The 72089-nt window shown below is 42.0% G+C and overlaps 1 protein-coding gene, 1 long non-coding RNA gene and 2 other non-coding genes across 5 annotated transcripts; 2 read left to right on the top strand and 2 right to left on the bottom strand.

Annotated features, from left to right (window-relative positions):
* Positions 1-1900: 1900 nt before the first annotated feature.
* On the bottom strand, positions 1901-2531 carry LOC121276891. Its single transcript, XR_005942747.1, has 2 exons — positions 2321-2531; positions 1901-2055 (listed from the first exon to the last, which is right to left on the bottom strand). It is a non-coding gene; the product is annotated as an uncharacterized LOC121276891 (long non-coding RNA).
* Positions 2532-2604: 73 nt separating this feature from the next.
* Positions 2605-2711, top strand: LOC121277574. The gene has a single exon (XR_005942933.1). It is a non-coding gene; the product is annotated as a U6 spliceosomal RNA (small nuclear RNA).
* Positions 2712-14296: 11585 nt separating this feature from the next.
* On the bottom strand, positions 14297-14403 carry LOC121277572. Its single transcript, XR_005942931.1, has one exon. It is a non-coding gene; the product is annotated as a U6 spliceosomal RNA (small nuclear RNA).
* A 167-nt stretch (positions 14404-14570) lies between these two features.
* On the top strand, positions 14571-66103 carry sptlc1 (serine palmitoyltransferase, long chain base subunit 1). 2 transcript variants are annotated; one of them, XM_041186262.1, is made up of 16 exons: positions 14571-14687; positions 14953-15161; positions 35219-35326; positions 35416-35510; positions 37471-37564; positions 37927-37999; positions 44172-44304; positions 52127-52256; positions 52375-52464; positions 53366-53473; positions 57029-57124; positions 57688-57784; positions 58397-58451; positions 59118-59235; positions 59860-59933; positions 64208-66103. In XM_041186262.1, exons 2-16 carry the CDS (start codon positions 15108-15110, stop codon positions 64299-64301), a joined length of 1419 nt encoding a protein of 472 aa, XP_041042196.1. In that variant the 5' UTR covers positions 14571-14687; positions 14953-15107; the 3' UTR covers positions 64302-66103. The 2 variants fall into 2 exon arrangements, with proteins under 2 accessions (XP_041042196.1, XP_041042197.1); XM_041186263.1 differs by lacking the exon at positions 14571-14687 and adding an exon at positions 14700-14717.
* Positions 66104-72089: the final 5986 nt, after the last annotated feature.

The raw sequence follows: 72089 nt of genomic DNA, 5'->3' as shown, positions 1-72089 counted from the left end.
CACTATCCAGGACAAAGCACCCTGCTTGATTGGCACTCCATCCACCACTTTCAACATTAACTCTCTGCACCACCGACACACAGTGGCAGTAGTTTCTACCACGTATGAGATGCGCTGCAGCAACTCACCAAGGCTCCTTTGGACTACCTTCGAAACCTGTGACCTCTACCACCTAGAAGGACAAGGGCAGCTGATGAATGGGAACACCACCACCTGCAAGTTCCCCTCCAAGTCACACAGCATCCTGACTTGGAACTACATTGCCGTTCCTTCACTGTCACTGGGTCAAAATAGTGGAACTTCCTTCCTAACAGCATTATGGATGTACCTACACTCCATGGACTGCAGTAGTTCAAGAAGTTGGCTGAAGGAGGGAAAATAGGGATGGGCAATAAATGCTGGCCTAGCCAGTGATGCCTACATCCCTTGAAAAAATGTTAAAAATGTAAAATAAATGGAGTAAGGCAATTTATAAGTACTGATGTAGTCTCAAATCTTGTCAACCAGTGAACAAGTCATCATGAAAAAGCTAGAATCTCTGATTTTCCAAGTGCACTGTTAAGATTTCCATAATAATAGTAGGATCAGACAAAGTCAACGTCTTCTTGAAATTGAATCGTTGAACAAATGTATTAGTGTGTTTGAGGATGTAACTGCTAGAGTAGATAAAGGGGAACCAGTAGATCTAGCATACTTGGATTTCCAAAAGGCATTTGATAAGGTGCCACACAAAAGGTTAATACACAAGATGAGGACTCTTGGAGTGGGGGATAATAGAGAATTGCTTAATGGACAGGATGAAAAGATAGGGATAAATGGGCAATTTTAAAGTTGGTAGACAATAGCTAGTGAAGTGATACAAGGATTAGCCATGGGGCCTCACTCATTTACAATCTATTGATTTAGATGAAGAGACCAAGATGTGTCTAAGTTTACAATGATACAAAGCTAAATGAGAATGTAAGCTTGAGAAGGACACAAAGAGACTTCAAAGAGAGGTGAACAAGTTAAGTGAGTAGACAAGAAGGTGTCAGATGGAGTATAATGTGGGGAAGTGTAAGTTTATCCACTTTGGTAGTAAGAACAGAAAAACAAAATATTTTTTAAAGGCTTGAAACTGTTCAGAGAGACTTGGGTGTACTCATACAATAAACACAGAAAGTTAGCATGCTGGGACAATAAGCAATTACTAAAGCAAATGGCATGTTGGCCATAACAGGTTATTAAGAGTACAGGAATAAGGAAGTCTTATTCAAGGCTGAGTTGAATCGATTTTTAATCAGTAAGGGAATCAAGGGTTATGCAGAAAAGGCAGGAAAGTGGAGTTGAGGATTATCAAATCAGCCATGATCTCATTGAATGGTGGAGCGGAGTCGATGGGCCAGATGGCCTACTTCTGCTCCTAGTTCTTATGGTCTTGCTACAATTGTATGGGGCTTTGGTCAGACCATATCTGGAACACTGTGCGGCCGACCTTTGAGCTGGTGACCGGATTAATATAGGATTGTCAATCTTTCAGAATTGGCTTGGAATCTCCAGGAATTGAAAATCAATCTCCAGGACACAGCTGCGTGCAGCCCTGGAGAAACATCACAGAGGCATTAATAAAGATTGTTTCTTTTGTCATTTACTTTCAACATTTCTCTTAACCAGATATAAAATGTTGAAAATGGAGGGGAAAAGGCTGTTTGGCTGACATTCAAGCATCATCCAATTGGATAATGAACCTTTTTGCTTTCCAGTTGGTGTAGGAAGACAGTATGTACCAGGATGGATGTGCTGACTGGACGAGTAGCTGGAGTGAGGGCAAGTCATGTGAAAAAACCTCCATAAATACATTTAATCAAACTAAAGTCCTGCTCAGATCACGTGGTGCTTACCAATAATCTGCTGCAAAAAGGAAACAAATAGAACTTTATTGACTACATTAAAGATGGAATAAGCAGAACGTTACACATGCGTACAACAAGCCACTTGATACAGGCGGTCGCCATCTTTGATATGGTCACTGGAATAATTCGCAGTCCAGATCACGTGGCACTCACCAACGGTCGGCTATGTGAGGGAAAACAAATAGAAGTTAACATTGCTCTCTTTGTCAAACAATATCTAGAACAAATAAACAAATTAGATGGGGAAAAGTTTGGCGAGAAGTACACTGACCAACCCTTTTGATCTAACGATGTAACCTCCTATAATTAATCACATCTCTTCCAGATTTTTAAATGACCCTCACCTCAAGCTCACTTCAAAATATAAGTTTTTAACACTAACAATTTTAAGTACATACGTTGGGTGAAGCACAGGGAAATATTAATACCTGTGGGTTTCAGTTAGAATCAGCTTCCCATTGGTACAGCGGCAGCCCAGCTTCATTTACATATGGGCGGAACCCACAATTCCACTGTAGAAATGTTCATTTCATTATTTTAACAAGACTAAAAGTTAATGTACAAGAAGCAGGATCATGATATGTTGAAGGCGACAGTAACAAACAGATTGCTCAATAACCGGTATGTGGCAAAAGTAAATAGTAAGTTACCACAAATGTAAAGGGTTACGTCTCACCGTGCTTTATATATTGTCTGAATACTTATTTTAGTTGTGCTCGCTTCGGCAGCACATATACTAAAATTGGAACGATACAGAGAAGATTAGCATGGCCCCTGCGCAAGGATGACACGCAAATTCGTGAAGCGTTCCATATTTTGCAACACTGAAACTTCTTTTCTCTGCTAGGTCATATTTTTTTTTGCAAAAATATACTTTATTCATAAATCTTCAAAAACATTTCGAACCATTTCAGATCACCATTACAAAAATACAATCAAGTTCAACTTTTACAACATGAATCACAAGGTGTATCAGAACAAACAATGAATATTTCAATCATTGGCAGACATTCATTTTAATCTGTACAGCATGAGGGGCTCTTTACAGTTCCCAGCCCCCCGGTGCACTGTGGCAGAAAGGTCTTAGGCAGTGACCCTTCCCCATTGCGCCTTTGCGGCGGCTGCCCCAAGCTTAACTGTGTCCCTCAGCACGTAGTCCTGGACCTTGGAATGTGCCAGTCTGCAACACTCGATCGGGGACAACTGTTTGCGCTGGAAAACCAACAGGTTTCGGGCAGACCAAAGAGCGTCTTTCACCGAGTTGATGATCCTCCAGCTGCAGTTGATGTTTGTCTCGGTGTGTGTCCCTGGGAACAGCCCGTAGAGCACAGAGTCCTCTGTCACAGAACTGTTCGGGATGAACCTCGACAGAAACCACTGCATCTCTCTCCAGACCTTCTTCGCAAAGACACAATCTACAAGGAGATGAACAACGGTCTCTTCCCCACCACAGCCACCTCGAGGGCAATGTGCAGAGGGGGTGAGACTCCTGGCGTGTAGGAAGGATCTTACAGGGAGGGCCTTTCTCACCACCAGCCAAGCTACATCTTGGTGTTTGTTGGAAATTCTGGTGATGAGGCATTCTGCCAAATGACTTTGTAAGTCTGCTCAGGGAACCATCCCACAGGATCCACCCTCTCCTTTTCCCTCAGGCCTTTAAGACGTTACATGCCGACCACTGCCTGATGGACTTGTGGACGAAGGTGTTTCTCTGCATAAATTTTCCCACGAGGGACAGGTGGTACGGCACGGTCCAACTAATTGGAGCGTTCCGCGGCATCGTGGCCAGGCCCATCCTTCGCAACACCGGGGACAGGTAGAACCTCAGCATGTAGTGACACTTGGTGTTTGCATACTGAGGGTCTACGCACCGCTTGATGCAGCCACACACAAAGGTGGCCATCAGTATGAGGGCGATGTTGGGCACGTTTTTTCCCCCTTTATCTAGAGGCTTGTACATCGTGTCCCTGCGGACACGATCCATTTTCGACCTCCAGATAAAGCGGAAGATGGCTCGGGTGATTGCCACCACACAGGAGTGTGGAATGGGCCAGACCTGCACCACGTACTGCAACAGCGAGAGTGCTTCACACCTGATGACCAGGTTCTTACCCGCAATGGAGAGGGAGCGTCGCTCCCACATGCCCAGTTTCCTTTTCACCATAGACACTCGCTCCTTCCAGTTTCTAACGTGTGCCCTGGTCCCTCCGAACCATATCCCCAGCACCTTCAGGCCATCAGCCCTGACAGTGAAGGGGACAAAGGATCATCAGCCCAGTTCCCAAAGAACATGGCCTCGCTCTTCCCACGATTTACCTTGGCTCCCGAGGCCAGTTCGAACTGGTCGCAGATGTGGATAAGTCTGTGCACTGACAGCGGATCAGAGCAGAAGATGGTGACATCGTCCACGTACAGGGAGACTTTGATCTGAGTGCCTCCACTACCTGGGATCATCACTCCTCTTATGCCCGATCCTTCCTGATGGACTCAGCAAAGGGTTCTATGCAACACACGAAAAGAACAGGCGAGAGAGGGCAGCCCTGCCTGACTCCAGATTTAATAGAAAAGCTATCTGATTCCCACCTATTGATTGAGACTGCACTACTGATGTTAGCGTAGAGCAGTTGGATCCAATTGCGAATTCCCTCCCCAAACCCCATTTTGGAGAGCACATCCATCATGTAGGTGTGCGATATTCTGTCAAAGGCCTTCTCCTGATCCAGGCTGATGAGGCAGGTGTCCACACCCCTGTCCTGTACATAGGCAATCGTATCCCTGAGCAGCACGAGGCTGTCAGAGATCTTCCTGCCCGGCACAGTGCAGGTCTGCTCAGGGTGGATCACCAATTCCAGAGCGGATTTGACCCAATTGGCGATGACCTTGGACAGAATTTTATAGTCCACATTCAACAGTGAAATGGGTCGCCAATTTCTAATTTCCTCCCTTTCCCCCTTGTGCTTGTAGATGAGGGTGATAATGCCTTTCCTCATGAATTCTGACCAGGAGCATACTCTCGTACACTTCCAGCAGGTCTGGGCCGATCCAGTCCCACAGAGCCGAATACAACTCCGCCGGCAAGCCATCGCTTCCGGGAGTTTTACTCTTCTCGAAGGGCTCAAGGGCCTCAGTCAGTTCGTCAGGAGTTAGCGCTTTGTCCAGACTCTCCCGTGTACTGTCGTCTAAGACCTCCGTGATAGAGGACAGGAAGGACTGGGAGGCCGTGCTGTCTGTGGGCTTCACGTCATATAATCCGGCATAGAAGGATTTGCTGATCCTCAAAATGTTGGACTGTGATGACTTTACTGAGCCGTCTTCTTCCTTCAGGCTGCTGATCACAGAGCTCTCTCTGTGTACCTTTTGGAAGAAGAAACGTGAGCGGACTCTGGAACGGAAGATGATCTTGGAGGCCTCCGAGGCAAAGAGCGAGGCTTGCTGGCTCTTCACCTCTTGGAGTTCCTCCTTGATATCGACCCCCATCGACCGCAGCCAGAGCAGGTTCTGCATGTTTTTCTGGAGTCGGGACATTTCCCTCTGTTCCTTTCTAGCTTTCTGGGTGCCTTTGAGGACGAAAAACCTCTTGATGTTTCCCTTGATCACTTCCCACCAGTGTGTCAGTGACTCAAAGTGGGGTTTCATGGTTCTCCAACCTTTGTAATCCCTCTTGAGCTCCTCAATGTTCTCTGGGGTCAGCAGTTGCACGTTTAGCTTCCATACCCCCCCTGCCAAACCTCTGGTCCTTCTCTAAGTGACAGTCAGCCAGCAGGAGGCAGTGGTCAGAGAAGAACACCGGCTTGACGTCGGTGGATCTGACTGCAAATGCGCGGGACACAAACAGGAAGTCTATCCTGGAACAGACGGACCCGTCTGGCCGTGACCAGGTGTATCTATGCTGCGCTCCATCTGCAGGGTTGCTGAAGACGTCGTGCAGCTTGGCATCCTTTACTGTTTCCATCAGGGATCTGGATGTAGCATCCAATCTGCTGTCAGCCCTGCCTGATCGTCCAGCCGCATCGATGATGCAGTTGAAGTCACCGCCCAGAATGACCGGCCTGGAGGTTGCCAGCAGCAGTGGGAGCTGCTGAAAAACCTCCAGCCGCTCAGCTCCTTGTGACGGGGCGTAGACGTTAATTAACCGGAGTGGAGCATTCTTATACATTATGTCTGCTACGAGGAGGCGCCCGCCCACCACCTCCTTAACCTGGGAGACGGTGAAGCTGCCTCCCCGCAGCAGAATACCCAGGCCGGAGGAACGAGAGTCGTTTCCTCCCGACCAGATCGATAGCCCATGGGACCACCATCATGACCATTGCCTGTAGGAGCTGAGGTGTGGAATCGCACATTCCTGCAGAAACAACAGGTCAGCTTTGACCTTGGCAAGGTAGTCCAAGGTCGCAACACATCGCGTAGTAGATTTAATGCTATGCACATTTATGGATACAATCTTTACACCCATTTTAAAGCAGTTAGTCGCTTACCAAACCTGTTGTCTCTGAGAGTTCCAGACCATTGGTCTGCTCCTTCATGCCCATAGTGTGCTCAAATTGCTTCACTTGGGATGGGCTGAGGAAGGCGTCCTGAACCCGCCCATTGGAGATGTTCTGCTCGGGTGGCATCTGGGGGTCCGTGCAGAGAGCGGGGTTTGAAATGTCCTCTATTGGAGAAGCTTCTCCAATCCTTTCCCCCTCTGGGGTGTTGCTGCTCCCGGCTTCCCGGAGCTGGGGTGCGCTGAGCGCCTCACTGTTCCCAGATTCCTGGGGTTATGGTGCACTGGCCTCTTCGGGTTGTGGTCCAAGTTGGGGTGCACTGGTCTCCTCATTGCCTCCAATGTTCTGGAGCTTGGGTGTCTCGTCCTCCAACTCCCTAGCGTTTTGCCGCTTCTTCTGTTGGCGCCGCCCTGGCCCTTCTTCGTCCGAAGAGCTGCTGCTCTTGTTATCCGTGTCGGATAGGAGACGCCTCTTGACTCTTGTCTGGGAAGTAGCTTGGTTTCTTTTTAGCCCCTTCTTCCTTTTGGCTCTCTTCACCAGCTGCCACTCCCCCTGCTGCTTTCCCACTGCTGCCTCCTCCTCCTCCGTTGATTCGCTCTCCTGAGGAGTGGGAGGTTCAGGGGGCAGTGCTGTTGATTGGCTGTCTGCTGCCTCAATATTTTCCTCCACCTTGTCTCTCTCTGTGTCCTCCTTTGTCCCGTTGTTCTCCCTGGGGGCCTTGGTGGTTGGAGTGACACGAGGCATTTCTTCTGCTTCCCCCTCGTTGGCTTTGGCTGCCTGTGCATAAGTACGGCAACGTTTAGGGCAGGTCTTGTACAGGTGACTTGCCTCGCCACACAGGTTGCAGCACTTAGCCTGTTTACAATCTTTTGTCTGGTGCCCTTCCTTTTTGCAGTTCTTGCAGAGGACAGCACTGCAATTGGCCGCCACATGACCAGACTTGCCGCATGAGCGACAAAGTTTGGGTTGCCCAGCGTAGACAAGGTAGCCACGGCTTCCCCCGATAGCGAATCTGGAAGGGGGGTGGAAAACGACTCCCTTACCGTCGGTCTTGAGCGTTACCTTAACCTGGCGTTTACATGTCCAGATCCCCAAATTATCTTTAACCTCAGTGCAGCTCCCAACCTTATCGAAGTACCTGGTAAGGAAGGTGAGTACATCAGCGACAGGGACGTAGGGGTTGTACAGATGCACCGTCGCAACCCGTTCTCGTTGTAACGGTAGAGCAAAGAGCGGCTCCGCCGTCAGGATCTTCATTTCTGGCAGGTCTTTCTTTTCTTCAAACACCTGCAGGAGTTTGACACAAGCTGCCACTTACTTGAAGGTCACATCAAAGAAACCAACGCTGGGGAAATCCTGTAGGCAGTAGATCTCCGCAGCCTCCAAACCACACAACTTGAATAGGATCCTCTTGGTGAAGAAGGTCCTACCCATTCCTGTTCCTTGCTCGCTGCCCTTCACCATGACTCGGATGGTGTTAGGTACCCCATGGTAAGGAGTTTGACTGGTTATAGCTATTGCTCTTTCCCTGCCAGAAACGCGATGAAGGTCTCTACCCTGCCAGGTAAGTATCTGCTAGGTCATATCAACAATTACATTTTTGCAATTGCCTCAGTCAATCCTGCCGATCCCTGGAGCACAATGTGGAAGATCCCCCACAGTGCCTGCTAACATTACAGGCTTTCTGCCTCCTTTCTTACCTGGATCAAAGAAAGACCAAGTCCCATGGCTGGCACTGAGCCTCCGTTGGGGCACATCAAGGCATGCCTCTAGGTCAAAGAAATGGACCCTTGAAAATGGATTTGTTTTCAGTTTTCAATTGACAGTTTACAAAGAGGGTATGGCTACTTGCATATTGTTCTCGTAACCTTGCCAGGTATGTCCGACAGGTCGGTGTGATAACCCCAACTCTATTGGCAAAGAGAACGGGTGCTACATGCTGTCTCCGACGGTGGGAGGAACCGTTGTGTCCCACTGGTCAGTCGGGCAGCTTGGAGCTTAGAGTTAGTACTCAACAAGTGGACAGAATCCATTGCACCAGGCAAATAAACAAAACAAATGAAAAGAAAGGAGATGCCAACTCTTCGATTGGTGAGCTGGAATGTCAGAACCACGTGGATGGGAATGACAGGCGACTTGCAGCTGGTCGATAACGCACACAAGAGAGCTGTGATTGTCATGGAACTTGATAGGCTGAACATCGACGGAGCATCCCTACAAGAAACCAGGTTCACTGAGAGTGGATCACTGAAAGAAAAACAGTACCCATCCATCTGGCAGGGGTAGGGTTCAGAGGAAACGTATGAGCAAGTTGTAGGCTTCGCTGTAAGGAACTCGCTGCACTCAATGAAGGTTCAGAACTCGTTCTCTCCAACTGCCTCTCAACTCAAACAGGGAAAGTTAACCTCATCAGTATCTATGCTCCGACATTGTTCTCCACTACAGAGGCAGTTCTATGAGGAGCTTGGCACTGATATTAGCAGAGTCCTAATTCAGAACATCTTTACGCACTGTTGAGATTTCAAGGCACAAATGGGTGCAGACAATGGGGCATGGTCCTCTTGCCTCAGATATCATGGCCTGGGAAAGATAAATGAGAAAGGACAGAGACTATTTCAACTTTTCTGCTACCACAAGCTGTGTATAACTTACACCTTTTCGAACAAACGTGCCACAAGGTGACCTGGAGACATCCAAGATCGGGACATTGGCACAAGTTGAATCTGATCATCACCATAATGTGACTCTGAACAGCACTATCAATACACACAGCTACCACAGTGCTAACTCCAATACAGGTCACTCACTGGTGTGCACTAGGGTGAGGATGTAACCCATGAAGCTTTTTCAATCAAAGCAGAAATGCCGTCCTTGTATCAAGGTCAGCCATATTGCCTACCCAGATAACAACTCCTCACAATGTATACGCATTTGAATTTCTGTTGGTCAATACTCACGTTTCTGCATAATCATGGTTTCTACATGAGTACCCACTCCCTTACTCCCTGCCCTGTTATTGCCTATGTGTCTAGTCTGTGGTAAATCTTGAGAATGACCCATCTTCTTTCCCACCTGGCTCCAAAGCTTAATAAAGTGAGAGGAGCTGCTTTGGATTACAGGTAATCCCTGCAATATAAGTCACCAGCACAAATAATTTGGGAAAAGAAGTCACAAAATGTTTGGAAAAATTATGTTGTTAAAATGAGAATGTGTTTTAAAAGATGAGATGTTGTAATTGGAATTATAAGAGAGAGTTTATCTGAACTTGCCACACTGGTCAAGTGATATGGTATTGAATGAGAAGTCAATGAACCTTATGCCTGAGATTTGCAAAATATAAATCCAACAGAATCAGAATTTTAACAGCGCAGAGGGAGGCCATTCGGCCCATTGTGTCTGCACTGGCTCTCCAAATGAGCATTAAGACCTAATGCCATTGCTCTGCCTTTTCCCTGTACCCCTGTACATTGTTTCTATTCAAATAATCATCTAATGTCCTCTTGAATGCCTCCATTGAACCTGCCTCCACCACCCTTCCAGGCAGTACAATCCAAACCCAAACCACTCGTTGTCTGAAAAAGTTTTTTTCACGTCACACTTTCTCCTTTTGCAAATCATTTTAACTCTGTGCCCTCTCATTCTTGATCCTTTTACAAGCGGGAACAGCTTATCCCTATTTACTCTGTCCAGCCCCCTCGTGATTTTGAACATCCTATCAAATCTCCTCTGAGCCTTCTTCTCTCCAAGAAGAACAGCCCCAGCCTTTCCAATCTATCTTTGTAACTGAAGTTTCTCATCCCTGGAACCATTCTTGTAAACTTCTTCTGCACTCTCTCCAATGTGTTCATATCCTTCCTATAATGTGGTGCCCAGAACTATACACAATATTCCAGCTGCGGCCTAATGAGTCTTATATAAATTCAGCATAACCTCCTTGCTGTTGTACTCTATGCCCCTATTAATAAAGCCCAGGATACCATATGCTTTATTAACTGTTCTTCTCCCCACCTGTCTTATCAACATCAATGATCTATGCATATATACACCCAGATCTTCCTGCTCCTGCACCCCCTTCAATTTTTCACCCCTTATTTTATATTGTCTGTCTATGTTCTTCCTACCAAATCCATCATCTTACACTTCTCCACATTGAACTTCATCTGCCATCTATCTGCCCACTCCATCAACTTGTCTATGTCCTTATGAAGGTCCACACTGTCCTCCTCGCAGTTAACAATGCTTCCAAGCTTCATATCATCCGTAAAGTTTGAAACTGTCCCCTCCACACCACGATCTAGATCGTTAATATATATCAGGAAAAGCAAGGGTCATAATACTGACCCCTGGAGCATTCCACTACAAACCTTCCTGCAGTTTGAAAAATATCCATTGGCCGTTACTCTCTGTTTCCTATTTTTCAGCCAATTTTGTATCCGCGTTGCTACTGTTCCTTTTATTCCGTGAGCAATAACTTTTATCACAGACTGTTGTGTGGCACTGTGTCAAATGCCTTTTCAAAGTCCATGTACACCACATCAACAGCTTTACCCTCATCGTCCTTTTCTGTTACCTCTTCAAAAAAACTCCAGCGTGTTAGTTAAACATGATTTCCCCCTTAGAGATCCATGCTGGCTCTTCCTTATCAACTCATATTTTTCCATGTGACTACTGATTCTATCCCGAATAATTGTTTCTGGAATATTGCCCTACAATATCTTTGGATGTATCTCATCTGGTCCTGGTGCCTTGTCAACTTTAAGTACTGACAGTCTATTCAACACTTCCTCCTTATCAATTTTGAACCCTCCTCATGACAGAGTTTCCTCGTCTGTCACCATGGCCCGGGTAGCATCTACCTCCTTGGTAAAGATGGATGCAAAGTATTCATTTATTACCTCAGCCATGGCCCCTTCATCCATGTGCAAATCCCCTTTTAGGTCCCTAATCGGCCCTTCTCCTCCTTTTAACACCCTTTTACTATTTATATGCCTGTAGAAGACTTTGGGATTCACCAATATGTTGGCTGCCAGTCTTTTCTCATGATCCCTCTTCGCTTCTCTATATGCTTTTTCTCCTCCCTTCTGAACATTCTGTACTCTTCTTAGTTCTTAATTGTATTTTCTTCCTGACACCTGTTATAAGCACACTTTTTCTTCTTTATCTTAATTTCTATCTCCTTTTTCATCCTGGGATCTCTGGATTTTTTTGCCCTACCTTTCCTTTTCGATGGAATATACCTTGACTGTGCCTGAAACAATTCTTTTTTGAAGGTAGCCCATTGTTCAGCTACAGTTTTTGCCGCCAGTCTTTCATTCCAGCCTATCTGGCCCAGTTCTGTTCTTGCCCCATCAAAGTCAGCTCTCGACCAGTTAATTATCCTTACTCTGGATTGCCAATAGTCCTTTTCTATCATCATCCTAATATGTACAATACAATGATCACTGTCTCCTAAATGTTACCCCACTTACACGTTTTTTTCCCCAAGCTGTCTTATGGACAGGCATTAGCTATTCAGGTTTTCAATGAATGTTCATCATCAGCAAATCAAACAGTAACACTTAATTCATCCAAAAGCAAAATATTGCAGATTCTGGAAATCTGAAATAAAAATGGAAAATGCAAGAACCACTCAGCAGGTTAGGCAGATCTTTGGAGAGAAACGGAGTTAATGTTTCAGGTCGACGATGACCTGTCATAATAACAAGAAGACGGAGCATTTACAACAAAGTGCACAACCTCTACAAAATTTAGATGCCTTTATACAAATAGCTTAAAACTCCATATGCACAAAGAATTTCACTACTCCCCTCTTCTTCCATCATTCCCACCTCACCGCTCTGATTTTTTTCCTGGGTTGCTCACATCAGTATCTCTGAGATTAATGTTTAGTTCTGGAGTCTCCATAGAAATCTGAGAAGGTTGGCATTGCTCTTTATGATGACAGCCTTCTGCCTCATAAGACAATGGTATGCGGCATGGTGGTCAACTCGGTGTTAAGAATTACCCAGTATGTTTCAGGAGCCCCACTCTAGCATGGCAGTCTTTTCCACATTTTCTGCAGAGGAAGACAGTGGGCTGAGAAGATGCACAATTCGCTGGTCTCTGCTTTCTCTAGACCCTCTTCTCAGCCAGCTGAGCTTTTTGTTTCTACTTGCCTCTTCTAATGCCCTTCCAAAGAGTCAGCCTTCACACGTCATGGCTGTCAGCGACAGTCAGCCTTTTTTCCTGCCTAGCATATGTAGCCGAGGTCTCACCACCGTAAAGGTGTGCACTGAGGACGCAGGCTTGGCGGACTCACAGTTTGGTGTTCTCAGTCAGGTTGCTGTTGTTCCACACTCTCTCACTCAGCTTGGACACAACAGCTGCAGCTTTTGTGACAGGTCAAGTGACAGATTGCTGGTGATTGTGGAGTCCAGATAGGTAAGGCCATCAACAAGCTCCAGTGTCACATTGTATGGCGACATCCTGGGCCATGACATTTGTCTTCCTGATGTTGATGGTCAAACCAAACTCTTTACAGATGTGATAGTGTGTGTCCATTTGCCACTGTAGGTGTTCCTCAGTGTGGAATTCTAGTGCAGCATCATCAGCGTAGAGCAACTCTCTGATGAGGATTTGGTGCACCTTCAAGTAGATACCCTCTGTAGATGAAGAATATGCCAAAGAGCATCGGTGTCAGAACACAACTGTGTCTCAAAGTATGTTTTATTTAACTTCTGCATTCTGTGTGGGATTGCCGAGAGTGCCTGTTCAATCGAGCCGTAGAACTGAAGGCTGTTATCTCAGTAAGCAGTATGACTGACGTTGATACAAGGACAACATTTCTGCTTTGATGGAAAAGTTTTAAGGGTCACATCCTCACCCTAGTGCATACCAGCGAGTGATCTGTGCCACAGTCAGCACTGTGTTGTTGATAATGCCACTCAGGCAGTCACATCCAGATGATGATCAGATCCAGCTTGTGCCAATGCCCTGATCTTGGATGTCTCCAGGACAACTTAGGGCATCTTTGTTCTGAAAGATGGTGTTAGTTACACAAAGCTCATGGAGCATAGATACTGATGAGGTTAACTTTCCCTGTTTGAGTTGAGAGGCAGTTGGAGAGAACAAGTTCTGAACCTTCATTGAGTGCAGCGAGTTCCTTACAGCGAAGCCTACAACTTGCTCACACGTTTCCTCTGAACCCTACCCCTGCCAGATGGACGGGTACTGTTTTTCTTTCAGTGATCCACTCTCAGTGAACCTGGTTTCTTGTAGGGATGCTCCGTCGATGTTCAGCCTATCAAGTTCCATGACAATCACAGCTCTCTTGTGTGCGTTATCGACCAGCTGCAAGTCGCCTGTCATTCCCATCCACGTGGTTCTGACATTCCAGCTCACCAATCGAAGAGTTGGCATCTCCTTTCTTTTCATTTGTTTTGTTTATTTGCCTGGTGCAATGGATTCTGTCCACTTGTTGAGTACTAACTCTAAGCTCCAAGCTGCCCGACTGACCAGTGGGACACAACGGTTCCTCCCACCGTCGGAGACAGCATGTAGCACCCGTTCTCTTTGCCAATAGAGTTGGGGTTATCACACCGACCTGTCGGACATACCTGGCAAGGTTACGAGAACAATATGCAAGTAGCCATACCCTCTTTGTAAACTGTCAATTGAAAACTGAAAACAAATCCATTTTCAAGGGTCCATTTCTTTGACCTAGAGGCATGCCTTGATGTGCCCCAATGGAGGCTCAGTGCCAGCCATGGGACTTGGTCTTTCTTTGATCCAGGTAAGAAAGGAGGCAGAAAGCCTGTAATGTTAGCAGGCACTGTGGGGGGTCTTCCACATTGTGCTCCAGGGATCGGCAGAATTGACTGAGGCAATTGCAAAAATGTAATTGTTCATAGGACCTAGCAGAGAAAAGAAGTTTCAGTGTAGCAAAATATGGAACGCTTCACGAATTTGCGTGTCATCCTTGCGCAGGGGCCATGCTAATCTTCTCTGTATCGTTCCAATTTTAGTATATGTGCTGCCGAAGCGAGCACGACTAAAATAAGTATTCAGACAATATATAAAGCACGGTGAGACGTAACCCTTTACATTTGTGGTAACTTACTATTTACTTTTGCCACATACCGGTTATTGAGCAATCTGTTTGTTACTGTCGCCTTCAACATATCATGATCCTGCTTCTTGTACATTAACTTTTAGTCTTGTTAAAATAATGAAATGAACATTTCTACAGTGGAATTGTGGGTTCCGCCCATATGTAAATGAAGCTGGGCTGCCGCTGTACCAATGGGAAGCCGATTCTAACTGAAACCCACAGGTATTAATATTTCCCTGTGCTTCACCCAACGTATGTACTTAAAATTGTTAGTGTTAAAAACTTATATTTTGAAGTGAGCTTGAGGTGAGGGTCATTTAAAAATCTGGAAGAGATGTGATTAATTATAGGAGGTTACATCGTTAGATCAAAAGGGTTGGTCAGTGTACTTCTCCCCAAACTTTTCCCCATCTAATTTGTTTATTTGTTCTAGATATTGTTTGACAAAGAGAGCAATGTTAACTTCTATTTGTTTTCCTTCACATAGCCGACCGTTGGTGAGTGCCACGTGATCTGGACTGCGAATTATTCCAGTGACCATATCAAAGATGGCGACCGCCTGTATCAAGTGGCTTGTTGTACGCATGTGTAACGTTCTGCTGATTCCATCTTTAATGCACTCAAGTGACGTCAGGCAGCAAGATGGCGACAGGGCAACAGTGGGTGTTAGTAGAGATGGTTCAGGCCTTTTATGAGGTAAGATAAAGGTGGAAATAACTTTGAAAGTTACACAGTTTGTGAATGGCACATAGCTAATAGAGTCAAGTCACATTGTGAAATTAAAAAGTTGAGGTTCGTTATGAACTGGCTCCGTACTGAACTATTGAACTAGTCTTACCAGAAGCAAGTTCTGGAAATGGGCTGTATCTTATTGATTGATAGTTGAACTGACCAATAACAATTCAGATTTTCCAGTTACGTTGGTACGTCAGGAATGATCGTTATGTCAGATTACCAATTGGGAAAGGTCTTGGGTGGGGCGGGTACAAGTTTATAATGTCACAATCAGGTAAAATGAAACGAAAAATGTGTCCCACCAAAGCTGGAAATTCAATTCATTAACATTTTCAAATTCCAGATTGATCTACTCTCATTAATGGTGACCTTGAAGTTACAGGTTTGTCCTCAAAACCCATCTGGTTCCCTGTCCTTGAGGGAAGGAAATCTGCCATCCTGACTTGGTCTAGCCCTTATGTCACTTTCAAATGAAAGAAACGTGTTTGACTCTCAACTTCTGTCTGATATGGCTTAACTGACCTTCTCGGGTCAGCTGGGAAGAAACAAGGATTCTTAAGTTGAAATATTTATTACATGTATATTAAACCAATGATCAAATTAGGGACCCAGTTGATTGGTGTTGAATAGCTTGACTATTCAGGGGGAATGTTAGAAAAGATGTTTTCATGCAACGAGCAGTGAAAATCTTCTCCCCTGCGTCTTCCAAAAAAGAACTGTTAAGACTTCGAATTTTTTTTAACTTGTTCTTGGGGTGTGAATGCCTTTAGCCAGGCCTATGTTTGTTGCCAATCTGTAATTATCCCAAAGAAGGTGATGGTGAGCCACCTTCTTGAACTGCTGCAGCCCATGTGATGTATGTACACCACAACACTTATTTCTGTGGCAGCTTGATACAACTGAGTGGTTTGATAAGCCATTCCAGAGGGCAGTTAAGAATCACAACCACATTGCTATGGATCTGTGTATGCCAGACCGAGTAAGAATAGCAGATTTCCTCCCTTGAAGGCCATCAGTAAAATAACCGAGACTAGCGGGTTTATTTTAGGCAAGGTTATTAAGGGTTATAGGACCAGGGTGGGTAACTGGAGTTAAGATATAGATCAACTGTTGTCCAAATGAATGCAGGATCAAGTTTGAGAAGTTGTGAGGTGTAGTCCTGGTTCCGCAGGGCTTGGTGCTGGGGCCTTTGCTGTTTGTGGTGTACATAAATGATATGGACTTAAACGTAGGGGGTAAGATCAAGAAGTTCGCGGATGACACGAAAATTGGTAGGTTGGTAAATAGTGAGGAGGATAGCCGTAAACTGCAGTAATATATCAATAGACTGGTCAGGTGGGCAGAGCAGTGGCAAGTGGAATTCAACCTGGAAAGAAAGAATTCAACCTGGTGTGAGGTAATGCTCTTGGGGAGGGCTAACAAAGCAAGGGATTACTCTATGAATGGTAGGACCCTGGAAAGTACTGAAGATTAGTGGGTCCTTGGTCTGCATATCCACAGATTCCTGAAGGTAGCAGGGCAGGTAGATAAGGTGATTAAGAAGGTATATGCGACACTTGCCTTTATTAGCGAAGGCATAGAATACTATAGCAAGGAAGCTATGCTGGAACTGTATAAAACGCTGGTTAGGCTACAACTGGAGTAATGCGTGTAGTTTTGGTCACTACATTATAGGAAGGATGTGATTGCACTAAAGAAGGTGCAGAGGAGATTGATCAGGATGCTGCCTGGGCTGGAGGGTCTGAACTATGAGGAAAGATTGGATAGGCTGTGGTTGTTTTCCTTGGAGCAGCGAAGATTGAGAGGCGACCTGAGACAGGTATTAAGACTGAGGGGCATAGATAGGGTCCATAGGAAGGCACTTTTTCCATTAGTAGAGAGGTCAAAAACCAGGGACATAGATTTAAGGTAAGAAATAGGAGGCTAAGAGGAGAGTTGCGGAGAAATATTTTCACCCAGAGGATGGTGGGAGTCTGGAACTCACTGCCTGAAAGGGTGGTTGAGTCAGAAACACTCGTAACATTTAAGAAGTATTTAGATGTGCACTTGTGTTGCCATAGCCTCCAGGGCTATGGGCCAAGTGCTAGAAAATTGGATTAGTGTAGTCAAATCTTTTTTTACTAGCATGGACACAATGAGTTGAATGGCCTCCTGTGCTGTACACATCTATGAGTCTAGCCCTGTTTCTGTGATCAACAGCAATTGAAACTCTCAGTGACTCATGGACAATCTTAAAGGTATGAAGTGTTGAGCAGTTCATGTGCTGTAATTGGCCTCGGTACTTTTTACTACTACTTAACCCAAATTTAGATCGCTCATCCACAAAATCTGTTCCAATTTTAAAATCAACCTCAGCCATCAGTTCTTTTCTGGATACACCTGGATCGATAGACTTAGGGTGTTTTCTATACGCATCAGCAAGACAATACTCCTTTTTCTCTCCTGTTCACCGCACCTATTCACGTATTGACAATTTTTTTCCTTGACAAGAGGCTGCTCATGTTAATATACTCTTGTGCAGACAATAGTTTTGTGATACAAAAACAGAATTATCTGGAAAAACTCAGCAGGTCTGGCAGCATCGGTGGAGAAGAAAAGAGTTGACATTTCGAGTCCTCAAGTTTTGTGATCTCTGATCATGCCCTCTTAGTCTTAGCAATACGATTCCATGACCAACCTGTTTCTCATCCACCACAGCACCTTGATTCTCTTTTTTTCATGGGATGTAGGTGTCACTGGCAAAGCCAGCATTTATTGCCCATCTCTAATTGCCCCTGAACTGAACATTTCAGAGGGCAGTTAAGAGTCAACCGCATGGCTGTGGGACTGGAATCACACAGACCAGACCAGGTAAGGACAGCAGATTTCCTTCCCTAAAGGACGAGTGAACCAGATGTGTCTTTACAACCATCAATGATAGTTTCATGGTCACCAGTACTGAGACTAGCTTTTATATTGCAGATTTTATTAACTGAATTTAAATTCCATCAGCTGCCATGGTGGGTTTTGAACCCATGCAGCCAGTCCAGTGACATTACCATTATGCCACAGTCTTCCCCTGTAGGATAGCAGCACAACAGTTCTATCCCCATGAGGGTACAACCAAGCTTGTAACCACTGTACATCTATGCTGTCAGTGTTCATTCATCCAATTACTGTTTAATAAATAATTTCAGCAGTTTATAGTCTATGTAACAGGCTAGAGATGTATTTATTCCACCGCTTTCTGGAACACCACTGTTTCCCCCTTTTATGGTTACGTGAAAAGTGCCTCGAGGGCAGTTAGAAGTAGTGATGCTGGTGGAAGGATTATAAAAGTGACAGCATTGTGGGCTTGAATGTGTCTGTAACATCACTTGACCAATTCTGAAGTAATAACAGTCCTTGGTCAGTGGTGCCCAACTAGAAGAAATTATATATTAAAGTCTAGAAGACAATTGATTTTTTTTGCGGAAGGCACATTTTCTCTGGTCTGAAGTGAGCCACATCAACTAAACCACATGATTGCTATCATACATCAGCAGGCAATCCTTCTCTAATTTAAGGCATCTTTTCAGTATTATTTATACACATTTGACTACTCCACTCCCTGAGGTTCTTATAACTATGGATGCAGTCAAGGCTTTTGATAGAGTGGAAAATTTGGATTTGGACACATTTTATAAAATGGACAAAACTATTGTATTCTTCACTGGTCACTTCAGTACATACAAATAATATCCATTCTAAACTCATTAACCTCCATTGAGCTACCAGACAAGGATGCCCCATTCCACCCCTACTTTTCGTTATTGCTATTGAGCTCCTGACAATTTCACTGCGGACCTGTGGAGATACACAGGGTGTTATACGGGGTGGAGTCAAGTAGAAACTCTCCCTGAATGCTGATGACCTGCTCCTTTACATCTCTGATCCGGCCTCCTCTCTCCCATGTATTTTCTCTATTCTTGAGCAATTTGGTCATATTTCAGGTTTTAAAATTACTTTGCGAAAGAGTGAAATTTTTCCTATTAACTCTATTGCAATGAGTTACCTCCTTTCTTTCCTCCCCTTCAAGGTGTCAGTAAACAGTTTTAAATATTTAGGAATTTTAGTTCCTCGAGCCCTTGGAGACCTCTTAAAGCTCAACTTTGACCCTTTGTTGGAACATATGAAGTAGGATTTAGCACGTTTCTCTAGCTTACCCCTTTTTTTAGTTGGTCATATAAGTTCTGTAAAGATGAATATTTTGCCAAAATTTCTATACTTATTTCAGTGCATTTCATTGTTTATTCTTAAGCGTTTTTTTTGGTGCAATAGACCAATTAATTTCTTCCTTTATTTGGAATAAGTAAACACCCGGAATTCATAAAATTTTTCTCCAAAGTCCCAAGCGTTTAGGTGCTTTGACACTGCCAAATTTTCAGTTTTATTATTGGTCTGCTAATATTGGTAATATTTCCTTTTGGCTTCATTCAGACCCGGCTAGTTTAGCGTGGGTGCAATTGGAGGCAGCCTTCTGTCAAACCACGTCTCTGCTTGCCCTGTTGTGGTCCTCCATTCCTTTCTCACCCAGTCACTTTTCTTCAAACCCTATTGTTATACAATCACTTAAGATTTGGACCCAGTTCAGAACACACTTTGGGCTGCAATCTCTCTCTTTATACAGCCCTATTAATGCAAGCCATTTATTTCCACCTTGATTAGGAGATTCTGCCTTTCAAGTCTGGCACATGAGAGGCGTCAAAACCCTTGCTAACGTATACATTGATAATAGTTTTGCTTCTTTTGACTCTCTCTTGGAAATAGGATCTGCCCCACACACACTTCTTTCGCTATTTACAGATCAGAGATTTTGAGTGCAAAAAAATACCCAGTTTCCTTTTTTACCCCCTAAATCACTGATAGATATGACAGAATTAAATCCTTTTGTTAGGGGGTTCAGTTCCAAATTGTATTCTCTAATTGTTTTACTACATTGTCTTTGCTTTCCACCTTAAAAACTCTTTGGGAGCAAGATTTTGACTCAGACTTATCAGAAGATAACTGGAAGTCTATTCTCTCTTGTGTAATTCCTCACTTGTATGTGCAGGACATGGGGTGTGTTATGATGCAGCAGTTGGTAAAGGCTGTTATTTAAAATCCTGGAGGGAAGCACAAAACAACTGTCATAACCTATTTTTTAAGTGGTCTTTAAGTTTGAGATGCAGCTCTCAATTCAGGAATCAGACCACCAGTTCTCGAGAGGCTTTTATATCAAATTACATGAGACAATTATTAATTTGCACAAGTTAAATATATACACATGGCTACAAATTGCCACTATCATAACTTTTAACAAGTCCCCAAACTAACCTCCACTAAGGCAACAGCAACCCATAGACACTTTAAGCAGACAACAGGCAAATTTTCATCTTACAAATTCAAAGTGAGGCTCCCTTCAATTTGGTTCCCTTGCAGAAACAGTGGTAGATTTACTGGCTTTGATGTTACATGCTTCTACTCTGCACAAACAAAACTGCTGTCTGTTATACCCAGCACATGTCTTTGAATATAAATTCTCATTATGTCACCAGCCCCTTTGAACTCCATCTCTCCTAACATAAAACCCCTTCCATAGTACCAATTTTATTAGTAATATAAACATTGCTTGGTCTCTTCTAACTAGGTGCCAGATTTCACTCCCCTTTTTGAATGCTCTATTCAACAAAATGCAAATGAAATCTACCTTACTGTTCACATCTCAAAACTACCATACATCAAAGCACCCAGACTAGCTGGCTTTAATCCAATTAAGACATACCCACAGACTAAACCTCTATTTAAAGAAAAAATTCCAACAATATTAAATACATTAATAACTTCATGACAGGTTACTACAATTTAAAATCTTACATCACATCCATCTTTCCAAGGCAAAATTATCCAAATTTTGACCTAACCTATGATAACTGTCATACTGCCCCAGCCCCTCTAATTCATATGTGCTGGTCGTAAATTGGCTTTGTTTTGGACAAAAAGTTTTAGATCACTGTCATATTTTCAATAGCAACATTAAATCTTCTCCTATTACAGTACTCTTTTTGGTGTGGAACCAAATGGCATCCCCCTTACAAAAATTCAGACTGATGCACTTGCCTTTTCAATGCTTTTGGCTAGATGTATTATTCTACTAAATTGGAAACAGTCTGCCCCACCTTCTTTTACTAATCAGATATGTCATCTTATGCACAATTTCAAATTTGAGAAAATAAAGTACACCATAAGAGGCTCCACTGATGGATTTTATGTAACTTGGCAAACTTTCTTTGATTACTTTGAGGAACTACAGCTCTCTACTTACATACAACCTAATTAGGGTCAGTTATATGAATTATATCAGGTGAAACTATATCTGACCTATGATTGTTGTTCATTTTCTCCTTATTTATCGGGGATGGGGAGGGTTCTTTTCTCTTTCTTTTTTTCTTCTTCCTCCTACTCCTCTCTTCCTTTCTTTTCTTCTTCCTCCTACTCCTCTCTTCCTTTCTTTTCTTCTTCCTCCTACTCCTCTCTTCCTTTCTTTTCTTCTTCCTCCTACTCCTCTCTTCCTTTCTTTCTCTTCCAAATGCACTTGTATTGAATTATTGCTGTACTGTAAGCTTTTTCTTGTACGGTTACTCATTAGAAGTAAATAAATAGACCACACACTCCAGGGGCTAAAATACACAAGCATCTTCCTCTCCAATAAACCACACACATTATGGACAGTAAAGGAAAAAGGTACAAAGGTTTCAGTTCCCTCCTGGCCATGCCATAACACCACTAACAGATCAGAATCAAGCTCTGTAGCCATACCTCGTGTAGTTGAGAACAGTGATAGATAATTAGGTAATTAACAGGCGGAAGAGACTTCATTATCATTACTATTACTAGTTTCATCCTTAACGATTGAACCTAGTATGTTTTCAGCCAAGTGTACCAACTGGATGGTCTGTTTCACCTCATACCATATAGGTGCCAGTGTTCAGCCAATCAGTTTGCACCAATATGACATTAACAAATGGATGACTGCATCAGACCCTCGCAACCGACACCATCCTGCCTGAAGTGTTGAAGATCACAGCATAATTTATTATTCATTCATGGGATGTGGGCATTGATGATATTTTTGCCCATCCCTTACTCAGAGGGCATTTAAGAGCCAACCACAGAGTCATATGCAGCCCAGAACAGGTAAGGATGGCAGATTTCCCTAAATCAGGTGGGTTTTTACCACAATCAGGAATGGTTTCATGGTCATCATCTGACTTTTAATTCCAGATTTTTATTGGATTCAAATTTCACCATCTGCTATGGTGGGATTTGAACCCAGATTCTCAGTATTACCCTGGGCTTCTGGAATACTAGTCCAGTGACAATACTACTACGCCACCACCAGCTAAACTGTTCCAATGCAGATGCAGTAACAACCCAACAATCTGGCAAATAGGCCACGTATGTCCTATTATCAAAAAAAATTAATCTGTCCAACTGCTGGCTCTCCCCAATCATCAGTAAAGTGATGATGGGAATCATCAATCGTACACCATCAAGTTACATCTGCTCACCAATGACCTGCTCGCCAACACTTAATCTGGGTTGTATCAGAATCACTCAGCTGCAAACCTCATTACAGCCATGATCCAGAAATGGATGCAAGAGTTGAATATGAGGTAAGAGTAATTGCCCTTAACATTAAGGAAGCATTTTACCAATCATAGAAAAATAAATATAATGGGGGTGTGAGGGCAGAGTCACAAGGAAGTCCTCCAGTGGCTGGAGTGATAAATGACATTTGGGAAGATGGTTATGTTTGGGGTGCCCTGGACCCAGCCATCTTTAGTTTCTTTATCATTGACCTTCCCTCCATTTTGAAGCTGAAGTGTGGATTTTATTGATGATTCTACAGCGTTTAACTACATTCGTAATCTCCAGTAATGAAGCCTGCAGCAGAACATGGATGCCAACTAAGCTTGGGCTGACAATGGCAGGTAGCATTTGTATTATTAAGTGCCAAGCAAGGACCAACTCAAATAAAAGGCCCAATCATCTCTTCCTCCAACCTTCAGTACTACTAGCATTGCCCACTCACTCACCATTATAATTGTATGGCTGACCAGTGATTAGAAACTTAGCTAGGCCAACCTTTCCAATGCTGGCTAGAAGAGCAAGAATAGAGCTGGGTTCTCTCCTGACAAGTGCCTCACCTTCCTCTCTTAGCCTCTCCTTTATCTACAAGGCATGAGTCGAGCATATAATTAAATATAGGTATTCACCGCTCACCTGAAGGCTGTATCTACAACAATATTCAAGAAGCTCAATAGAATTGAGGGCAAAGCAGTTCATTTCAACTATTGTACCACAAGATTCCATATCTATTTCATCACCCACCAGCGCACTATTATTCTCAATGATGCACTACACCAACTCGACAAACTTACTTCACCAGCTCCTCCCACCGCTGCTGTCTATACTGTCAAGAAAAACGAGAGAAGCAATGTCATGTGACACCATACCCTCCAAGTTGCATGTTATGCAGACTTGGAAATACAGCGCTTAATATACCCTTGTTCCTTCATCGTGGAGTCAAAATCCTAGAATTTGCTAGCTAACACCACTGTGGAGCAATATGAGGCACTAGGGACACAATAGTTGAAGAAGAAGGTCTACCTCCATTTTCTTTGGGTAAGTGGAGATGGACAATAAATTTAGCCTTTCTGGAATCCAGTGAGCATTTTTTAAAATCCATTAATAAAACAGTATTCACGCTGTCAAACTCCAACACATTCCAGAAGCCAGCAAGAATGGCAGCTCAGCTCTTCCACATGATTATCTTTAAATGTCAGCCTGTTTCTCTTAAGCCGTGAGGTTCACTTTGATTTTTTTTAAACAAGTCTTCTTTCTTTGGATAAAACAGAAATTCCCTAGAGCTCCATACACATTTTTATTTCCCACCACCAAGTAAGGATCGTTGCCCTACAGACATGCTGTAATCAGCAGAACCTCTTCAAAGCATACCAAAGCACATTAGGTTCTTCCTTTCTTCTCCCTATCCAATTCACATTGAGACTGCCAGCAAGGTCCCAACTGGGCTGATCTTCCTGGCCTTTGAACAGCCCATGTAACAAGGAATGTACAGACTGGAGTTTAGAAAATTTAGTTTTCGTTTTTCAAAATGTTTGTTATGAGGAATCTTCTTGACTGATTTCTTTCCCCTCCCATCATAAAGGCTCTGACTCCGATTTTGGCAAGTTTACAGATAAAGTCAGAATGGAACATAAGCTCCTAAACCTGCTTCTAAAGTACATCTTTCAATATGTGACCTAGCCTTTCCTTCTGCTATGGCTTTTTATCCACCAGCTCCTTTTAAGCAAATGATTGTCTTGACTCCTATCCCCTCAGGACTTAAACTACAGAAAACTATTGAACTTCACATTGCAGCTGAAAAGGCCTAAGTTGCCTATCAATTATTATTTATATTTGTCAGATACAGTATGTATGAATTGTTGAACTGCTACTGAAACTTTGAATTGCTTGTGTGCCAGGATTGACAAGCTAGGTCAAGAAAATGCTGTTTGGTTCTTCTGTGGTTGACTGTCAGTCAAAAACATGATTGAGGCAGTCTTTTTCCAGTCAAGGTATCTGACAATGCAAGCTCACAGCACCTACTTTCATTTACAAAATTGAGACTCCATCTAGTTTGCAGCTTTTTTGAAACAGTAAATGTAGATGGCTTTTTTGGAAAAAATAAATAATTGAACATCCTGACGTCAAAGGCTAAGAGGTTTATAAATTCTAATAAGATTTTATTCAACTTGACTGAAATGGGTGATCTGACTGAGTGCTGGCGCTGTTGCATTTCAAAAGTTTGCACTCCTAAAATAACTTGTCCACCAATCGCTATAATCAGTGCACAAATTTATTAGATTCAGCTGTTTAATACCTTCCTCAATGCTCGTTTCAGTAAGAAATATACTGAAAACATAATTATTGCAATAGTAAATCACAATACATGACCTGTCCTTCTGATTTTATATCCAACTCTTTGATGGAGTTATTGAGTACCCATAGTTTCAGTAATGGCTTGTGCGGGATGTGAAATTCTACACTTTAAAAATAAAGTGGAAATGGAACTTATTTTAAAATTGTAATAATGTCCCAATAAATTTAAAATCCTTTTGTGAACATCATGCCTTACATAGTATATTAACAGTTTACATCATTCACTGAGCTTGAGTGATACTCCAGTAATAAATGATAAGATTTCTGACTATATGGTAAATATTAAACTGTGCACTGTGCATTTTGTTTTTAAATTGCTGGACTGGTCTTATGTTTGCAGTCTAAATCTTTGGCTGAGGTGTAATTTGTAACTTGTCTGTGTATGTTGTGATTTACTCTCATCAATCTCGCCCTCTCAAATCTAATAAAATTATAGTTTTGTAATTTACTCCCTGCTGTCCTTTATTCCTTTCATACTATATTGTTTTGGTGGAAGTGTGTGATAAAATTGAAAATAAAAAGTGTGGGAAGAATATACTCATTCTACATAAGCTCATTTTAGACTAACTACAATGTAAGACATCATTCAACTAATGCATTACTGAAACCAGTTCCTGCATTGCAGCTGAAATAGGTTTCCCTCTCTGCAGTCTTGAACAAACCCATTTATTGCAACTTTTACTCATTTATATTGAAGTTGCAGGAAATGGCCCCAAGAAATATATATATATTTCTGTCCAAGATTGCCTTGCATTGATGAGCTCTTTGTCTTTTCCACGTTCCCCTGGTACAAGGCTGAGCGAATGTTAAGAACTTTCCATTAAAAAGTTCACAAACTATTTACAATGATAAGATCTGTAGTTTGCAAGCTGTTGTCTGCACTGGTTGTCATTTCAAAGCTTGTGGGATTTTTTTTTTGAGAAAGCCCCTAACTGAAACATAAACCAAATCTCCAGGTTTCGGGGAGGGGAGTTGTAAATTGGAATTCCTGGCAGTGACATCAGACTTCTGAAAAATCAGCCTGCGGCAGAGGTTGCTAGGGAAATGGAAGCTGAAAGGTTAAAATTCAGCCAGTGGTCAGGACAGACACCATACACTTGAAAGGTTCTGTTTTTCAACAGGCGAAGAACAGTTCAGACAGGCTGTGAAATGGTGTGAATGTGTGAAAAAGCTAAAAAAAAAAGACTGAAAACCAAAGACTGGGTTTCGTACTGCTTCAGATTTTACCAGAGCTGACCATACCAGAGTGTAATTGAGTAGTCTGATGAAGGTGACTCTGGGTAATATATGCCATCAAGACTGTCGTGAACAGAGCTAAGGAGGTTCTGAAGAAGCATGGCTTTTGGTGTTAATCATATTCGTGTAATTTGGACAGAGTGAGATCAGAGGTTACTTAGTGTCTGACTGCTGTGAGTAAAGGGATGGAAATTCTGTGGTTGAGTTTAATGCTATACATGCTGAAGGGACTACTGAGCGACCTATCTGTGTTGTATTGGTTATCTAAAGTGTAATTTATAGTTTCTACTTAATACAATTTGCCTGTTCATATTTAATTTATATTCATTTTGGTTTGATTGCTACAGTTAAAGTTTAAAAAAGTGCAATTTTATGCATTGGTTTCTTCCATTGGGGTTGTTTGGGAAGTTTGGTTCCTTCTTGTCATTGATCTCCAAGAGGCTCGTAACAACCGGCAGTCATTGTGTCCATTCTACCAGATTGAGGCTGTCACTGCAGTGAACAATGAGATTGAGGAAGCGAGAGGAAAAGCATGGATTTGCCTTCAACATAAAAAATTACCATGGTTATGTCAGAATCATGCAGTACAATCTGAGCTAACTTTGAACTTTCTTCACACAGTTGAGTACAAATAATATTTTATTCAGCTGAACTCCATGTATTAAATGAATAGTTTGAATGAGGATAAGTGAGTTACTGTCTTACAATTCAGGGATCCATTTAGATATACCTGATGGAAATCAATTGAAAACAAAACATTACTTTCTTAGTTTGTAGTTCCCCTGAAGGTACCAGATTTGATCACTGATTTTCCTGAATTTATATAGAGAAACAACAGGGATGTTTTATGTGGTTTTGGCATCCTAGAGCTAGAAAAGAGGAAACATTTGCTGCTACCTTTTCCTAAACGCTATCCAATGACTCATAGTTTGTGCAGATGTGTAAATTTTCTCTTATGGTTGGACAAGCCTCTCACAATCTTCTCAGTTTGCAAATTTAGAATGACCATCCGGTTGAGGCACAAGAGGCTGCTGGCATATGTGAAATAGCTGCCATCTTGAGAAGCAGTGAAAAGGAAAAAATATATTCCTGAATTTAAAATTTTCGTATCTCATTTTTGTATGTGTGAAATAAAGGATTCAAGCGTAGTCCAAAATCATGAAAATCTGGGTAATTTTCTCAACATATTCCTAGCCATACTTTTAACTAAATAGAAAATAATTTTGAAAAACCAAAATGTGACACCAAGTCACATGGGATATTAGGTCAAGTGACAAAGCTTAGTCAAATAGGTTGATTTTAAGAAGAGTCTTAAAGGATGAAAACAAGGTAGAGTGGGAGAGAGGTATATAGAGGGAATTCCAGAGCTTTTTTGGGGCTCAAGGCCAGAATTAGAGGAGTGCAGATATCTTAGAGGGTTAAGAGGCTGGAGGAGACAGCAAAGAGAGGTGAGGCCATGGGGGGATTTGAAAATGGATGAGAATTTTAAAATTAACATGTTGCTAAATCAGTCTGCAAGGCACTGGCGAAAGGGACTTGTGGCATGTTAGGAGATAGGCAGCAGAATTTTGAGAGACCTCAAGTTTACCGAGAATAGAATGTGGGAGACCAGCCAGGAGTGGATTGGAATTGTCAACTCTAGAGGTAATGAAGCCATGAATGATGGTTTCAGTAGCTGAACCATAAGAGAAACCAAAAAATTTGTCTACCTCCACCTTAAATATATTCAATGAAGGAGCATCACTCTGGGGTAGAGACTTTCAACCCTTTGAGTGAAGAAATTTCTCCTCATCTCAGTCCTAAATGATTGTCACCTTATCCTGAGACTGTGCCCCTATTTTCTAGATTTCCCAGGCAGGGGCAACAACCTCTGTTTCTACCCTGTCAAATCCCTTCAGAATTTTGAATGAGGCCATTTCTCATTCTTCTAAACTCCAGAGAAAATGGGTCTGATTTATGGCTATCAACGGAGCAATTAAAATTGGAAATTCTCAAGAGGCCAGAATTAGATAAGTGAAGATATCTTGAAGGGTTGTATGGCTAGAGAAGATTACAGAGATGGAGTATGGCCAGGCCATGGAGTTCTGGAAAAACGGGCATCAATTTTTTTTTATTCATTCAGGGGATGTGAGCTTCGCTGGCTGGGCCAGCATTTATTGCCCATCCCTAGTTGCCCTTGAGAAGGTGGTGGTGGGCTGCCTTCTTGAACCGCTGCAGTCCATGTGGTGTAGGTACACCCACAGTGCTGTTAGGAAGGGAGTTCCGGGATTTTGACCAGTGACAGTGAAGGAACAGCGATATATTTCCAAGTCAGGATGGTGAGTGACTTGGAGGGGAACTTCCAGGTGGTTGTGTTCCCATCCATCTGCTGCCCTTGTCTTTCTAACTGGTAGTGGTCGTGGGTTTGGAAGGTGCTGTCTAAGGATCCTTGGTGAATTCCTGCAATGCATCTTGTAGATGGTACACACTGCTGCTACTGTGCTTCGGTGGTGGAGGGAGTCAGTGTTTGTGGATGTGATGCCAATCAAGCGGACTGCTTTGCCCTGGACAGTGTCCAGCTTCTTGAGTGTTGTAGGAGCTGCACTCATCCAGGCAAGCGGGGAGTATTCCATCACATTTCAGACTTGTACCTTGCAGGTGGTGGACAGGCTTTGGGGAGTCAGGAGGTGAGTTACCCATCGCTTTTGTAGCCTCAGTATTTATATGGCTAGTCCAGTTCAGTTTCTGGTCAATGGTAAGCCCCAGGATGTTGATAGTGGGAGATTCAGTGATGGTGATGCTAATGACCATCAAGGGGCGATGGTTGGATTCTCTCTTGTTGGCGATGGTCATTGCCTGACACTATGTGGACTGAATGTTACTTGCCACTTGTCAGCCCAAGCCTGGATATTGTCCAGGTGTTGCTGCATTTGGACATGGACTGCTTCAGTATCTGAGGAGTCATGAATGGTGCTAAACATTGTGCAATCATCAGCGAACATCCCCACTTCTGAATTATGGGAGGAAGATCATTGATGGAGCAGCTGAAGATGGACACTACCCTGAGGAACTCCTGCACTCATGTCCTGGAACTGAGATGACTGACCTCCAACAACCACAACCATCTTCCTTTATGCTAGGTATGATTGCAACCAGCGGAGAGTTGTTCCCCTGATTCCCATTGACTCCATTTTGCTAGGGCTCTTTGATGCCACACTTGGCCAAATGCTGCCTTGATGTCAAGAGCAGTCACTCTCACCTCACCTCGGGAGTTCATCTCTTTTGTCCATGTTTGAACCAAGGCTGTAATGAGGTCAGGAGCTGAGTGGCCCTTGCGGAATCAAAACTGGGCATCTAAGCAGGTTATTGCTAAGGAAATGCCACTTGATAGTACTGTTGATGACCTCTTCCTTTACTGATAATGGAGAGTAGGCTGATGGGGTGGTAATTGGCTGCATTGAATTTGTCTTGCTTTTTGTGTACAGGACGTACCTGGGCAATTTTCCACACAGCCGGGCAGTGTTGTAGCTGTACTAGAACAGCTTGGTTAGGAGTGCGGCAAGTTCTGGAGCACAAGCCTTCAGTACCATTGCTGGAATATTGTCAGGGCCCAGAGGCTTTGCAGTATCCAGTTCCTTCAGCCATTTCTTGATATCATGTGGAGTGAATCGAATTGGCTGAAGACTGACATCTGTGATGCTGGGGAAACTCCGGAGGAGACCGAGATGGATCATCCACTCGGCACTTCTGGCTGAAGATTGTTGCGAATGCTTCAGCCTTATCTTTTGTACTGCTGTGCTGGGCTCCTCCATCATTGAGGAAGGGGATACTTATGGAGCCTCCTCCTCCAGTGAGTTGTTTAATTGTCCACCCCATTCACGACTGGATGTGGCAGGACTGCAGAGCTTAGATTTGAGCCGTTGGCTGTGGGATCACTTAGCTCTGTCTATCATTTGCTGCTTATGCTGTTTGGCATGCAAGTAGCCCTATTTTATAGTTTCACCAGGTTGACACCTCATTTTTAGGTTTGCCTGGTGGTGACCCTGGCATGCCCTCCTGCACTCTTCATTGAACCAGGGTTGATCCCCTGGCTTTATGGTAATGGCAGAGTGGGGGATGTGCCAGGCCATGAGGTTACAGATTGTACTCGAGTACAATCCTGCTGCTGCTGATGGCCCACAGCGCCTCATGTATGCCCAGTCTTGAGTTGCTAGATCAGTTTGAAATCTATCCTGTTTAGCACGGTGGTGGTGCCATACAATATGATAGAGGGTATCCTCAATGTGAAGGCGAGACTTGGTCTCCACAATGACTGTGCGGTAGTCACTCCTACCGATACTGTCATGGACAGATATATCTGTGGCAGGCAGGTTGGTGGGGATGAGGTCAAGTAGGTTTTTCTTTCTTGTTGGTTCCCTCGTCACCTTCCACAGACCCAGTCTAGCAGCTATGTCCTTTAGGACTCAATCAGCTCGGTCAGTAGTGGTGCTACCAAGCCACTCTTGGTGATGGACATTGAAGTCCCCCATCCAGAGTACATTCTGTGCCCTTACCGCCTTCAGTGCTTCCTCCAAGTGATGTTGAACATGGAAGAGCACTGATTCCTCAGCTGAAGGAGTTTGGCACATGGTAACCGGCAGGAGGTTTCCTTCCCCATGTTTAACCTGATGCCATGAGACTTCATGGGGTCCAGAGTTGATGTTGAGGACTCCCAGGGCAACTCCCTCCCAACTGTATACCACTGTGCCACCACCTCTGCTGGGTCTGTCCTGCCGGTGGGACAGGACGTACCCACGGATGGTGATGGTGGTGTCTGGGACATTATCTGTAAAGTATGATTCCGTGAGGATGACTGTGTCAAGCTATTGCTTGACTAGTCTGTGAGACAGCTCTCCCAATTTTGGCACCAGACCCTAGATGTTAATAAGGAGGGCTTTGCAGTATCAACAAGGTTATGGTTGCCATTGTGTTTCTGGTGCCTCGGTTGATGCCAGGTGGTCTGTCCTGTTTCATTCCTTTTTTGTCTTTGTAGCGGTTTGTTACAACTGAGTGGCTTGTTACGTCATTTCAGAGGGCATTTAAGAGTCAACCACATTGCTGTGGTTTTGGAGTCACATGTAGGCCAGACCAGGTAAGGACAACACATTTCCTTCCTTAAAGGACATTAGTGAACCAGATGGTTTGTTTTTCACAACAATCGACAATGGTTTCATGGTCCCCATTAGATTTTTAATTCCAAATTTTTATTGAATTCACATTCCACCATCTGCTGAATGCTGGCCCCTGGAGCTTTACCCTGGGTCTCTGGATTACTAGTCCAGCGACAATACCACTACACCATCGCCTCCTTTACCCTCTCCCAATTTGGGAGGAGCCAACATTTACAAGGCTTGGAGAGAAGAGGGATGTTACAGATGGGGTGGTTATAAGAACAGTGGGGCCAAGGGGTTTTTCTTGGGTTGTGGTGGTGGTGATGGCATATTTAAAGGAGAGTGGGAAACAGGCTTGCCAGTTTGAGTGTAGTTATTCCAGATTTTTTTTCTCTATATATGATGTCATCATTTGACCTTTAACCTACCATTTCCAAACTTGTGCACAATAAAACCATTTTTTTTATAGTTTAATGTGGGTGAGGGTTGTAAGGAGTGTACTTATTCCACCAATATCTGTTTTAATGTAAAGTAGAAGGAACAATACAGAAAAGGGGAAGCAGAAGCCCACCTGACTTCATTCCATTCAAGTGTTTTTTTCCTCTGCAAATTATCCCTATGGTCCAAACAGTACTGAGCTTCAGTCACTACTCTGTTTGCATTGCATTTGTTAGGGAAGCAGTATCTGGCCAGCTTGGACTCTGTTACTTAAATTGAAAACCTTTTTCTCATTTTTCTTGTTGGGCTTCAGCTAGTTTGTTAAATGTAAAAACCTTCTCACCCTTCAGTGTAAAAATATCGAATTGCTTCTGATGTTTAGGTTCCCTCAATTCTCCCTGTTGCATCACAGTATTTTGAAAGATGCGGACAGAAATATGTTGTCTGGTGGGATCAATGAGCATGTTAGAACATTACCTAATTTCAAGATATCACACTCTAAAACTTTATAGCATCCATTGTCTGAAATTTGAAGCCATTCAGATCTAACCAAGGCCTAGGCCAAGTGAAAATCAGGCTTAGGTGTGTCTTGCCCCGATCATCATAACTGGCTGGTAAAATACTAGCAATCCTTATATTTAATCATATGGCCATTACTGCTTCTGACTAAAGCTTCCAAGCTTAAAGTTGTCTCCTTCCATAATGAGCAAGTGGTATTCTATGGAATCATACTTTTGATTGAGGAAATAAAAATCAGCCGAGGAGACGCTTCTAAGCTGGGTGCACTGGTGGGATTGTGGTTTAGAGTTTTCCATAAAATTCCAGGGCGTGGACTGGTGGTTTTCAGCCAGGAGTAGTTGAAAGTTCAGACAGTTCAGTTGCCCAGCCTTCTTGCTTGTTCCTTTACCCCCTGGCTGGACGATTCCTTTGTTCGTTCTTCTCTCAGGCGGTGGGTACATGGTCAAGATAAGCTCAGCAAGGGGAGATGCAAAATCAGGGAGAGCTTGAGAGAAAGTTTCATTAGATCACTAACTCCTCCCAGTTCTAGTTCTGGAAGGCCATCAATCTAAAATGTTAAGTTTGTTTCTTTTTGCACATTTGCTGCCTGACCTGCTGAGTATTTCCAGCATTTTTAATTTTAATTTCAAATTTTTAGCACCCATTACTTTTTGGGTTTTGTTGCTTTATTCCAGTCCAGCCCTGGCTGACCATTCACCCTCCATAAATTTCATTTCATCCAGAACTCTGCAGTCCATATTCTATCCCACACCAAGTCTGACTCATCCATCATCTCTGATCTTGCTGATCTACCATGACTCTCGTTGCCTGAAGCCTCAAATTTCAAATTGTCATCCTTATATTCTGTTTCCTTTACGGCCTTATTCTTCGCTATCACTGACACCACTTCCAATCTTGCAACCCCTCCGGAACTCTAATTGTTTCTGACTGTTGCTTTGTGTTCCCCTGTCCCCACCGACCCTAACTCATTTGTAGTTTTTTCTTAAAATTTCCCTTCCTTGTGTTGACATGTTGCAGATTTAAATAATAATAACTCTTAAATGCAAGTGTATGTGATTTCCTTAAATTTACCTTGACTCTTGGCAGAAACCTGTTCTGCTTTTTGACTTCAGAGCGAACAATGCTGACAGTGAAGTGGTGAGAAAGCAGCAGAAATCCAGAAGGGAAAAGAAGGCGGAACTGAGCAAAATAAATAATAATTGTTCTAAAAATGATTCAGGTTCATGTACATTAGTTACAATACTGTTAACAGTTATATCTGACAAAATAGTCTCAATGAATTTATCATTGACATTGATCATTGCATTCCCTCTTACAAAAGCATTTACTACATGACAGTTGTGAGATATTATTCAACCAAATGCTTTACCAGTGATAATTTTATTGAAGCATTTTAAAAGTAAACTTGGAAGTCACAGTGTATACAGTTAAGCTATAATATTCCAAATAATTTCTCCTGCCTACTTGACTTCTGACTAGCCTGTTCACTGATGGTCATGTGTCTCCCTTTCATAAAGAAATGTGCAGTAACTCACCAAATATCTGGGCTTTGGGACTTGTGTATAACGTACACGACAGTGTTTTCATGCTAGATGGGTGAATGAGCATCAGCCAATTGATGGGGTTCTTTTGCTGCAGAATTGATAGAAATAAATGCTCTCTAGGCTGGTTTTAATAATCTTTGTTACTTTTGGAATTCTGCACTTTTTTCTGAAAAACAACAATTAACCTCTGTGCTTGTTCTAACTCATGATGAAGCACTTACTTAGAGAGGGAGGTTTATCAGACCTCTGAGTTTGTAAATTGCCACTTCAGATATTTTGGGTAGATTGCAATGATCAAACTTTGGTTATACTACACTTAAGAGTTATATACTGTTCTGGTCACCCTATTATAAAAAAGATAGAGGTATTGGAGAGGGTGTAGAGAAGATTTGCAAGGATGATACCAGAAATATGTGGATATGCATACTGGGAAAGGCTTGACAGGCTGAGTTTCTTTTCTCTTCAAAAAAGACGAAGGGGTGATTTCGTAAAGGTCTTTAAAATTATGAAAGGTTTTGCTGGAGTGAAGATAGACTGTTTTCACTTGTGGGGATGAGCATAACTGGAGGTCATCAATATAAGATAGTCACCAAGAAACCCAACAGATAATTCAAAAGAAAGCCCTTTACCCAAAGAATGGTGAGAATGTGGAACCCGCAACCACAGGAGTGGATAAAATGAATTTTTTTATTCATTGATGGGATGTGGCTGTCGCTGTCTAGGCCAGCATTTATTGCTCATCCATAATTGCCCTTGAGAAGGTAGTGGTGAGCTGCCTTCTTGAACCGCTGCAGTCCATGCAATGTAGGTACACCCACTATATAGATGTATTTAAGGGGGGAAATAGGCAATCATATGATGGAGAAAGGGTTAGAGGGTTACAATGGTAGGTTTAGATGAGAATAGATGGAGGAAGGAGCTGGAGTGGAGCATAAACTCCAGCATGGACTGGTTGGGGCAAATGGCCTGTTTCTCTGCCACATATCCGATGTAATCCTAGGATGAAAATGGCACTGATATTGTAATGTAGAACATAAATACTGGAGAATAAATTATATTCCATAACTTTTGCCACAGTAAAGCTATTCTCTTTTGATATAACATTGAGCAATATGGCATATAGTTAATTGAGTTTTTTTGTGCACATTAGGCCCCAGCTTACCATCTAATTCTGGAAGGTATTCTCATTTTGTGGATAGTAAGGCTACTTTTCTCCAAAACCTACAAACTTCAGGAGCGTTCCGACCTGACAGAAAAGGTAATCAGTAGAATTTTTTTTTTAAACCCGTTGCACATCTTGGTATTGCAACTTCTCATATTTATTCTACATTGTGCCTTTTCTGCCAGGAAAAAGAAGAACTCATTGAGGAATGGCAGCCAGAACCACTTGTCCCGCCAATATCAAAAGACCACCCTGCCCTCAACAATAACGTTGTCTCGGGGTATGGAATTCACTTTGGGGCTATGTTACAATTTTACTATATTCGCTTCTAATTGTGCAAATGTTATACAGTGCTCAAAAATTTAACCTGTTTGAAATGGTGTTGTCTTAATTTTTTTTTGTTTTTAACAAAATTATATGGATCAGTGGAAAATGCATTTTTTTGTAACGTTATTTTGAAGCACATTTTTCTTAATGGCTCGCTGACTAAAGGTATTACATGGTATAAAAACAAATGCTGGAAAAATTCAGAACAAGGCTCAGTGCTTTGCGAAAGCAAACATATGCTTTACAAGCCCACTGACTCCCACAGCTACATCGACTACAGCTCCTCACACCCTGTTTCCTGTAAGCCCTCCATCCCATCCTCCCAGTTCCTCCACCTCCGTTGCATCTGTTTTGATGATGCTACCTTCCAAAATGGTGCTTCTGACAAGTCTTCCTTTTTCCTTAACTGAGGGATCCCCTCCACTGTGATTGACAGAGCCCTCAACTGTGTCCGACCTATCTCCCGCGCCTTTGTCCTCACCCCTTCCCCTCCCTCCTAGAACCATGATAGGTTCCCCTTGTCCTCACTTTTCACCCCACCAGCCCCTGTGTTCAAAAGATCATCCTCTGCCATTTCTGTCAACTCCAGCATGATGCCACCATCAAACACATCTTCCCCATACCACCTGCCACCCCCCCGCCCCCCAAAACCCCTGTCAGCGTTCCGTAGGGACCGTTCCCTCTCTGATATCCTGTTTCGCTCTTCCATCACCCTCAACTCCTCATCCCCTTACCATGGCACCTTTCCATGCAACCGCAGAAGGTGCAACACCTGCCTCTTTACCTCCTCCCTCCTCACCAGCCAAGACCCCAAACACTTCTTTCAGGTGAAACAGTGCTTCACTTGCACCTCCTTCAATTTGGTCTACTGCATTCGCTGCTCCCAATGCGACCGCATTGGGCATTGGGCAGACTGGATGACCACTTTGCGGAACATCTTTGCTCAGTCCGTAAGCATGATCCAAACCTTCCTGTCGCTCTCCATTTCTACATGCCATCTTGCTCTCATGTCCACCCTTGGCCTGCTACAATGTTCCAATGAAGCCCAATGCAAACTCGAGGAACAGCACCCCATCTTTCGGTTAAGCGTTTTATAGCCTTCCAGACTTAACATTGAGTTCAGCAGCTTCAGACCATAAGCTCTCCCCTCCATCTTTTTTTAATCAATTTTTTTTCAATTTTTATTTGCATTCATTTTCATTTTTTATTTATTCATTTTTTTTTCCCAGCCGTGTGCCTCCACAGGGCCATCTGTCACTTGTTTCTTATGTTGTGCTTTCACAGAGCAATGACCCTTTTCCTCCAGGTATTATATGGCATTGTGCTGAGCCAAAGAGACTGAGAAGGTCTTAAAAGTAAACCCTGCCTGTGACACCAACTGATCCCAGCCAGGATTGCGTTAAAAGCACGGCAGCTGACTTTAACCTCCTGGGCTGGGGAGCCCTCTAAATCTCAATTAATCTACAGAGCCTTGTTGGTCCAGAGTTCTCTCTGATCTCCTGCAGTAACTTCTGTAACTTAATTGGACTTTCAGCTGCACTTCCAACAAAGGGTGGCTGAGACACTTGAAGGCTTCTTGTGCCTGTAGAACATGGACCCAGCTTGGATTGCTGCCTTCAGAAGAGATTGGGAAGCAAATTGCAATTAATATTTAAAATATCCCTTTCCAGTTTATGATACTGGTTCACAGTGTTGTGTTGTGAGACTTTCCGTGTTTTACACTTGATCACCTGAATTGCATGTCATTAACTATGTTGCATTTTGAAACACTTCTCTTGGATTGGAATTTGGTTTCAAATAAACCTAAATTTCTTTTATAATTTTATATCTGATGTAAAAGTTTTGTACCTTTTTTGTCTGAGCTTGATCAATTTCAGTGAATTGTTTCTAACTTTATTTTTTATTATTTTTAGCCCTCCAACTCACAACATAGTGGTTAATGGTAAAGAGTGTATAAACTTTGCGTCCTTTAATTTCCTTGGCTTGCTAGATAATGAAAAAGTAAAGGTGAGTTTAAGTCTGTATTGATCTAAGGAAAATAAGCTTTAGAATAAACTTGTGGATTATAAAAGAGCGAGGAAATTTGAAGTGGTAATTCTTAATGAAAACCAATGTCAAAATGAGCTTCCATTGTAATGTAAATGGTGAATGGGATTTCAATGGGGGTCAACTAATCTTAATATGAGATTCAAGATTGAGTACGAAAGTGTCTACAGCAAGATGATTACATGCTATGTTTCTCATTACAGTTTTCTGATAATACAAAGTTTTAGTTTGAAAATGGAATCCTATAATTTAAATTTAGATGAGTAAGCTTTAAATTCTAATTGAATTCAACATTTTAAAAAAGTACATTTTTCTTTCTACAGAATGTAGCTTTGGCTTCACTGCAAAAATATGGTGTTGGTACATGTGGGCCAAGAGGGTTTTATGGAACATTTGGTAAGTTAAAATTATTTGAAAGCCAATCCAAATTGTATTTTTAAGATACAGATCATATTTTATCTTCTTGCAAATCTGTGTAGTAGTACTTTTAGCAGCTGTCATTACATCATGAGTCTTATTCCAAATTTACTTCACAGATGGGGGTAGTCTGAATAAAATGGTAATACCAATGCTAGCAGAAGCACAGACTGCTCCTTGTAAAGGGGCTTTCCTTAGTCCCTAGTGCAAGCAATGGCACAGGTTCATCTGACATTGAAGGTGTGGCTACAGATTAGGCTGACTCTCATCTTTCTTGCTTGTGTTGGCAATGCATTTGCGTTTAGCTCTGTACTGATCTTTGCTTGGTATCAGAAAAGTTCCTGGCTGTACTGACTAAAGCATTAAATTAACTTGTGCAATTATCCACTGTTCCCAAATCTATTCACTGTGTAAAGGCAAATTCAGTAGCAAGAGTACTAGGATATTTTCTATGAAAACAGTTCTACAATATAAATAGACTGTTCATTTATTCTTGGATTATGAATCATTATTGAATACAAATAGAAAATGCAGGAAGTACTCAGAAGGTCAGACAGCATTTGTAGAGATAGAAATAGAGGTTCGTGACATTTCATCAGAATTGGGAAAGGGTAAAAATGTAATAGGATTTAAGCAAGTGAAAGTGGGGAGGGTGGGGAAAAAGAACAAAATGGACGGTCTGTGAGGGGTGGAAAACGGGAGAGATTAAATAACAAAAGAGTTGGTGGTGCAGGACCAAAGGGACTGATTATGGGAAAATAAACAAAAAAATGTCTAGAAAAGGTACAAATAGCAGAATGATGAACAACTATTGTCTGAAAGCAAAAACAAGAAAAAAACAGAAACCTGCAAAGAAACAGGGAACAAAATGGGGGTGGAGATTATGGTCTGAAATTGTTGAATTTGGCTGCTGTATTTCCTGCATCACAACAATGGCTATGCTTCAAAAGTACATCTTTGGCTGTAAAACACTGATGACCTGAGATCATGAAAGGTGCTATATAAATGCAAGTCATTGTTTTTCTTTCTGTGGTCCTTTTATCAATTGATATTGGTCCAAACTTCTCTGCTTTACTTTTCTTCAGTGTCTTGATCCCCATAGAGACCATTAACTTTTAAAAAGATATTTGAATTCCCAGTGACCGATTTAAAGAACCGCACAAGATTCCACATTTTAAGACTTTTTCAGTAATAAACAAACTAAAATCAACATTGACTGAAGAAGGTATTAGTTGCCTACGAAGTAAACTACAGAACAGGTATTCCTTAGTGTCATGACCATAAAAGGCGTTTCCTCAAAGTGGTTTATGAACTAAGAGCGTGTGTGTGTGTTGCTGAAAGATACTTGAACAAAAGTGTTGAAGTATTAACTAAAATATAGATAAAGATTAAAATGCAGATTAAGGAAAAAATATACTTAGAGACTGACCTGAAATCTCATCTTTGTGAGATATCATTGCAGGCCTATTACTTGAATTCCTTCTTTCTGAAGTGAAGGGGTTGAAGCTTGAAGGTTGGTTTTGCAGCTATGATATGTTGGGAATTCGAAGAGTTGGAGTTTTCTTTTGTTGGTGCACTCAATAGATCAGAAGAAAGTAATAGGCTCTTGTCCTTTCTGGAAACTGCAGGTAGTGAAGATTGCCTTTTTTTTCTCAGCAGACCAGGGATGACTTTCTGGATGCCCTACTCTATAACTCCCAGTGGCAGAGAGAAACACAGCTCTCACATGATGTTCATAGTTCAGCTGAGAGCTGTGGGCTGGCATTGACTTCCTGAGGTCTTCTAGATTCTCTGCGTACAGCCACACAAAATGACTTCTTACAGCCGCCTTTATACAGTTCAAAAACACAAAGCTGGCTTCTATGTTAATTTTTAATAAGTAATTGTTTTAAACAAGCAAGGGAGTTAATTATGTTGAGATTCTTTCAAGTTCCTGTTCCTATTCCCTTAGAAGCCAAAAGGTTTTCTCATCTTTTAGAGCATTCAGTGGACATTCCTGGAGGAGTCTTTGCATTTTAATGACTCATTGTAGCCAGCTCTAGAAATGAGTCTAACAATGTTTGAACAAACGCAGAAAGGTGCTAGGTTGCCTGTTTATACTTCCATTTTGGAAAAAAAAAGGCTTTTAAACTCAATTTAGGTTTGAAAACAGAAACGTACCTTTTAAAACAGTCATCCTTAAAATCTGTAATGTCATAATATCATGTTCATGACACTTAGAAGTTTCTTAACACGACCGATAATCCTAAGGCACATTTATACATTATAGCATACTATCTACAGAAATGTAGTCCTGTTTTTAAAGTTTCGAATCCCCCCCAGCATTTCAACAGGCTCTCTTTCCCCTCCTACACCAGGGCAAGTATTCCAGGGCCCTTTAAAAGTCCCTTCACTTAATCTTCCTGAGTATAACCAAATTGATTTCAAGCAGCAAAGCACCCTACTTGGTGTTTAAATCTCTACAAGGATGATCTCTTCAAATAGGGAATCCTTTCTCACCAGCATTCTGCTCTCCCAGCAATAGCTTCCCTGCATCTTCTTTCTCCACAAAGTAAGGCCAGCTGCGATTTCCTTAGTGTCCAGGTGTTAATGTGGCATCTGACTTCCAAAAGTCTTGAATTGAGCCCCCTGTGTCCATGGCAACCAGATCACATGGGTTTGTCAACGGGTAAAACCAGTTGGCAATCACAAGCTGCTTTCCACTGCTGCATTTTACTTTGAAGTAAAGAAGGAAGTTTAAAACATAACCATCTTAGGCTTGCAACCGTAACACTAGAAACTGAGCTAATTGTCCTTTGAGCCCGTTGGTGCTATTTGATTCATTGATGACTTATTATTGAGCCGAATCAGCTGAGGAATTACAATCACCATTAGATCGCCACTTCACTTCTGTTTTTTTAACACAGCACTGGAGCTCTCTGTTTCCGCCCCGGACTTCCAAACCGGGCCTCTTCAGAAATGTGGAGCAGACCTGTTCTTGGAGTCCTTCCTTGTGGGGCAGAATTATTGAGAGAAGCCAAGTCACACCCCCTTTTTACAGCACTAAGTGTATTTCGGTAAGTCTTCATTCAGTAACATGGTGAAAAGCTGTGGGACAGTTCACTAGTTTTTCGCTGTGTTAATGAATGAATGTGAGAGGGGTGGGTAGGTGGCAGTGTGTGTAGAGTGGTACATGGTAGGATAGGTAGGATGTCAGCTGGGTAGGGTGGTAGGTGCAGGTTGGTGGGGAGTCAGTCAACGATCGCTAGGGGAGTTGGGGGTTTGGTTGGGTAGTTAGGGAGTTGGGGTGAGGAGTTGGAGGGTCTTAGGGGTTGTGGGAGTGTCAGAGGGTCCGAGATAGGGGATGGAGCGTCAAAGGGGTCGGGTGGGGTCGGAGAGGCAGGGAAGAGTCAGAGGGTCAGGTAAGGAGTCGGGAGCAGTAGTTCAATGGTGGGAGGGGGCAGGTGGTTGCTGGGTGGCCAGTTGTATAATTACCCAGAAGTCAGACATGGTGTTTTTTCAATCTTAATATTTCCTGGATAACTATCCAGGTAAGTGAGTCACAACTTCCTGAAGTGTCTGACTGTAACTCATAGTTTTTCAGAGGGTTCTGGACTCTGTGGGAGCAATTGCTCTCCAGAAGTTGAAACTTCTTGGTTGTTCCTGCGGAGTCCTTTGCATTGGGACTTCTGAGGGGTCCCTAGCACATCTTCCTGGGTAGCTCTGGGGTATGACCATCCAGAGACCAGAAGATCTGGGCATTCTTCTATAGAAATAGTTCTGATTGACTTTTGTATTTACTTCTAATTTCCTGGACTTTAAAGTGATTATTGTAGCTTTTAGAAGATTAATCTGAGCAATTTGATCAATTCCTTTCACCTAATTATGACAACTTCTATGGCTAACTTTAAGACCTCTGATTTTCCACTGAGACCAAATCCAGCTTCCTTAATATTTCCTTATAACCTGGATTCCCAAGATCCATATATCATTTTGGCTAGCTAAACTGAAACTTCCACGGAGCAATCACATTTCATGAATTTTATTTAAATGATAGTTGCATTTTGCCACTTTCTAATCCTCAAGTACAACCATTATTTAAAAAGATAAAAACAAAAAACTGTGGATGCTGGAAATCCAAAACAAAAACAGAATTACCTGGAAAAACTCAGCAGGTCTGGCAGCATCGGCGGCGAAGAAAAGAGTTGACATTTCGAGTCCTCATGACCCTTCAACAAATTATTTAAAAAGCTCTTACTAATTTCTATTCTCACTTCGTTGAAAAAACGTGACTGGGTGGTATCTGGAACTCATACTTTTGGTTTAAGAGCGTTCAACCTATCATAAACATTCCCATCATTGAACATCATTGTCTTGCCCCCCCTTAGTAATGGAAATGTTATCAAAACTCTCTGTTTTTTGTTTAAAAAAAAAGTGAGAAGAAATGTTTTTACTGTAATGTCACCTCTTCTGCATTTGTATTCTTCATGCTTCAATGATCTTTTTACAAATTTGCCTTTTTTAAATATAATTCTTCCAGCTTCCCTCCTTGCCAGGTTATTTGTACTTTCTTAAATGTTTCCAATTTGTTTTTCTATTGCTCTTCCATCTTTATGTGCATGAAGTTTGATTACAGCCCCTGCCACTGTTCCTTGAGTGTTCCCATTTCTCCACTCTAAATTTGCCATGTTTTGAGTTCCAGTAAAATTTCTTTAATTTTTTTTTTCCAATAATGTCCTTTCTCCATATCCTTATGAACACTTCAAACCAAATGATGATTTTGATCATTGGATTCTAGATGCTCCCTAAATCTAAATGTGTATTCCATATATAGCTCATTTCCTATGCTTCTATCAAGAACAAACATTTGACTTTTTGGTCATTCAACAAAAGGAGTATGAAAGAAGTCCTGCACCAACTCTAAGTACATGTCCCCTCCGGTAGCTTCTCTACTGCTGATTTCCCACTCAGTATTTGGGTAAGTTTAATTTGCTATGAAGCTGCTTTAAACAATGTTTTGTCCTTTTTGTTGACCTCTTGCCTTCAAAAGCATTTCCTGGCTGGCTTTTTCTGTCCAGGAAGTCACCTCCATTATCCATTTTTTTTTTGGTATTGGATGTATAATCCATGCAAATGAACTGGATTATATGATCAACAACAATAACTTGCATTTATATAGTACCTTTAACATCCCAAGGTGCTTCAAAGGAGCCTTATCAATGAATTTGACATCAAGCCAGCTAAGGAAATGTTAGGGCAGAATTCTGGTCAAAGAAGTAGGATTAAAGGAGAGTGTTCCAGGAGGAAAGAGAGGCAAAGAGGTTCAAAGAGGGAATTCCATAGCAATTCCATAGCTCACAGCCTAGACAGCTGAAGGCATGGTCACTAGTGTTAGAGTGATGAAAATCAGGGATGCACAGAGATCTCATAGGGCTGGAGGAGGTTAGAGATAGAGTAAGCATAGATAATGAACGTAGGCATTATGGATTCCCAAAGGCAGACATCAGTTGTACCACAGAGTTCATATTTCAGTTCTCTGAGCATTTATTTCACTAAAAGTTTGTACGTGCTTTACATTTATAATTTTGAGTGCTTCTAAGATTTTTTTTTTCTGTTAGATTACCCCTGGCAAAACTTGGCAGATACAATGATGGCAGTGACATAACAAAAAGCTGACGTGTATGAAATAGTTTAAAATAGCACCTGACAAAACTGCACTGTCACACTCAACATACTTCCACTTCCCCACGTGATTGCTTGATCCTGGCCTTATCTTGCTTTCTGGTCCATTTTTCCCCCTTGAACTGATGAGCGTGACCTATATTGGATGAATGTTTTCTGTCCCAATTGACTGTACTAGTCAATCCAAAATCATGTTTCCACCATTCATGAAACTCAGGTCCGTATATATGTTGTGGGTCACTGGTGTGGGGATAAATGCAAAACTGATAAACTGATTTTATAGAAATAAAAAAATAATTTTGAAACTTCTATCTCCTTAGTCTGCTTTCTGCATATTCCAAGTTGTTGCTAGCTAGTACAATACCATGGTTATGACTCCCAGCAACTGTAGTTTACATCTGACTTTGGATCACCTTCAAATTGAAACGTATGTTGACATTTAAGTTCATGCTTACAACATTTTACTTTTCCTGCTTCTGTTTTTGTTCAGATGTTCATTTAGAACTAGAAGATAGAATTGCCAAGTTTATGAGAACAGAAGAGGCTATTATTTACTCATATGGATTTGCTACAATAGCCAGTGCCATTCCAGCATACTCAAAGAGAGGAGATCTGGTGTTTGTGTAAGTCTTTTTCTTGCCTGATGTAAACCTAATCTGTGCATGTGCCTAAGTTAGCTGCTTTCCCCAATTGGCACAAATGAATAAAATGGAACAATAGCTAATACAGTTTAAAATTGCTGAGATTTTATCTATAACTTCTGTGATGAAACTTGAGGGAACTATATCGTGACATTCTGATCTATAAACCTTCTCTGGAGTTTTTCCAATTCCCCAACAGTGACATATTTTGGTATCTCTGGCAAGTTTTTTAGTTCGAAAATCACTGTGTTGGATTTTGCGGTGAGGCTAGCGGTTCTCACTGTTATCAACATGTAAATCAGACTGTAGATTCCAGTGACTGGACATGCCCAGTTAAATGTGGAAATCAAGAGGTTACTGTACTGATGCCTTGTTTCTCCAAAAGCTGCGTTAGACTGGTATCTCATCCAGAAATGTCAGGGCTGGTCACCTTGACTCGGGGCCTACTTCTCGGCCTTTTGGCTAAGGTCAGGTGTAGTATCTGTTCTTATCAGTTGCTTCTGCATGTGCAGGCTTCAGTACCAAGCATCAGGAACTTAGAAGTGATGGCTGCAACCAGTTGCGCTCCAAACCAGGGGGTATGGAACACTGTTAGGGTGGCAGTGAAGGAGGTACACCCATGGACCGTGCCTTCTTCATTAGGAGAATCCTTTTGAAGTCCTGTGGATTTGAAGCTGCAGAGATCTACTGTCTGCAAGACTTCCCTAGCGCTGAATACTTTGATGTGACTTTCAAGAATGTTGCTGCCTGGGTCAAGTTCCTGAAAGTGTTCGTGGAGAGGAGAGACCACCCACAGATGAGAATCCTCATGGTGGAGCCACTCTTTGCTCTGCCATTGCAACGGGACTGTGTGGTGACTGTGCACCTCTATAACCCCCATGTCTTTGTTGCCGATGTGCTCACCTTCCTCACCAGACACACTGACAAGGTCAGGAACTACGCTGAGGTCAAAGACACCTTCGGGATTTGGGCCAGCAAACCCCAGGTCAGTGTCACACTCAAGATGTATGATAAGCGAACAATGCTCCACTCTCCTTCCAGCTTTGCTATCGGCGGAAGCCATGGCTACCTTATCTATGCTGGGCAGGCCAAACCTTGTCGCTTATGCAGCAAATCTGGCCATGTGGCGGCCAACTGCAGTGCCGTCCTCTGCAAGAATTGCAAACAGGAAGGACACCAGACAAAGTACTACAAACAGACTAATTGCTGCAACCTGTATGGTGAAGCAGGCCACCTCTACAAGACCTGCCCCAAATGCTGCCTCACTTATGCACAGGCAGCCAAAGCCAACAAGGGGCAAGCAAACAAAATGGTCAGTATCACTACTACCAAGGACAGTGCAAACCTCCACCCACCAAGGCCTCCAGCGAGCACAATGGGACAAAGGAGGAAACAGAGAGAGACAAGACGAAGAGAAGCATTGAGGCAGCAGATGGCCAAGCAACTGCACTGAACTTTCCACTCCTCAGTAGATTGAATCAATGGGGGAAGGAACCAGCAGATAATCAACTGGGGGAATGGTAGATGGTGAAGAAAACCAAAAAGAAGGGACCAAGCCACTTTCCAAATGAGTGGCAAGAAGCAACTCCCATCCAACATGGATGATAAGGGCTGCCGCTCTTCGGATGAAGGAGGTCAAGGGCGGCACCAACAGAAGGAGCGGCAAAGCTCTAGGGAGTTGGAGAGGAGACACCCGAGCTCCAGAACATTAGAGACAATGAAGAGACCAACACACCCAAACTTTGCCCTCAACCTGATGAGGCCAGAGCATCCCAGCCCCAGGAAGCTGGGAGCAATGAAGTGCTCAGCACACTCCAGCTCCAGGAAACCGGGAGCAGCAACACCCTGGAGGGGAACTGGATCAGAGAGACTTCTCCAACAGAGAACAATTCAAACCTCGCTCCTTGCACGAACCCCCCGATGCCACTTGAGCGTAACATCTCCAATGGGGCAGTTCAAGACGGTTTCCTCAGCCCATCCAAAGTGAGACAATTTGCAAACATTATGGGTATGCAAGAGCAGATCAAAGCACTGGAACTCTCAAAGATAACAGATTTGGTAAGTGATAAAATGCTTTAAAAATGGAGATAAAGATTGTATTCATTAACATGAGTAGCATTAAACCTACTACATGATGTATTGCAACCTTGGATTACCTTGCCAAGGTCAAAGCTGACCTGTTTCTGCAGGAGTGTGCGATACTGCATCAAAGCTCTGACAGGCAATGGTCACGATGGTGGCCCCATGGACCACTGACCTGATCAGGAGGAAACGACTCAGGTTCCTCCAGGTTGGGTATTCTGCTGCGGGGAGGCAACTTCACCATCTCCGAGGAAAAGGAGGTGGTGGGTGGGCGCCTCCTCGTAGCAGTCGTATTATCCAAGAATGCTCCATTCCTGTTAATTAACATTTATACTCCGGCTCAAAACAGCGAGGGGCTGATGGTCGTTCAGCTCCCTCTGCTGCTGGTGACTCCCAGGCCAGTCATTCTGGGCAGTGACTTCAACTACATCATCGGTACAGCTGGACGATCCAGCAGGGCCGACAGCAGACTGGACACCACGTCCAGGCTCCTGAGGGAAACAGTAAAGGATGCCAAGCTGCGCGATGTCTTCAGCAACCCTGCAGATGGCAAGCAACATAGATACACTTGGTCATGGCCAGAGCAAACAGCCATTCCAGAATAGACTTCCTGTTTATGTCCCATGCGTTCACAGTCAGATCCACTGACGTCAAGCCGGTGTTCTTCTCTGACCACTGCCTCCTACTGGCTGACTGTCACTTACAGGAAGATCAGAGGGTCGGCAAGGGGACATGGAAGCTGAATGTGCAACTGCTGACCCCAAAGAACGTTGAGGAACTCGAGGGGTTGCAAAGGTTGGAGAACCATGAAACCCCTCTTTGAGTCCCTGACACACTGGAGAACATCAAATGTTTTTCACCCTCAAGGGTGTCCAGAAGACTAGGAAGGAATAGAGGGAAATGTCCTGACTCCAGAAAAACACGGAGAACCTGTTCCGGTTGCAGTCGATGGGGGTTGATGTCAAGAAGGAACTACAAGAGGTGAAGAGCCAGCAAGCCTCACTCTTTGCCTCGGAGGCCTCCAAGATCATCTTCCGGTCCAGAATCCGTTCCATAGAGCAGGATGAGATGTGCTCACATTTCTTCTTCCAAAAGGTACACAGAGAAAGCTCTCTGATCAGTAGTCTGAAGGAAGAAGTTGGCTCAGTAAAGTCATCACAGTCCGACATTTTGAGGATCAGCAAATCCTTTTATGCCAGATTGTATGACGTGAAGCCCACAAACAGCGCAGCCTCCCAGTCCTTCCTATCCTCTATCACGGAGGCCTTAGACGACAGTACACAGGAGAGTCTGGACAAACCGCTAACTCCTGACGAAGGCCCTTGAGCCCTTCGAGAAGATTAAAAATACCGGAAGTGATAGTTTAACGGCTGAGTTGTATCTGGCTCTGTGGGACTGGATCAGCCCAGACATGCTAGAAGTGTATGAGAGTGTGCTCCTGGCTGGCAGCATGTCAAAATCCATGAGGAAAGGCATCATCACTCTCATCTACAAGCGGAAGGGGAAAAGGGAGGAAATTAGAAATTGACGATCTGCCTCACTGTTGAATGTGGACTATAAGATTCTGTCCAAGGTCATCGCCAATCGGGTCAGGTCTGCTGTGGATTTGGTAATCCACCCTGAGCAGACCTGCGCTGTACCCTGCAGGAAGATCTCTGACAGCCTCGTGCTACTCAGGGATATGTACAGGACAGGGTGTGGAGACCTCCCTCATCAGCCTGGACCAGGAGAAAGCCTTTGACGAGTATCACACACCTACATGGTGGATGTGCTGTCCAAAATGGAATCTGCAACTGGATCCAACTGCTCTACCCAACATCAGTAGCACAGGTTCAATCAATGGGTAGGAATCACAAAGCTTTCCAATTAAATCTGGAGTCAGGCAGGTCTGCCCTCTCTCCTTCTATGCTGTTTGTTTGTAGTATAGGACTCTTTGCTGAGTCCATCAGGAAGGATCCAGTCATAAGAGGACTGACGATTCCAGGCAGTGGAGGCACTCAGGTTAAAACCTCCCTGTATGTGAACGATGTCACCGTCTTCTGCTCGGATCAGCTGTTGATGCGCAGACCGATCAACATCTGTGACCAGTTGGAACTGGCCTCAGGAGCCAAGGTAAGTTTCGGCAAGAGTGAGGCCATGTTCTTTAGGAACTGGGCTGACCCCTACCCTTTGTCTCCTTCACCATCAGGTCAGGCAGCCTGAAGGTGCTGCGGCTATGGTTCGGAGGGACCAGGGCATGCATTAGAAACTGGAAGGACTGAATGGCTATGGTGAAAAGAAAACTGGGCATGTGGGAGCGACGCTTCCTCTCCATTGCGGGTAGGAACCTGGTCATCAAGTGTGAGGCACTTACGGTGTTGCTGTATGTGACGCAGGCCTGGCCCATTCCTTGCTCCTGCGCGGTGGTGATCACCTGAGCCATCTTTTGCTTTATCTGGAGGTCGAAAATGGACTCTGTTCGCAGGGGCACAATGTACAAGCCCCTATATAAAAGGGGGAAAATCATGCCCAATATCACCCTCATCCTGATGGCCACCTTTGTGTGTAGCTGGATCAAGCTGTGCGTAGACCCCCGGTGCGCAAACACCAAGTGTCACTACATGCTGAAGTTCTACCTGTCCCCGGTGTTGCGCAGGATGGGTCTGGCCACGCTGCCGTGGAACTCTCCAAGTAGTTGGACTGTGCCATGCCACCTGTCCCTCGTGGAAAAATTTATGCAGAGAAACACATTTGACCACAAGTCCTTCAGGTAGTGGTCGACATGTAACATCCTAGAGGCCCTGTCGGTAAATGAGATGGTGGATCCTGTCGGATGGTTCTCCAAGCAGACTGTCACTCATTTGGCAGAATGCTTCATAGCTAAAACTTTCCAACAAGCACCAAGATGTGGCTTGGCTGGTGATGAGAAGGAGCCTCCCCGTCAGATCCTTCCTACACTCCAGGAGACGCTGCCATCGAGGTGGCTGTGGTGGGAAAGAGACTATTGTTCACCACCTTGTGGAATGTACGTTTTGCAAAGAACGTTTGGAGAGAGATGCCCTAGTTGTTGTCGAGTTTCATCCCGAGCAGTTCTGTGACACAGGACTCTGTGCTCTATGGGCTGTTCCCAGGGACGCACACCAAGTCAAACATCAACTGCAGCTGGAGGATCATCAACTCGGCGAAAGACGCTGTTTGGTCTGCCCGAAACTTGTTGGTTTTCCAGTGCAAGGAATTGTCCCCGACTGAGTGTTGCAGACTGGCACATTCCAACATCCAGGACTACGTGCTGAGGGATGCTCTAAAGCTTGGGGCAGCCGCTGCAAAGGCACAATGGGGAAAGGTCGCCGTCTAAGACCTTTCTGCCATAGTGCACCGAGGGGCTGTGAATTGTATAGACCCCTTGGGCTGTATGACTCACAAGGAATGTATGCAGTGAATACTAAATGTATCATAATTGTATTGAAGCACCTCAGTGTGCAATGTGACCTATGTAGAAAACTTGAATACCATTGCACTGCCTGACTGTCTGTAATGACCATATTGAAATGTCTGTAATGTTCATTGATTGTATTGAAGCACCTCATGATCTATGTGGAAAAGTTGAATATGATTGCACTTTTTGTGATGCCATTTTGATATGTTCTGTAATGTTTTTTCAGATATTTTATGAATAAAGTATATTTTTCCAAAAAAAAAAATAAATGGAATGGCATAATTTTGCCATACTTGCTTGACAGATACTAAATTTCAGCAGAAAAAGTTGTCCATAACCAACTTTTTAACATGTAATGTAAATACTGCTTAAAAAGCCTCCCTGGCATTGGAAAATTAACTTTTTGTGGGATCTCATTCCTTCAGATTTTATTTATTGTTGAAGATTTAAAAAATAAAAATGTATTTTTTTCTGTCTCTTTGATCGCTATCTCAATTCAACCTTTATCTCCCTCACTTTGCTTTGACATTGATTGAATTGTCCAGGTGACACTTCCTAGTTTAAACTCTGTGCCCCTCATTAATAAACTTTTAACCGATTGTTTAAGGCAATACAAAGTTGCTTGTCCTGTTCTGTCACATCCCAGATTCTCTGTAGAATGTGTTATGCTTTTTGGATGTTTGGCTGACTGGAACTTCAAGTGAAGAAATAAGTCCAAGGAAAAGTGCCAGTGTAGCAAATGGTGCTGTTGACCACAAAGTCCAGCATGTTACTTTTATCAAACCCACAAGGCCTGTTTGGAATGGGTAAACCTGATGCATAGAGGAAGGAGGACTCTGCCACAGCAGCATTAGCTGTTGCATATGTAACACAAGTTTGAATTAGACTAGTTTATATCTCAACTGAGTTAACACCAGAATTTATTTTTTACAAGTACTGTCAGACCAAAATTGTGTAAATTGTTTTGTTCAAACTTTTGGTTTTGGGTATATTTTTCTAATCAGGAAATCTCATTGTTTCTACAAAATTAATATATGCTTCACATATGAAGAATATATGTTCAGGAATGGTGGAATAAGGATCATAACAGGCTTGGTTGAGACCTGTGTGCTTGCGAGTGATATGGCATTGTCCACTCTAAGTAGTGTTATATTAATTCACCAAAATGCCTTTGTTTATGTCCAGATAGACCTCTAACAGCAATGTTTTATTTCTGGTCTCTTCCTATAACAGCTTGTCAATGTAGTTTCAGTATGAGATGGGTACAGTAAAGACATGTCTTTACTTTGTTTAATTTTCCTAACCTCAAGTAATGTATGGGAAAGTGGCAGAATATATCACACGTTATTTCATTTTGTTTGGTAACTCCTCTCTTGAAATATTAAAGGTGATACCTTCAAAATTGTATTTTTATAAACAGCGTTTTGGGATGGGCAACTAGTCTGATAAGACAGCAAGGTGTGGTAGCCATGTGTCTGTGGTGACATGACAACTGAGCCTGATGTTCACCTATGTGAAGTTCCCCAGAGGTTTCTGGAGGGCCATCAGTAGCAGGATTTCCTATTCTTTAAATTAAGGGCACTGAAAAATCTGTAGTTCCCTTGCCATCATCCTGGCCAAGATCAGTTGATTGTGTACTGTTCGAAAATTGAATCATCTTCATCCACCTGACAGACTGGTTATTGCGGTGAGACATTCGGTCTAATGGAGCTATTCTATCTTTGAGTCTGAATTTTATGAGAAATCTGAATCAACATGACACAGCAAGTCATTAACCCAAAACACTTCAGTGGTCTTATTAACTTGCTTCCTTACTCAGTGGCAATCTCTCCAAGCCAATTCTGCCTGATGTCATTGGTCAGGTTGTTTGAATTAAACCATTAAAAGCGTGACAAAATTAACTTAATGGTTATTGTGATGAGTTGTTTAGCAGTATGGACCAAGAAAGCATCAGATTCAATCCTCATGGTACATAATTAACTGATCTCAGCAAAGATGACAGGGAACTACAGATTTTTTAGTGCCTTTGATTTAGAGAGTGGGAAATCCTGCTACTAATTACCCTCCTTTGGGAACAATGCATAGCTGAACATCATGTAAGGATAGAGATCAGGCTCAGTTGTCATGCCCCCACAGACACATGGCTACCATACCTTGCTGCCACAGGCTACCTTTTTTCAGGATCTTATTAAATAAAGTTGACAGAAAAAATTGGTGCTCAATTTGTTACTTTGAAAGGGATATTTGTGGTGAAACTTCCTGCATCATAAGAGGACTTGTATTTAGGTGGTTTAAATTATTTTACAGGGATGAAGCTGCATGCTTTGCCATTCAAAAAGGTTTGCAAGCTTCACGTAGCAGCATAAAATATTTTAAACACAATGATATGGATGACCTGGAACGGCTACTGAAAGAACAGGAACTTGAGGACCAGAAAGTAAGATGCAGTTAACCTTGTTGTACCCAAATAAAATAACAAGAGTAGTTTGTTTAAAGTGTGTTCCACCTGTTAGCTGTATATATTTTCAAAATGCATTTCAAATTATTTTTTCAAGAATCCTCGCAAAGCACGTGTAACCCGACGATTTCTTTTAGTGGAAGGATTGTACATGAATACCGGATACATTTGTCCACTCCCAGAACTGGTAAGGGAAGAGAAAAAAATAACCACCTGTATTTCCTTCAATTCAAAGAAAGGATAGCTAGTCTGTGAGGGTGGAAATATAGGGAAGAATTTTCCCCCCATTTGTGGGGGGGCTGGGGGGGTGGGGGGGGTTGGTGGTGTTGTGCAGGGGCGGGTGGGAACAAGCGCAAATCTGATCAGTACCCCCAATCAGGTGTGTGCTGCCGTTTTACGTGGGCGGACCAATTAAGGCCCATCCAGCGTGACGCACACCTGGAAGCGCTGTGTGCTCCCTGTTTGGGCGGGGTGGGGGCGGGGGGGTGGAAATCTCTGAGTCGGGACCTGCGCTCTTTCACACATGTATGTGAAAGAGCGCAGAAACCTCCCTGAGGCATGGAGATTAGTTTAAGTTGCAGAAAGTTTAATAAAGGTGGAAAAAAATTTTAAGGACATGTCTCCTCATGTGAAACTGTCATATGAGCTGGGACACGTCCATTAATTTTTTCAAAATTTTTCATTTAATTAACAAACCCTTCATGAAACCTCATCCCAACCGTGGTTGAGGTTTCGTGAAAAATGCGAAGGCTGCCTGGGCTCTTCACCTGCCCGCCAACCTCAAGGTTGGATTGGCAGCATTCTTAACAACTTCAATTAGTTTATTGATGGCCTTAATAGGCCTTTGACAGTCGGGTGTGCGGATGCGCGCCCGCTGAACTGACAGTCTAAATGACGAGTAGTGACGTTGGGATGCACGCCCAATGTCACTGCATGTCACTTTACGCGTTGGTGAGTGGGCCCCACTCACCGACGGGAAAATTCAGCCTATAACCACTGTAATGACAGAAACCGGAAGTATTAGTGCATTCTGGTATTCTTAAAACTTTTGAATGTTCTAAAATTAGTTTATATATCTTACTTTGCAGGTAAAACTAAAATATAAATACAAAGTGCGGATATTCTTGGAAGAAAGTTTATCTTTTGGCGTTCTAGGAGAGCATGGGCGAGGTGTAACTGAACATTTTGGTGTGAATGTAAGTTCTTCTTTCTTGCATCCTGTAGGCAAATAGATTTGCAGAACACTGATTGCATTGCTACAGTAACATTATGGCTATGCTACTGGACTAGTAATCCAAAGCTGTGTACCAAATAGTGTGACTTCAAATTCACCTTGACAGTTTGATAATTTGAATTCAGTTTTTGGAAAAAAACCTGGAAATAAAAAGCAGGTATCAGCTAAAGTGACAGTGAAGCAGTAAGATTGTCATAAAAAACGAATTGGTTTGCCAAGAAAACCTTCCTCTCTATCCTATATATCATGTAATCTTACAGCAAAAACAATGCCATTTGGACCAGTGTGTGTCTGTGGTAACTGTTTGAAAGAGCTATCCAATTAGTCCCATTCTCCAACTCTGTCCACATATTCCTGAATATATGTGTAAACCTTTCGGCCTCTGCAGCCTGTTCTGCCATTCAATTAGACCTTGGCTGATCTGTAACCAAGGGGATACAACCTTAGTTTGTGTAATCTCTCCTCATAGCTTAATCTTTGGAGTCCAGGTGCCATTCCAGTAAATTTATGCTGCATTTCCTCCAAGGCCAAATATATCCTTCCGAAGGTGCGATGCCCAAAGCTGCTCTCAGTACTTCAGAAGTGGTCTAACCAGGGCTTTGTATAGTTGAAGCATGACTTCTATCCTTTGTCTTCTAGTATTCTAGAAATAAAGGCCAACCTTTTATGATTTGTTGTACCTGTTCATGACATTTTAATGACCTTTGTATCTAGATCCCCAAGTCTCTTTGGACCTCCACTGTTTCAAACGTGTTTCCATTTAGAAAATATGCTGTTCCATTCTATTGAGCTCCAAAGTAGATGACCCCACATTTGCTTCTATTGAAGTCCATTTGCCATAGTTTTGCCCATTCACTTTTTCAGTATCTCTTTGTAATTTTATGCTTCCATCCAGGGCCATAGAGAAAAATTATGAGCCCTGGTTCTTCTCCTGTTTCTGGGCCCCTTATTTCCCCCCTTTACCTTGACAGCTTCTGTCAAGCACCTTCGCAATGTGCTTTGGGGTCCTATAGAATAGTGCAACACCGAAGGAGACCATTCAGCCATCGAGTCCATGCCAATTCTTTCGAAGAGAAATCCAGTTGTTCTTACCACATCACCCCCCCCCACCCCAAACCCAACCACCTACTGTTCCCTATTTTTTTTTTCCTCCTCGTTTTTATCCAGTTTCTTTTTAAACTCTAATTTTAATCTGTATCCACCACAATATCAGTGAGGGAATGCATTCCAACTCCTAATCATTCTTCCCGTAAAAGGTTTTCCTCTTGTCAGCTCTGGTTCTTTTGCCAGTTAACTTAAATGAAGTTAAATCTGGACCATCTGATGATAGATCCTTCAGCCATTGGAAACATTTTCTATTTATTCTATCTAACCCTTCATAATTTTATACACCTCATCAAATCCCCTCTGACTTCTTTGCTGTAAGGAGAACAACTCCAGCTTGTCTAATTCCTCATCCCTCTAGTAAATCTCTTCTGAACCCTCCACAAAGCCTTCACATCCTTTGGATGCCCAGAATTGGGAACCCTAGTTACAGTGGAGCCACACTATTTTATTTGGGTTTGGCAAAATTTCTTGACTTTTGTACTCTCTGCCTCTAATTATAAAACCAATTGAAAGTGCAGGTTTCAGTATGATGCACTTTATAACCTCAACTTTGTCAGATAATTACACACAACTTGGTGATTCATATTATGCAACCTGCGCCACTTCATTAGACCTGGCTTTGTTCAACATCCAAAACACTTGAACCTCTCAAGCACAGCAAATAGTATCGAATGTACAAATTAGAATATCTTGAACTAACAGTGACATATTTGATTGGCATATGACTCCTGGTTTCACTTCCAAATTTAAAAATTGCAAAACCTTCCAGGAAGGTCGCACCATTTAATTCACCCGCAATAATGTGCTGTTTCTATCCACATAGTGGACTTTGTTAATAGAATAATTACGCTTTGCATTGACTGATAAATATTTTCTCATTTTAAATTGAAACTAACTACACTGGAGCATATAATAGGAGAGAAAAGTACTGCAGATGCTGGAAACCTGAAACATAAACAGAAAATGCTGGAAATACTCAGCAAGCCAGGCAGTGGAGAGAGAAACATACTCAACGCTTGAAGCCCATGAATTGGTGAATTCTGACAAAAGGTCACTGACCTCAGTTTGTCTTTGCACAGATGCTGCCAGGCATTCTGCGCATTTCCAACACTCCCATTTCTATTGGACCAAAAATAGCCCATTTTGCCAACCTTCAAAATCGATCAGACTTCTTGTGAGCCTTTCATTCCCCTTCAACAGAAAACCCAGCAGCAGCTGCTTGAGATCTGGTTTGGCACAGCATTAACATGAATTTTAAAAAGATGAAGAAAACATAAACAACTTGCTGAGCAAAAAAAAATTAAATGTCAAGGCAATAAATTGGTCATTTTAAAACATGAGTGATAATTGATCATTTTAAAAATGACCATCAAAACCTGCCAAGCAGCTGAGCTAACTATAAAACTTTTTTTTGCCTTGTTGCTTAAGAAGCAGAGCGAGAGAGAGAGACAGACTACCAAGTCCTGGTCACACGGGAAGTGGAGGGGAAGATCGAGGAGGAGCTCATGCAATTTTCATGTACCCACTTCATCCACATCATTGCAACATTGGTCCATGCTGTTCCAGAGCTGCATCCTCTTCATCTGAGATGCTTGGGCGTTCTGCACACAGCAAGTGTGTTTTCCAGGGCCCGGAGAGGAGGATGCACTGGCAATGATGCGCCTCCCTGATTGATCTCCCTGGAGGCAGCCAGTTGGCATGCTGTGTCCAGAAGCTCCATCGCATTAGGGACAGCAGCCAGCTTTCAGAGCTGTGACATGGATTCAGTGTGGCTTGTAGACATGGCTGTCTGCTACCTGTGCAGAGAGACAGCACTGGGAAAGCAAAAGCTGAGAATTGAGCCCCGGACCCAATATTTTGCACCTTGTGCACCCCCACTCTCCGGGCCTTGCTTCCATCTACACTGTTTACTTTGCCATCTCTGTGTCATCAGCAAATTTGGATATGTGGCTTTCTATTCTATCATCTAAGTTAACTAATATGCTAAAAAGTTGTGGCCCCAACACAGAGTCATTAAGGAATATGAAACAACTAGAGAAGAGCCAATACTTACCGATGGAAAGCCAATAAATCCTGGTTGCCAGCAACACCCAAACCCTGGCATGTGGGGGTGCATGGTAAAGTTTGTGCTTCTGAGATGTAAGATGTTACATAAATATAAAATGCGCAGCAGGTAGTTTTGAATGTTGTATTTTCGGTTTCCTAAGTAACTAATCCTCTCCCATGGTTTTGCACATGGGGAATCAAAACCAGGTACTTTGCAGGTGACACAGGATGTGAAATTTTGTTGGCAGTGCAATCACTTAGTATCAATGCCCTCTGAATGATGCAACCATATGCTGTTTTTAATAGATGCTTCCATCTTGAGGCAAAAATTTGATAATCCTCTTCCTCTCCATTCAAATAATAGATTAATGACATAGACCTTATAAGTGCAAATATGGAGAACTCATTGGCTTCCATTGGAGGATTTTGCTGTGGAAGATCATTTGTTATTGATCACCAGGTAGGTCTCCTTTTAAGTTTACACATTAAATTGTCTATTTCCGCCCCCCCACCACCACCAGATCTGATCTCACAATCAGATACCCCACCAGCATCACTGTTGAGGTACATACATAATCATTGGTGAATTAGCAGAAAGTAACTGGCACCTGTGAAAGGAAAACTTCCCAATGGGGATAAAAATTCAGAAACAAAGGAAAGTATGAAGTTTTTAAATTACTTCATTGAATTAAAAGATCACCATTATAGATAGAAACATGTCCCTACTAGATTTTTAAAAATCACTTATTTTTCCCAAATGAATCTGCTCTGGGAATGATCCTCTATTAAACCAGTTGACTTATAGATTTGTCACTATTGCTCAAACTGATGATTTACATTATATAAAGAACCCCAAATTCTTGCCTTTGTTCATTTTATAATCTCTTGTTTTAATGCAATTGTTTCATCAGTTAATTTGAAAACAATAAGTTGGTTTATTTGAAATCCTAAACATCATATCCTTGAGGTAAGCTTTCATAAAGATTCATTTCAATTAATGCATTTTTATATTCTTCCCTTAAGCGGCTTTCTGGACAAGGTTATTGTTTCTCAGCATCTTTACCACCAATGCTTGCTTCTGCTGCCATTGAGGCTCTCAACATTATGGAAGACGATCCAGGTATTGAAATTACTAACTTTGATTTAATATGAGCTAATTTAGTCTCATATGGCTTTGCTTGTCCGGGCACCAAAGTAATACATCACAGATCAGCATAATCCCGTCCACGATTACATTTAATTTATAATCCCAAAAGGAAATAGCAACTGTAAACTGATTTTATCTCTACAGAAAGGGTGAAGTCAAACTTAAGAGCCATCGTAGTGCAATGCATATGTGTCCCCAAGTGCTTGGTTTCAGCTAGGCAAAGCTTTGGTATTAACTGTGTTGACAGCAGTAATTGCTTTCCAAATGCCATGAAAAAAACTTTGGCATTTTTAATATTAAAAAAAAATTCTCAATATAATGCCAGACTTGAAGTCAGAATGATTTTTTTAAAAATTTGTTCATGGGCTGTGTTTTTATTGCTCATCTCTAATTGCCCTTGAGAAAGTGGTAGTGAGTTGATTTCTATTCATAGGTCTTAAATGCTTTGGAGTAAAAGCACTATTTATGGCCTAACAATTGCTGAATGAGTGAATTTTTGTAAGCATTTAACAATTAGGTATGAATCTGCAATTTAAGTTACATCTGTTAACATAACAAAATACAAATGTTTAAACTGTTTTGCAGATATTTTCAGATTATTAAAACAAAAATGTCAACGAATTCATTGTGCATTGCAGGGGTAAGTACTTGTGTGTTAAAGTAGTGTGAAATTGAACTTTGTAACTGTTTAACTACTGGCTAGCATATCTAAAGCTTTCAGCAAATCTATTATATAATTATGTTTATTTTTAATTATCACTTTACCTCAATAATTTGAAACAAATTGTTGTTTTCTTATGTGAACATTAAGCCTATTTTGCATTGTAGATACTATGATAGACGCAGCACTTGATCATGCCACAAAGGGAGAATTTATATTAAACTAACTGGTGTGATTTTATGGACTGATATTTGTAGCTTTGTTTTTAAAAAAAAACTACAAATGTTAGTTGAGGGAAGAATATTGGCCATGATACCAGAAGAGCTCTGCTCTTTGAGCTATGTCACGGGGACTTCAATATTTACCTGAATAGGCCAACATTGGTTCTGTTCTGGAGTGTCGGTCTCGATTAGAAACCCAGGTCCTGATGCATGGGGCTTAAACTCGTGGCCTTCTAACTCCATTACAGGAGTTTGACTAACTGAGCCAAGTGAACTATAATATTGTGAGCCATTTAAAGTTAAATTGAAAAAATAATATGCTTAGCAGCTCTTCTGTTATGACTCTACATCCTTCATAATTTTAGAAGACTATAGAATAGAATTATGCTGAAATTTCTTTTGATTTTATATTTTTACATTACAGCATCTCAGGTCTGAAGGTTGTGGGAGAGCCATTTTCTCCAGCCATTCATCTGCAGCTGGCAAGGAGCAGAGGATCACGAGAAAATGATGTTAAGCTACTTCAGGAAATTGTTGATTATGTAAGTTTTTTTTAAAGCAGCAATGCACAAATGTTTTGAATGGTTAAACACTGAACCTGACACAAAGTGCTCTTATTAATCTCAGTTAACTATTGTGAAAAAGATTGCACAGCATGCTCTGGTGTATATTTATTTTATACCATTTAAATTTTGTAATAAACATGAAATAGGTTTGCTGTTTTCACCCCCTTCCAAAATTGTAAATCTGTTGACAGAGTTTAGTAGTGAAGGCTGATCACAGTAAAATGTTTGGGACTGTGAAGTTGACTTGCGCAGTACATGCGACAGATATCTAGGTATGACTGAAAGGCAGTGCTTGAATTCAGATGACCAGAAGGGTAATTAATATTTATCAAAGATTAAATTACTGTTTGAAAATTGTATTTATATATGTATGCTCTTCACAGTTCAGAATTAACAATTGACAAAATTGTGTTGTGAATTTGTGCTTGATTTGCACACAACTTTTGGAATCAATTTATATTAATGCATGTGTGGCAAACTTTAATAAAATACTACTTATAACTTAAATCCTATAAGGATGTAGAATGAAGCAGTTGATATTTACACTACATGTTATGCTTTTTTAAGCTACTTTGTTTTAATTGTGATATGTTTTAACAGTGCATGAATCGAGGGATTGCATTAACTCAAGCACGCTACTTGGACAAGGAAGAAAAGATTTTGCCTCCACCAAGGTAAATGTTGCTCGTTTTTATATAATAGTTGTAATAGGCTGGATTTTGTGGTCAGTGGCGAAGCAAGAAAGCTGCCCAGACATCCTCTGGTGTGAATGGCAGTTTAAATCTGACACCAGATCAAGTGAATCTCTTGTCATGCAGCAGCAGTGGCATCAACAAGCAGATAAGCAATCACATTGAAGTATTTACACACAGACTAAGAAATTAAAAGCACTTGATTTTCAGATAGCAAATTAAATGGTAACAATTGGATAAAGAAAGAAGCGAAAATAAAGATCTTTTTAAAAATAAAATAAAAATATAATTTTTTAATCTTAATGGAAAAATTTGACAAACCAGAAATATAAAATGGGCTTTTCAGGCTCAATTAAGGTGTTTAGCAGTAATTATGAAGTTTGCATGCTGTTAAAAACCCAATTACACTTCATTCAAAATGGTGTAACTTTTTCAAGGGTTTTTTAAGTGGCACTAACCACAGAAGATTGGAAACAAAAACAAAAATACCTGGAAAAACTCAGCAGGTCTGGCAGCATCTGTGGAGAGGAGCACAGTTAACATTTCGAGTCCGCATGACTCTTCAACAGAACTAAGGAGAAATAGAAAAAGGGTGAAATATAAGCTGATTGGGGGGGGGGGTTGTTGTTGAGACAAGAAGAGCTGGATAGAGGGCCAGTGATAGGTGGAGATAACCAAAAGATGTCACAGACAAAAGGACAAAGAGGTGATGAAGGTGGTGATATTATCTAAAGGAATGTGCTCCCCCGTGACACCCTGGTCCACTCCTCCATCACCCCCTACACCTCAACCCCCTCCCACGACACCTTCCCATGCAAAAGCAGAAGATGCAACACCTGCCCCTTCACTTCCCCTCTCCCCACCGTCCAAGGGCCCAAACGCTTCTTTCAAGTGAAGCAGCATTTCACTTACACTTCCCTCAACTTAGTTTACTGCATTCGTGGCTCCCAATGTGGTTTCCTCTACATTGGAGAGACCAAACGCAGACTAGGTGACTGCTTTGCAGAACACCTTTTGTCTGTCCGCAAGCATGACCCAGACCTCCCTGTCGCTTGCCATTTCAACACTCCACCCTGCTCTCATGCCCACATGTCTGTCCTTGGCTTGCTGCATTGTTCCAGTGAAGCTCAATGCAAACTGGAGGAACAGCACCTCATCTTCCAACTAGGCACTTTACAACCTTCCAGACTAAATATTGAGTTCAACAATTTTAGATCATGAACTCTCTCCTCCATCCCCACCCACTTTCCGATTTTCCCCCTCCTTTTTGTTTTTTCCAATAATTTATATAGATTTTTCTTTTCCCACCTATTTCCATTATTTTTAAATGTATTTCCATCCATTGTTTTATCTCTACCTTTTAGCCTTTATGGATTCCTTCACCCCACCCCACCCCTGCTAGGGCTATCTGTACCTTGCTCGTCCTGCTTTCTACCCTTAATTAGCACATTGCTTTAGATAATATCACCACCTTCAACACCTCTTTGTCTTTTTGTCTGTGACATCTTTTGGTTATCTCCACCTATCACTGGCCCTCTATCCAGCTCTTCTTATCCCAGCAACCCCCCTAAACCAGCTTATATTTCACCCCTTTTCTATTTTTCCTTAGTTCTATTGAAGAGTCATGCGGACTCGAAACATTAACTATGCTCCTCTCCACAGATGCTGCCAGACCTGCTGAGTTTTTCCAGGAATTTTTATTTTGTTTTGGATTTCCAGCATCCACAGTTTTTTGCTTTTACAGAAGAATGGAAGTTCTGGTCAATTCTATATTTCCCTATTAATTGCAATCTGGTTGAACAGTAACCCTCTGAAGGAGCATGGAATCACCTTCTAGGCTTTCATGTTATTCTGTGCATGCGTGGCCTCCAAAATTTGCTGTTAGTTTCAGTGCAGTATTGCCACCACAAAATCCAAGCCATTGTAAAGATGATCGCTATTTTTCTGACTAGTTTTCTCAGCATTGGTTGCCATTAACTTAGGTTCCTGCAATTTTTGTCCTTGTTCTCTTTCATTCCTGTGCTAGTTTTGTTTCATTTGCAGTAAAGGAAATTTTTTAATTAAAGAACGATCTATGGTAAAACCAATCTATCCCACTCCATCTATTTCAATGTAGAAGCTAAAGGCTATATTTGATCCCGTAAAACCTGTTGTCATTAATGACCTCTTCCAGCACCGACATTTTTATGGACTGACTTCCTGAGGATTATTTTTCCCATCTGTTTCTCTCCACTCCAGGCACTGAGTCCTTGCTTGGTATAGTTCAAAGGTACAGGAATAGGCCATGTAGCCCCTCTCGCCTATTCTACCATTCAGTGATGTCATGGCTGATTTGTAACCTAACTCCACATACCTGCTTCTCTCCATACCCTTCAATACCTTTAGTTAACAAAAATCTATCAGTTTCAGATTTAAAGTTAATAAAACAATCTAGCATCAGTTGCCATCTGCGGATCAGAGTTGCACACTTCTACCCTTTGCTGGAGAAGTATTTTGAACTTCACTCCTGAAAGCCTAAATATTAGAGCCAGGCTTGTTTCCCCCCTGCCCCCCTTCTCAACTCCCCAATTAGCAGAAATAGTGTCTCCCTATCTGTTTCCCTTTAATATCTTGAAAGCTTCTATCACATCACCCATTAGCTTTCTAAATTCCAGGGATTATAACCCTAGCTGTGTAACCTCTCCTCATATTTTAATACTTGGAGTCTAGGTAGCATTCTGCTCTGCCTTCAATTCTTCCAAAGTGTGGTGCCCAGAACTGAATACACTACTCCAGGTTTGGTCTAATCAGTGCTTTGTATAGCTGTGGCATAAGTTCTATCTTCTTTTGTCCTAGCCCTCCAAAGATAAAGCTCAGCATTCCATTAGCCTTTTTGATTATTTTCTGTATGTGGACAAGTCTGTTTAGACCACCATTATTTCTAGCTTTACACCATTTAGAAAGTACTTAATTTAGCCTTCATTGGTCCAAAGCAGATGAGTTCACACTTGCTTACATTGAAATCCATTTGCCATATTTCTGCCCATGAATTAATATCTCTTTGTAATTTTATGCTCCCATCTACAGTTCTTGCAGTACTATCTATACTTATATCCTTGGTAAACTTTGATACATCTCTCTCTCTTTCTCTCACTTATCCTCTTAAGTTAATAATTTCAGTGAATGATTGAGACTTCAACACCAATTACTATGAAAAACCACTAGTTACATCCTGACCATTAGAGTTGTTACCAATTATCACTACTCTCTTGCCACCTCCTGTTCAGCCAAATTCCTAACCAAGTCACAATTTGTTTTCAATTCCATGAGCTTCATCCTTAGTTAATGGTTTCTTATGAGGTAAGTCCACATAAATAACATCCATGGACATGCCCTAGTTACTGTAGCTCTCCTATTTTGTGTTACCCAAGGTTTGGGTGAAGTCCGTCCCAACTGTACAGCTCCTACTTTCCCCAATACTGGTGCCAGCGTCTCATGAATTGATACCCATTTCTCCCACACCAATCTTTGAGCCACTCATTCAACTCCCTGATCTTATTTACCCAACACCAATTTGCTCTTGGCTCAGGTAATAATCTAGAAATTATTACCTTTTTGAGGTTATGCTTTAATTTAGCCCTAAGCTGCTCATACTTCCTAAGCAGAGCCTCTTTCCTAGTCCTATTTATATCATTAGTACCTGTGTGGACCACGACCACTGGATCCTTCCCCTCCCACTGTAAGTTTCCCTCCAGCCCAGAACAGAGACCCTGAACCCTGGCACTAGGCAGGCAACACAGCCTTCTAGACTCTTACACCCGGCCGCAGAGAACTAACTATCCCCGACTATACCATACTGCCCCATACTATCACTACATTTGTATTCACTCCCCTGCTTGAATAGCATCCTGTACCCTGGTGCCATTGCCAGTTTGCTCATCCACCCTGCAGCCCCCACTTTCATCCATACAGGTTACAAACATTTCAAATCTGTTGGACAATTGCAAAGGCTGAGGCTCCTCCGCTACTGGTTTATTTATTGGTTTCGAATCATATTCGTGGATCTAAGTTTAAGGTTTGGTATCCCAAGCGTTTAAATAAAGCAAAAAACTGGAGTATACAATCCTATTTTATACATAACTAAAAGGAATAGCCTGTAGAACACTTTTGTTACAGATAATTTACAATTGTTTATACTATTAGAATTGACTCCTGTAGACAAGTGAACCCATTGTAATGACAATGTAAATAACATAGCTTTTTAATTGGATTCTTAGTGTGCGGGTGGTGGTTACTATAGAATTAACAGAGGAAGAGTTGGACAGGGCAGCAGCATTAATCCAGGAAGCCTCGGAATGCATCCTTCACTAGGATTTTGTGATATTTATGATCTTTGTGGACCAGAAATCGCACAGGGACATTATACCCTAAAGGACTGTACTTGCAGAATGTGCAGAAACAGATCAATATCTGCTGAAAATAAGGATTACCAACTACAGTAAATGAACTCAACCTTTTTACATATTTTGTTAAAATTATGGAAATTGTACTAATGAACTTGAGTACATTTGTGTTGCAAATAAGTGCAAAAAAATGATTGTTTCAAAGTGTGGTCAACTAAGGGCCAGAAATCTTTCTGTCTTACAGTTTCTTATCCAGAATTTTCTCTTCATTTTGTAATAATAAATGTATTTTTTGCAACATTCATAACAACTGTGTGCCTAAAAGTAATGAGCTGTAGGCAAGTTCCTAAAGGAATTGGTTGGTAAATTCATATTTAAATGAGAATGTGATGTAAAGGTTTAACTTTGTATAAGGAGCTAAAATGTATTGACTATTTAAAATTACCAACTTTGCTAATTATACTATAAAACTATTTTTCATATCTGCTGTGAGAGAATTTGGCTGTTTTTGTGTTTGTCGCATATTTAGAAAAACAGTTACCCTCATTGACATTGGCGTGGATGTGTTATTCCCTAAGTTATTGATTCTGTTTGATATTAAGATGGAAGTAGCTGAAGAAATATTGCTAATCAACTTAATTTTAGGTTTAAAAATTGTTTATTGTCTATGTGATCAACCCGTTTTAAATGTGCTAGTAGCATACTTAATTTTGGTTGGAACTAGAAAGAAAACACAAGGTGGAAGGGCTTGCCATGATAGCTGTGTGCAATCATGTAACGCTACCTGTTCAACCTTCACTTGTTCACCTTTCTGGAGGAGGAGGATATGGCTAAATCTCTCAACCAGAGATAATTTATAGATCAGTTCTGAAGACACTTTTGACTTACCAAATTATTGTAAAACACGGTGGGATTTAGACAAGTACACATGGTCCCATTCAACCTTACAATGTACCAATCCAACCTTTTATGTAATATAACATTTCTCAGCAAATTAGTAGTGCTCCCATCAGGGTTCTGCTGTGTTACTTTTAAAATATATGATAACCTTGTCATGCAAAAATTTGAACAAATTTACAGATTTGTATTTGACATGACATTACTGAAGGTGACCATCAGCATTCTTTTGTATTGACAAGTGTAGGAAATCCAGAAGTGTGACATTTATGTGCTGTTAAGATTTGTATAGAGATTTGTTAGTTTTCTGGTGAAATTGGTTTCATGTAAATTTTAATAGTTTACAGGATTTGCAGCACTAAATGCAAGAACTGTGCAAGATTTTTTGAACATTTATAACTGCAGAGCAATTGCTAAAAAGCTGTTAATTAATTATTGCATGAAAGGAGGGAAGGAAATTGTGCTTTAAAAGTGTTCTGCACTCTTGGTGATTGGGGAGGTTATTTTTGTAATCTGTGCTTTTTACTGTTTAATTCAGTGCATTACTTTATCCAGGACTTAAGAACATCAAGTCTTTCCTACCTTTGATTTTTTTTTCCCCAAGGGAAGGGGCTTGTCAGTTTACAGATGCATTTGTTATATACCTCTACTTTATAACTGCACTGTACATGTGCATTGGAAAATTGCACAGCACGTAGTCAGATATGTAACAATATGTGGAATTGCAACTGGTATTTTCATTGGAGTTAAAATGTAGGCACCATTTTAATCTTGCAGCTGGCAAGTCAACTGCATAATAAAACCAAAAATCACGAGTAAAAGTGTGTTTTATATATTATCGAAATGTGTACCACAATAAAATTTTATACTGAGTGTCTGCCTGAAGCATCGTCATTTTTAAACTGATCCTAAACTAACTTGTATTAACGGGCTCTTCATGACACTCTAATCATAGAGGGTATCATTGTTACCATCATAATTCATAGCTTTGCACATTATATTGAAATCTCATCTCACACTCTCCCTACATTTACTGACTCGGCAGTCAAGACTTAATGCTTTAGTCACCCAACTGTACAGCCAGGCACTAGCACACTGACATCCTGCATCAAACATACAGTCTCAACATTTACCTCCACTGTTTCAGGGATAATGAACGATGGTCAACACCATCGTCAGAAAATGTTTTCAATTATTGCTATGAATTATAATGTTTCTGTTCTATTTTACTATTTTAAAACTGTCATTTCGCTGAAATTCCAGCAAGTAAGGTGCATCCTTTTATTTAAATAGCATAAACACTTGAGTGACTAAGTATGTTTTGCAGTAAGATAGTCGGGTATATTTTCCAATCTATTATAAGAAACATATTTATAATTAGTGGAACCAATGGTGGGGATTCAATATGTATTGCACCCCTTCCAATCTTGTGGCCCGGTTTTGTTTTGATGCCAGCTGTGCCTGTTGGTTTACAGCTTCTAATAATATAATTAGGGTCAGATTTCATTATTTAGCTAGCTATGCAGCTTCTCAGCATTTATGCCAAAATAGTTCTCGAACAACTACCAGTCTTTGTAAAGCAGAGCGTAAAAATTCCAGTAATGCAGATATGCCACTGTCCTGTGGCAGGGTGGGACTCCGTTGGTGATCCTGTCACAATTACCACATATTAGGATAGGAACCTCAAAGTAATAGGACTTCTGCAGTGTCCATTGCACAACTCTGGCGAAATATTGGAGCAGCAAAAGGCCTGTCTGCTAGACCAGGGGAAACAAACAGGCTGTTTTAGCTGGCAATCTCCTTTTCTGACACTCCCAATTCAAATGGCACTCCATCTCCTTTGGATCAATCATGATTTGAATCCAGTATTGCATTGACAAGTACACAGGCTTCCAGCAGACACTGTTAACTCAGCCAAAACGCAACATATTTGGCAGGATTTCTGGGAAACTCCAGATCCTGTTATAAGTGCCTCAGAAAGCAAAGTTGGAATGTTGGGATGATATAACTTGAAGACAATTTAGGCATCAGCTAGTTTAGCTTTGCAGTAAAGGGAAGCTAAAGCTACAATGCTAATTGGCCAGCAAGGTGGCTTGAAGACTAGGTGTTCCAAGGTTTCCGGCCAAAGATAAAAGTTGTAATTTAGCAGTTAGAAGGGACACCGAGGCTGCAAACCTGATTGGTTAGAAGCATGATCTTGAGCCTAGGATGTTCTGAGGACTTGCAGCTAGAGATACAAATTAAGGTTAGATTGTTGTGGGGGCACTAGGACCACTCTTCTCATTGGTAAAGAGTTGCAAATATTGGGTTAGAAGTCATTAGTTGTGTTCACCCAGATGCATGTACTTTGGGGAAAAATGTCAGAAAGCTACCTGCAAAGAGGGTATAACAATAGGGGTGCATCACTGACATCTTTGCACTTGCCAAGGGTTAGCATTTGTCACAGGTCACTTGGAAGGGAGCATTTGTCAGGAGAGAAAATTAGGAGTAGGGCACTTGCCAGGAGGTTAGCACTGGCGTAAGACATTGCCACTCCACAGGTATTTGACACGGGCTGAGGGGTTGCTGTAGCAATCCAGTATTCAGTTTAGCTAGTGACTAAAGTAACTGTCACAGGGCTGAGGATTGCTGTGAGAATCCAGTATTAGAGATCAGTGGGTCCAAGCTAGACAGAGTTGCCATCCCTTAAGAGTGAATAGAGAACATTTAACCACTTAGCCGCTGATAAGTTGTTACATTCAAGTCTTGATAGGAACAATCAATAGTAAAGCACAATCTTAGTCATTTTGGGAAAGCCACGGCCTTTGTTAGAAAGCTGTTTCCATCAGAGAGCGAGATTACTCAGCAGGCAGCTGTGAAGTCTTTGGTTCAGCAATTAAGGTTGACTGGAAGCTTCAGCAGTTAAGATAGCCTGGGAAGCTATAGGTTGGAAAAAGACCCACTATAGTTGAAGCCTTAAAGCTGCAAAGGGATTATATGTATATTCTAGTTAAATTGGCTAAGTTAAAATCTCAAAGGCATCATGAGTCTAAGACTGGTTCAAGGAACCAAAAAGAGAAAACCCCAGATGTCCCAGGATCTATGGGAAAGACAAATCGACAAGTGTTAAACTTATGCATTGGGCCATGAAATGTTAAGTGTCAATCTTTATTGGCCAATAAACCTTGTTAGTTTGCAATCTAAATTAGCGATTGTCCTTTTTGCCAATATGGCTATTCCTCAACAAGAATTTTCTTACTCTGGGGTTTTGTACAGAGTCCAAATCCCCACAATAACTACATGTGACTCCAGACCCACAGCAGCGCAGTTGACTCTTAACCGACTTCTGAAATGGCTGACTAAACCACTCCGTTGTTTCAAATTGCTACGAAAATGTTTAATAAGAATAAAACTGGATGAGACACCAGGCATTGGCCTAGTGACTTGACACTAGAAAAGCACACCCAGCACAGTGGCTGCATTGTTATTAATTTTCCAAAATTCCCTAGATTCTGTAAAGGTCCCATCAGATTGGAAAATAGTGAATGTAACTCCTCTTTAAAGAAAGGAGGGAGACAGAAAGCAGGAAGCTACAGGCCAGTTAGCCGAGCATTTGTCATAGGGGAAATGCTGGAAGGTGGTTATAGCAGGGCACCTAGAAAATCTTAATGGCCTAAATTCCGAGTTCCCCAATGTCAGATTTGGGGGGGGGGGTTACACCAAAGACGCGCTGGGGAATTCCTCTCAGAAGTTCCCGGGTAAAGGTTTGCATAGCAATTGCCCAGAAGTGCTAACTTCCTTTGGACAATTACCCTATTCTGGGAACCATCCAAAAATGCAATTTAAATCGCAAACTTTGGATGGTTCCGCCAAGGTTACATCAATGGTTGCTCAGAAAAAGTTAGAAGAATTAAAACTTCTAACTTCTGGGTAATTGCTGTAAACACCCAGACCAACCCTTCCCCCACTCCCCCAGACTGACCTCCAAACCCCCGACCCCCTCCACTTCCTCAACCTCTGACCCTCTGACCACGGACATCTGGCTCTCCCACCCTCTGACCTCCAAGCCCTCCCATCCTACACCCACCGCTTGAACCCCCCACCCCCGCCGGCCCTGCGATCCCCTCCACTGTCTGATTTCCCAAATCCTATCCACTGACCTTAGGCACTTATCTTCTCCCTGTCTTGTCAATTTCACTGGCCTGTCGATTTCACTAGCCCTTTAAACTTGCCTGCTTTACGGCTGCTAGTATCGTTAAAAAAAAGGGTGCATGACCTCCTTGAATCCATCTCAACTGCACTTTGCTGGGGTCCGCGAGGAGCCTTTTGATGCAAGCCCCAAGCAGCTCCGGCAAATGGAAGTGTTAGCATAATTTTCAAGGGCAGGTAAGTATGTATGTATTCCTTCTAATTCTTGCAGGCCATCTCTCTCTGACGCTAATTGGAAGTTATGGCCCATTGTAATCAACATGATTTTGTGAAAGGGAAATCATGCTTGAATAATTTATTAGAGTTCTTTGAGGAATTAAAAAGCAAAATGGGTAAAGGGGAAACTGTAGATGGTGTACTTGGATTTCTAAAAGGAATTTGACAAGGTTACTATGCAAAATAAGAACTCATGGTGTAGGGGTAACAAATTAGTATGAATAGAGGATTTGTTAGTTAAGAGGAAGCAGAGAGTAGGGATATATGAGACATTTTTGGGTTGGCAAGCTGTAACTAGCTGGAATGCCACAGGGATCAGTTCTGAGGCCTCAACTATTTACAATCTATATTCATGGCTTGGATGAAGGGACTGAATGATGTATAGTTAAATTTGCTGATGACACAAAGATAGGTAGGAGTGTAAGTTGTGAAGAGGACATAAGGAGTGTGCGAAGAGATGTTGATAGGTTAAGTGAGTGGGTAAAAATTTGGCAGATGAGGTATAATGTGGCAGGAAGAATAGAAAAATAGTATATTTTTAAATGGAGAGAGACTGAAGAATTCTATTGTACAGAAGGACCTGGGTATCCCGGTACATGAATCACAAAAAGTTTAGTATGCAGGTGCAGCAAGTGATTAGGAAGACAAGTGGAATATTATCGTTTATTGTAAGGGAAATGGAATAAAGAAGGAAGTTTTGCTACAGTTGTACAGGGCATTGGCTAGACCACATTTGGAGCACTGTGTACAGTTTTGGTCTCCTTACTTAAGAAAGGATATAATTGCATTAGAAGCAGTTCAGACAAGGTTCACTCGACTGATTCTTGGAATGACGGAGTTATCCTATGAGGAAAGATTTGACACGTCGGGCCTACATCCATTGAAGTTAAGAAGAATGAGAGGCGACCTTATTGAAACATATAAGGTCCTGAGGGAGCTAGATAGGGTGGATACTGAGAGGCTGTTTCCCCTTATGGGAGAGATTAGAACTAGGGGGCACAGTTTAATAATAAGGGGTCTCCCATTTAAGACAGACAGGCGGAGAAATTCTTTTTCTCAGAGGGTCCTTACTGTGCAGAATCCTCTTCCCCAGAGATTTGGAGGCAAGGCCATTGAATATTTTTAAGACTGACTTAAATAAATTCTTGATTGACAGGGGAGTCAAAGGGTACTGAAGGTAGGCAGGAAAGTAGAGTTGAGGCTGCAGTCAGATCAGCCATGATCTTATCAAATGGCTGAGCAGGCTCAAGAGGCTAAATGGCTTACTCCTGTTCATAATTCGTATGTTCATATGTAGGTATGCCCTGTCCACAAAAAATCAGGACAAATCCAATCTGTTCTCATCAACCCACTCTCAATCATCAGCAATGTGAGGAAAGTGTCATTGACAATGCTATCAAGCACCACTTACTCACAAATAATCTGCTCACCGATGCTCAGTTCTATCCATCAGGACCACGAGACTCCAGAACTTATTATAGTCTTGGTCCAAACATGGACAAAAGATTTGAATTCCAGAGGTGAGATGAGTGTCTGCCCTTGACATCAAGTCAGCATTTGACTGAGTGTAGCTTCAAGAAGCCCTGGTAGAATTGAAGTCAAAGAGATTTGGGGTGGGAATAGGGTGGGAAGTGGGGTGGGGTGGAGGGGGATGGGGGAGATGGGGGGGTGATTAGGAGTGGAGGGGGGATGGATGGGGGCGATGGGCTCTCTACAAACTCTCAAATGGCTGATGTAATACCTAGCACAAAGGAAGATGGTTGTGGTTGTTGGAGGCCAATCATCTCAGTCTCAGGGTATTGCTGCAGGAATTCCTCAAGGCAGCGTCCCAAGCCCAACCATCTTCAATTGCTTTATCAATGATCTCCCTTCATCATAAGGTCAGAAATGGAGATGTTTGCCATTGTGTTGAGGGAGACCCCACCTTCCATAAGTTCAATGCTCACATCCCCTTTGAAATATTTCTAAGTAAATCACTGCAAAAATACACTTTTAATGTTTTGTATAATATAAATAGTTGAATATTGGGTGTGACTTCAGTTCATGTCCAAATGTAGTTTCAGCATAAATTTGTTTTCATCTTTTAGTCAAGAGCTTTCAGTTTCATTTTTTTTTTGCAGAAAAGCAGGTGGGGTTCTAGAATATTATCCCCAAAGTATAAGAATTCTATGTAATAAAACCAGAATTTAACATTGTCAAGACTGTAAAATGTTACAGATAAATAGCTTATAAGGAGAAACACAGCAAGGGTAAAGGAAGTGTGGGGAATAAAATACCACACACTGTAAAATGATTAGGTAGAGAACAAAACATAATTGAATGACAGAAGTGATATACATCAGAGAATAGCAAGGGATATTAGAGAAATTAGGCAAATAAAAGATATCTATGACACCATGAGAACGTGTGAATGATTCAGTGGGGTGGTATGCATCTGCTTTTCTCCTACCCCTTT

The sequence above is a fragment of the Carcharodon carcharias genome, chromosome 4 (assembly GCF_017639515.1).
Source record: "Carcharodon carcharias isolate sCarCar2 chromosome 4, sCarCar2.pri, whole genome shotgun sequence".
Classification (NCBI taxonomy): Eukaryota; Metazoa; Chordata; class Chondrichthyes; order Lamniformes; family Lamnidae; genus Carcharodon; species Carcharodon carcharias.
The sequence above is the reverse complement of the archived record's forward strand: the minus strand, read 5'-3'. Positions and strand labels throughout refer to the sequence as shown.

Bases quoted from the DNA above. Each gene is read 5' to 3' on its own strand.
- sptlc1 (XM_041186262.1), top strand. From the start codon at position 15,108: ATGGCGACAGGGCAACAGTGGGTGTTAGTAGAGATGGTTCAGGCCTTT. The intron at 52,465-53,365 runs GTAAGGGAAGAG...CTTACTTTGCAG, and splicing joins TTTGTCCACTCCCAGAACTG to GTAAAACTAAAATATAAATA. The intron at 57,125-57,687 runs GTAGGTCTCCTT...TCTTCCCTTAAG, and splicing joins CATTTGTTATTGATCACCAG to CGGCTTTCTGGACAAGGTTA.